General features: G+C 42.9%; 1 protein-coding gene across 3 annotated transcripts; it reads left to right on the top strand.

Annotated features, from left to right (window-relative positions):
- The first annotated feature begins 14,937 nt into the window (after positions 1-14,937).
- Positions 14,938-44,369, top strand: LEO1 (LEO1 homolog, Paf1/RNA polymerase II complex component). 3 transcript variants are annotated; one of them, XR_010561722.1, is made up of 13 exons: positions 14,938-15,026; positions 17,964-18,755; positions 19,237-19,341; positions 20,102-20,196; positions 20,924-21,069; positions 23,897-23,981; positions 24,376-24,470; positions 24,749-24,883; positions 26,045-26,180; positions 28,785-28,971; positions 29,304-29,401; positions 36,634-36,795; positions 44,327-44,369. XR_010561722.1 is itself a non-coding variant. In XM_065412440.1 (12 exons), exons 1-12 carry the CDS (start codon positions 14,969-14,971, stop codon positions 36,704-36,706), a joined length of 2,001 nt encoding a protein of 666 aa, XP_065268512.1. In that variant the 5' UTR covers positions 14,938-14,968; the 3' UTR covers positions 36,707-36,882. The 3 variants fall into 3 exon arrangements, 2 of the variants coding, with proteins under 2 accessions (XP_065268512.1, XP_065268511.1); XM_065412440.1 differs by lacking the exon at positions 44,327-44,369 and having other exon boundaries at positions 36,638-36,882; XM_065412439.1 differs by lacking the exon at positions 44,327-44,369 and having other exon boundaries at positions 36,634-36,882.
- The last annotated feature ends 27,720 nt before the right edge of the window (positions 44,370-72,089 follow it).

Here is a 72,089-nt window from a genome sequence, read left to right as displayed (position 1 = left end):
TACTTCAGTTACGTGAATATGCTCTCCCGCTGACTTCCCTTACTTTTCTCGGAGAGGTGGAGTACAGAAATCAATGGAAGAGCACTCTTCCATCGATTTAGCACGTCTTCACCACACATCAGAAGCACTGATTTAGCTCCGTAGTGAAGACATGGCCTGAATCTCATCAATTTCACTCTTATGCTTGGGGGAAACTATGAGCTTCTAGAGAGGCACTGGGCTGTCTGCAGGCTTGGGGCAGGCAGCACTATTTTCCATTTGGAAAATTGTCTTCATTACAGTGAGAGTTAGAAATTTAACTTTTTTTTTAATGAAAGCTCAAATTCTGCAACAAGGTACTTAGTTTCCCCTCCTTGCCCCTCACCCCATTTGCCAAGGAAAATGTGTGGCGTGAATGAACTGTTTCCAAGTTTTTACCATACAATATTAAAAAGGCAATGCTGTGCATTACAACTGAGAGATTTCTTTTTAAAAAGCAAAGTCAGTGAAATAGGGAAGACTGCATGAGTGGATAATACCTAATTTTAAAAAGTTAAATTTCTAATAGCTCTTACAGCACTTTTTATCAGGAGATCTCAAAGCACTTTGCAAAGAAGGTATAGATCAGCATTGGCCTGCTAAACAGAGGGTTGTGAGTTCAATCCTTGAGAGGGCCATTTAGGGATCTGGGACAAAAATCTGTCTGGGAATTGGTCCTGCTTAGAGCAGGGGGTTCGACTAGATGACCTTCTGAGGTCCCTTCCAACCCTGATATTCTTTGAATAGTGTCTAGATCATTATCCCCATTTTACAGATGTGTAGATCATTTAAATGCCTGTGTGAACTTGAAGCCACATCTCCCCTGGCCTCTGATTTTTTCCTTGTACAAATATGATTGTACAGAGGCAGTTGTAAAACAGGCTGAAAACTTAATCCCATATGAATTATCCATTCCTGTTCTTCTTTTCCACCATCATTTTTTAATTTCCTGAAGAGTTTATTATTAGCAGTGTGGGGGGAGGAGAGGGTAAGAGAAAAATTGGACACAAAATGGTTACTTGGTGTTTTCTGTTTGTAAACTGAATCTAAAGCAGAGCTTTAGCTAACAAGGAGTTTCGCAAGGGAGTTCTCCAGGTGAAGGAGGAGCAAATACAACACCCTTGGGGTAAGTGACTGTCTGTAGTGTGTGTTTGTTTGTGTTTGGGGGTTACTCGCTGTGTGCTGAGCTTGTGTTTGTCCGTCTGTTTGTTTGTTTGTTTGAAGGACCGTGTGCTGTGGCTGGCAGTTGGAAGCTGTGAGCTTCAAAGGAAGGTTTGAAAGCTAGAAGCCTCTGTTAATTGGCTGAGCCTTAGTCAGTGGGCGGGGCTATCAAGCAGGCCAGGGCTTTATAAAGCAGTGCGCAAGCGACCAGGGGCTGTTAACAGGGAGTTTCGCAAGGGAGTTTGGAAGGGGAGCAGGAAGGGGGCAAGGGCCCCTTGCTGTTGTTTTTGTTTTAAAACCTGTAAACTAAACTACAGTCAAAACTTCTTGCTTTAAACAACCCCTTCATTAACTAGGAGACAATGCAGGCAGAAGCCCAGCAGCAGAGTGGAGGCTATCCAGTGCATTGCGCTGAGTGCGGCATGTATGATAACCTGCCCTGTGGGCGGGTGGTGTATGTGTGCAAGCGGTGCAAGGAGCTCCTGGCCCTCAGAGACAGCGTACGGGCTTTGGAGGCCAGGGTGGTGGAACTGGAGGAGCTAAGGGAGGCAGAGAGAGGTATGTTGATGAGGCTTTCCAGGACACTGTAGAATTGTCCCACCTCCGGTCAGACAGCCCCTGCGCTGTTGAGGAGGATGGAAGGCCCAGGGAAGCAGAGCAGTCTACGGGAGCAGAGGGAAACCTTCCCATAGTTGGGACCTTCCTTCCAGCTGGTGTTGGGGTATCCTCTCGCACTGAGGTTACCTCTCCGGGGGAGGGAACTCCAGTTACTAGGAAAAGGCAGGTGTTAGTAATGGGAGATTCGATCATTAGAAACATAGATAGCTGGATTTGTGATGACCGAGAGAACCGTATGGTGACTTGCCTGCCTGGTGTGAAGGTTGCGGATCTCTCGAGGCGTCTAGACAGACTTATGTGTAGTGCTGGGGAGGAGCCGGTGGTCGTGGTACATGTAAGTACCAATGACATAGGGAAGAGTAGGAGAGACGTCCTGGAGGCCAAATTTAGGCTGCTAGGGAAGAAACTGAAATCCAGGACCTCTATGGTGGCATTCTCAGAAATGCTCCCAGTTCAACCCGCAGGGCCAGGTAGGCAGGCAGAGCTTCAGAATCTCAATGCGTGGATGAGACGATGGTGTAGAGAGGAGGGGTTTAGATTCATTAGGAACTTGGGAAACTTTTGGGATGGGGGGAGCCTATACAGGAGAGATGGGCTCCACCTAAACCAAAGTGGAACCAGACTGCTGGCACTAAACATTAAAAAGGTTGTAGAGCAGTTTTTAAACTAGGAGATGGGGGAAAGCCGACTGCTGCAGAGGAGCATGTGGATCGGACAGAGACTTCTCTTAGGGGAGAGTCTAATGATAGAGATTCTCCAGGTTCTAGTCAGGAGCAGAGGATGGACGAGGATAACGTAAGGGCCAGATCAGACGAGAAACATTCACATAAAAAAGAATCTGACACATCAGAAAAGGGCAGACAAATAAACAGTGACAAGTTTTTAAAGTGCTTGTACACAAATGCTAGAAGTCTAAATAATAAGATGGGTGAACTAGAGTGCCTCGTGATAAAGGAGGATATTGATATAATAGGCATCACAGAAACCTGGTGGACTGAGGACAATCAATGGGACACAATCATTCCAGGGTACAAAATATATCTAGGGTGACCAGACAGCAAGTGTGAAAAATCAGGACAGGGGGTGGGGGGTAATAGGAGCCTATATAAGAAAAAGCCCCAAAAATCGGGACTGTGCCTATAAAATCGGGACATCTGGTCACCCTAAATATGTCGGAAGGACAGAACAGGTCATGCGGGGGGGGGGAGGAGGGGGGAGTGGCACTATATGTGAAAGAGAATGTAGAATCAAATGAAGTAAAAATCTTAAGTAAATCCACATGTTCCATAGAATCTCTATGGATAGTAATTTCATGCTCTAATAAGAATATAACATTAGGGATCTATTATCGACCACCTGACCAGGACAGTGATAGTGATGATGAAATGCTAAGGGAAATTAGAGGGGCTATCAAAATTAAGAACTCAATAATAGCGGGGGATTTCAATTATCCCCATATTGACTGGGAACATGTCACCTCAGGACAAAATGCAGACACACAATTTCTCGATACTTTAAATGACTGCTTCTTGGAGCAGCTGGTACGGGAACCTACAAGGGGAGAGGCAACTCTAGATTTAGTCCTGAGTGGAGCACAGGAGCTGGTCCAAGAGGTAATAATAACAGGACCACTTGGAAATAGTGACCATAATATAATAACATTTAACATCCCTGTGGTGGGAAGAACATCTCAACAGCCCAACACTGTGGCATTTAATTTCAAAAAGGGGAACTATGCAAAAATGAGGGGGTTAGTTAAATAGAAATTAAAAGGTACAGTGACTAAATTGAAATCCCTGCAAGCTGCATGGGCGCTTTTTAAAGACACCATAATAGAGGCCCAACTTAAATGTATACCCCAAATTAAGAAACACAGTAAAAGAACTAAAAAAGAGCCACCGTGGCTTAACAACCATGTAAAAGAAGCAGTGAGAGATAAAGACTTCCTTTAAAAAGTGGAAGTCAAATCCTAGCAAGGTAAATAGAAAGGAGCATAAACACTGCCAAATTAAGTGTAAAAATGTAATAAGAAAAGCCAAAGAGGAGTTTGAAGAACGGCTAGCCAAAAACTCAAAAGGTAATAACAAAATGTTTTTTAAGTACATCAGAAGCAGGAAGCCTGCTAAACAACCAGTGGGGCCCCTCGATGATAGAGATAGAAAAGGAGCGCTTAAAGACGATAAAGTCATTGCGGAGAAACTAAACAAATTCTTTGCTTCAGTCTTCACGGCTGAGGATGTTAGGGAGATTCCCAAACCTAAGCCGGTTTTTGTAGGTGACAAATCTGAGGAACTGTCTCAGATTGAAGTGTCACTAGAGGAGGTTTTGGAATTAATTGATAAACTTAACATTAACAAGTCACCGGGACCAGATGGCATTCACCCAACAGCTCTGAAAGAACTCAAATGTGAAATTGCGGAACTATTAACTAGGGTTTGTAACCTGTCCTTTAAATCGGCTTCTGTACCCAACGACTGGAAGATAGCTAATGTAACGCCAATATTTAAAAAGGGCTCTAGAGGTGATCCCGGCAATTACAGACCGGTAAGTCTAACGTCGGTACCGGGCAAATTAGTTGAAACAATAGTAAAGAATAAAATTGTCAGACACATAGAAGAACATAAATTGTTGGGCAAAAGTCAACATGGTTTCTCTAAAGGGAAATCGTGTCTTACTAATCTATTAGAGTTCTTTGAAGGGGTCAACAAACATGTGGACAAGGGGGATCCAGTGGACATAGTGTACTTAGATTTCCAGAAAGCCTTTGACAAGTTCCCTCACCAAAGGCTCTTACGTAAATTAAGTTGTCATGGGATAAAAGGGAAGGTCCTTTCATGGACTGAGAACTGGTTAAAAGACAGGGAACAAAGGGTAGGAATTAATGGTAAATTCTCAGAATGGAGAGGGGTAACTAGTGGTGTTCCCCAAGGGTCAGTCCTAGGACCAAACCTATTCAACTTATTCATAAATGATCTGGAGAAAGGGGTAAAAAGTGAGGTGGCAAAGTTTGCAGATGATACTAAACTGCTCAAGATAGTTAAGACCAAAGCAGACTGTGAAGAACTTCAAAAAGATCTCACAAAACGAAGTGATTGGGCAACAAAATGGCAAATGAAATTTAATATGGATAAATGTAAAGTAATGCACATTGGAAAAAATAACCCCAGCTATACATACAATATGATGGGGGCTAATTTAGCTACAACGAATCAGGAAAAAGATCTTAGAGTCATTGTGGATAGTTCTCTGAAGATGTCCACGCAGTGTGCAGAGGCGGTCAAAAAAGCAAACAGGATGTTGGGAATCATTAAAAAGGGGATAGAGAATAAGACAGAGAATATATTATTGCCCTTATATAAATCGATGGTATGCCCACATCTCGAATACTGCGTACAGATGTGGTCTCCTCATCTCAAAAAAGATATACTGGCACTAGAAAAGGTTCAGAGAAGGGCAACTAAAATGATTAGGGGTTTGGAGAGGGTCCCATATGAGGAGAGATTAAAGAGGCTAGGACTTTTCAGCTTGGAAAAGAGGAGACTAAGGGGGGATATGATAGAGGTATATAAAATTATGAGTATTGTGGAGAAAGTAGATAAGGAAAAGTTACTTACTTATTCCCATAATACAAGAACTAGGGGTCACCAAATGAAATTAATAGGCAGCAGGTTTAAAACAAATAAAAGGAAGTTCTTCTTCACACAGCGCACAGTCAACTTGTGGAACTCCTTACCTGAGGAGGTTGTGAAGGCGAGGACTATAACAGCGTTTAAAAGAGAACTGGTTAAATTCATGGAGGTTAAGTCCGTTAATGGCTATTAGCCACAATGGGTAAGGAATGGTGTCCCTAGACTGTCTGTCAGAGGGTGGAGATGGATGACAGGAGAGAGATCACTTGATCATTACCTGTTAGGTTCACTCCCTCTGGGGCACCTGGCATTGGTCACTGTCAGTAGACAGGATACTGGGCTAGATGGACCTTTGGTCTGACCCAGTACGGCCGTCCTTATGTTTCTCAATAAATTTTTTGGTGGCCTCAAAGTGCAGCCACCAACTCTTGCTGGTGGCTGTTCAGTTAGTTTTTCCTAAAATACTTAACTTTATGGAAAAACAATTCAATACAGACATATACATGTCCAAATCATTGTAATTTATTTATGTAGTAGGAAGACAGTAAGAAGTAATGCTCCCCATTCAGCGCACATGGACTTTGCTCCTATTCTTGTGCTCAGTGTGTGTTATGGTGCGGTAGCTACATCATCTGTAAACAGCAAGTGTGGCCCCAGGTGGGGAAAGCGCTGACCCATCTCTCTGTCCCTGCCACTTGTGGACCTTCAGCGAGAGCCCGCCCTGGGGAAGGTGGGTTGGGGACTCACCAGCCGCCTGCGGAGTCCCTGGCTCCCTGTGCCCCGGCTAGGCAGGAGCCGGGGGAGCTTCCACAGGGAGCGTCCTGACGACCAAACACTGCACCTGCTTCCACTGACAAGAGCCGCCTCCGGCCCCACCCGTCTCCAGAGGCGCTGCCTAGTACCCCCTAAGGAGGCTGCGTGGTGCAGGGCACCAATCCTTGCTGGCAGCACCAGCACAAACACCAAGGCAGCGCATCTCACTGCCCTTGGTAACAGTTATTCAGGAGCAACAGCTGGGCACTGCAGGGAGGGACTCACCACCCCATCTCTGCCCATGCTTTGGAGACTGTCATGGACGCAAAAAAATCCACTGGTGGCCACGTGTGAGAAATGCTGATTTAAAGTGTTGTAAAATGTAGCTAGAGGCTTCTTTCACTATTGATTCACTGTGGTGTAAATGAGAGCAAAACTTCCCCCATTGACACCTAGCAAAGTTTATACATTGTGAAGCAAAATTTGTATTTTATTTAATATTTGAGCATTTTAAACTGCCCATTTACCTAGAGACAAAGGGAAAAACAAGTGAAGGGCTGTAACTGGTTCTCCCCAAACCCAGCATCTGAGCTTGCCTCTGCCCTGGTTTCTCTTGGTTAAGCTGGTATGTCCGCTCACAGGCCAGTGTGTCAAAGCAGCTCCCACACGTATCAGTATTTCAATCCCTTTTCTCAGGGCTGCATTTATTGTTCAAACACACACACAGTTCAGCATCCATCGAAATAGGAGAAACCAGGCAGCAGGACCTGGTTTTTCCTAAGACCGCTACCTCAGAGGGCTTCTGCTGCTGCCTGTTCCCAGCCAGCTCTTTCACCTAGCTGCTGTGGCAAGCCCTAGCTCCTTTTTCCTAACCCAGAAACTCCTGCAGAAGCCTCTTTGCAGCTCTTATCCGTAAGTGAGCTGCTTGTTGGCCTTTTATTGCAGTAATCTGGGAGGCAGCTGATCAGTTACAGTTAAAGCCCAGTCTGTAAGTACTACATGAGGAACAAATATTTAATAATGGCTCTTCAATCTAGCAGAGAATGGTCCTGCAAGATCCAAGTGCTCGAAGTTGAAACTAGACAAATTCAGAGTGGAAATAAGGCACACATTTTTAAAGGGAGGAGGGGAAAGAGCAATTAACCCCTAAAACAATTTACCAGTGTGTCTGACAATTTAAAATCAAGATTGGATGTTTTTCTAAAAGATCTGATCTAGAGATTATTGTGGGGAAGTTCTGTGGCCTGTGTTATACAGGAGGTCAGACTAGATCATCACAGTAATTCCTTCTGGGGTTGGAATGTTTGAATGTATGGGTACGTCTACACTTACCGGAGGGTCCGGCGGCAGGCAATCGATGTTCTGGGATCGATTTATTGCGTCTGGTTTAGACGCGATAAATCGATCCCGGATCGATCCCGGAAGTGCTCGCCGTCGACGCCGGTACTCCAGCTCGGCGACAGGAGTACGCGGCATCGACGGGGGAGCCTGCCTGCCGCGTCTGGACCCGCGGTAAGTTCGGACTAAGGTACTTCGAATTCAGCTACGTTATTAACATAGCTGAATTTGCGTACCTTAGTCCGAAGTGGGGGCTTAGTGGGGACCAGGCCTATGAAAAGGCCATCCCACCCTGTGACAAGGGCTCATTGAAAATGTTCTGTTTCAGCTTCCATTTTTCCCAGGTCCAAAGCGTAACATACAAAAGCTCAATGCTCTGCCATTGATTTTATGCTAATATTTTTTTGAAAGTTATTGGAAATACCAAAAAGCAATGACTAACAGCAAGTGTAAGAGCATGAATTGTTAAGGTGGATTGGTTAGGGTGGATAGCAGGAAAAAAATAATTCTTCAGTACATCTCTTTTCTGTCCCTTCCATTAATGCACATTTTGGGTGTGTCTCCAATAATAGGTTTTCAAATAGTGCCTAAACTCATAACCTTGCTTGTGCTGTGATGCCAGAGAAGTTTTCTTACCCCAGAGGACTATGGGAGAAACTTGCAGCATAGTTGTTTGCAGTTACTATTGCTCCTGATTTGCCTTGGTCAAGATTTGAAAATCATTTTAGCAGGGGATTAAAAAGCTGTTTAGTATTCTGACCTGCTATGATGAACTAGGTAATACTGATATTATTTGTATGAAGATGGTACATGCCTCTCCGTGTTTATAGTGGGTTACTTGCTATGAAGTTAGATCAAAAGGGATTGTTAAAGAAACCAAACAGGAAAAGTAAAACAATGTCATGGTGAGGAGCATCCCCTCAAACGCTAGTCATTTATACAGCTGTGATGGTAAGAAAGAGATCAAAGGCAGCAATAAACTATTGTGGGTCTGAAGGCCTAGAAAAAAAGGGTTGAGAGGGGCTGCCTAGTACTAATTGAGAAGCACAGAGCTAGGCTTGCTGTAAGCATGCCAGCTGCCTTCCAGGCCAGGGCAGAGATCTGATGAGCTAAGCAACGACAAGCTGACAAGTTAGAGCTGTGTTTAGGCTTTACTTCACCTTTTTAACCCAATGTACCTAAAGATGGTGGTATTCCTGTCAGGGCCGGCTCCAGGGTTTTTGCCGCCCCAAGCGGCGCAAAAAAACAAAACAAAAACAAAGCCGCGATCGCGATCTGCGGCGGCAACTCGGCGGGAGTTCCTTCGCTCCGAGCGGGAGTGAGGGACCGTCCGCCGAATTGCCGCTGAATAGCTGGACGTGCCGCCCCTCTCCAGAGTGGCCGCCCCAAGCACCTGTTTGGCAAGCTGATGCCTGGAGCTGGCCCTGATTCCTGTTGTCTAATAAATAGCCTGTTTTGAAGAGGCTGTCTAGTGTCACTGCAAACATCTGCTGGTTGCAGACCTCCCAAGATGGTATGTTTCCAACAGGTGCACAAGCTCATTTGGACTTGCGGAAGGAGTCACAATGAGAAACAGAAGTGCTGAAACCAGGGCCTTAGTTACAGACTTCCTCTTGAGCAGAATGGAGGCCCAAGGCCTACCACAAAGAAGAAGGGGGCACTTGTAGGAAAAGATTGTATACAGGTCAGAGGCAGAGCACGCCCTGCAGATCTGTCATCTGCCAAAAGCTATTCAGAGTTAACATTCTGCTTTATCCTTAACTCACCCAACAGTTCAATCACAAATATGTTATTGCTGCTGTAAATAACAGGCACTGCTTTATTCTGAAGTGGTAGAACAGGTTTTTCATGTTTGCATGATAGAATTATAAGGCTGTCCTATCAGTGTTGAACAACAGGTAGGTAATTCTAAAATAGAAATGTTAGACATCTTAACATTACCAAGGGCGTTCCCCTTTAGGTTCAGAAGCGCATATTTGATTCTAAGCATTTTTCAAACCCAATTATTTAACTCTTCAAGTGGTCCTTGTATTGAAAATAATTATTGCAGGGAGTTTTCTTATTTTGGAGTCCACAGTACTTTCCCTCTCTGATGGTAGCATAGTGCTGCAGGCTCCGGCCATATAGCGCAACCTGGCTGACCAGTATATATTTTAATACCAGCAGTGTTTTATGTCAAGTGTTTGCTTTCAGTTAGAGCACTTTTACCTCTGACACAAAAGTTTGTGTTTAATTCTTATGCCAGAACCATGGCTTAACAAAATGCTGATACAGCATTGTCCTTTGGGAAAGGGGTGTTATGATGTTTCCTTTGCCTATTAAAACACAACTTAGCTCAATGAGACAAGTCCTCCCAGGGGTCCAATCCTATGCACACTTACTACAGTGGACAGTTCTTACGAATGTTTTTGTTGACATTATTTGAGCTATCTTATTGCTAAGCACAAAAGGATGGCCATATTTGCCTAATTACTCACTGCTCTAAGGGCTTAAAGAAAGACACTATTGTAAATTGCTTTGTTATGTATTACTTCTAACAGAAGATATTCAAAACCAAATTTGACTTTTAAATTAATGAAAATGTGGCAGAGAAGAGAATGAGCCCATAAATATTCACTCCAAAAATTGAAGTTGCTATGTAATTTTAGTATAGGCCAGGCAACATTACGGAATGATTTTATAATCTTCACAAGTGGTAGATGTGCTCACCAATCTACCTGGACAGATTGGCTAATAAAAATTAGAGAGAGAAGAGACCTATTCTGTCATCTAACTTATCCTGCTGTTGATGCAAAATTGTTCCTTGTATGTGAAGTTCTGTGTGTTCCATGATTCAGCGGCTTTAGAATTTAACCCAGCAGACTTAGAATTTGATCCCTTACCACACCTATGATTGAGAATCTCCACTTTCATTATAAAAAATAAATTTGTTTCCAGCCCTCACGTTGTGAAGAAAAGCTGAAAAACATGCATGGAATGTGAACTGATGCTGGACTATCTGCCTGAGCTTGCAGACTGCCTGAACCAGTTCTGAGTGGTCAACCAACCCCACTCATCTTAATGGATTGTTGGCTCTGAAACTGAAAGCATCTGCAGTATATTGTACAATGAAAATGTGGGGTACAATGCAAAATTTAAGGAATTTAATACCAAAGTAAAAAACATCTGGATGACTGCTGTTCCCTGTATTCAATATAATTATTTTATTTACAATTAAAAAAGGTAAATGGAGTAAAATATATGAAAAGCAGAATTTGTTTATACCTTTTCAAAAGGTTGAATGTTTCTGAGAAAAGCATACTAAGCTTCCAGAACAAAAAGTATCTCGGCAGCTTTGTTCCAAGCGATTTATAAAAGGATTAGTAAGTGTCATGGGGGAATTTCAGCAGAAAATTACATAAATGTTAAATGTCTTAGTAACAAAGCAAAAGAAGAAAATGGACAGAAAATCAGGGTAAATCTGAAAAGAGCAACCAGCCCATTCTCTGCTGTCTGTTCAAATGTATCTAGTAGACTGGAAAATCCCAGCTTTTTGGCTGTTATAGTTCATAACTACAACTGGAGCCAAGTAGACCATTTGCAGCAGCACCTGGCCAATTTAACTCTAAATTTACACACTCTTCCTCTCCCCCAGACTTCTTCATTTTGGTGTCATTTATCCTCTTTCCAACAGACAATGTGTCCCTTTTCCCTATTTGGCTTATCATGGCAGGAATCTTCAGGGACTTCATTGCTCTTAGGAATCCTTGACCCAAATGATCTCACTAAGTCAGTTGGGTCAAGATACAGGATTCTCCCCTGTTTGGCCCCTGGAGGTGAAGCATTTGATTCTGTCCCATTTCAGTTTGGGTTTGCAGGACAAGGAATGCTCTATCATGTGGTTTGCTTGAGCTAGGATGCTCCATCCCACCCTCTATCAGTTTAGTCACTGGTAGGGTAAGTTAAGGACAGTTATGAAAAATGTGGGACAGAGTTTATTGTAGGACTGTGGGGTGGTAACTGCCTGAAAATAAACTTTTATCTGATCCACTTTTACTTAGTAACTCCTTAGTGGGGATGGATTGTAGAACATGAGATATGAAGAAAGCACAAAACCTTACTGCGTAGGACCAAGACACCTGCTGTCATAGTGTGGATCCCCTGCCGCAAAACACTACACCTTCGGGAATTCCAGAGTATTGTGGAAAATGAACATCTTTCCATCCACCATGACCTTAACAACATTCCTCACCACTACTTAGTCACATACACCCTTTTGAATTCAGGCATTTAACCTACAACAATGCAACTTCAACCCTGATGAAGCTTGGAAAGCCAAATGGAGTTCACAAGAAGTCACAAATAAATACCCTGGGAAAGACCCAATGTAGAAGATCCTTGGCTTCAATCTCCCATGGAGCTCATGGGCAACCCTAAACTGCATGTGCACAAACACGAGAGGATGGATAGCTCAGTGGTTTGAGCATTGGCCTGCTAAACCCAGGGTTATGAGTTCAATCCTTGAGGGGGCCACTTAGGGATCTGGGGCAAAATCAGTACTTGGTCCTGCTAGTGCAGGCAGGGCGCTGGACTCGATGACCTTTCAGGGTCCCTTCCAGTTCTATGAGATAGGTATATCTCCATATATTTATAAACCATGGCAGAACAGAACATGGATGGGTTCGGTCACAGAGACCCCGTTGGGACTGTCACCTGATGTTCTGAACCTACTTCTGAGTCCGTTTTCCCTGTCAGCTTGGGCCTCCAGAACCCTGTCTTGTTGAGCCAGACACGCAAGCCTGCTGCAACACAGACCCATGTCCCAAAAGTTGCAGGCTTTAACTTAAAACCACTCAGCAGGTACTCCTGTCTCCAGCACTTAGCTCCCAATGGGATCCAAACCCCAAATAAATCCATTTTACTCTGTATAAAGCTTAGACAGGGTAAACTCATAAATTGACCACCCTCTATAACACTGATAGAGAGATATGCACAGCTGTTTGCTCCCCTAGGTATTAATCACTTACTCTAGGGTCAATAATAAACAAAAGTGATTTTATTAAGAATAAAAAGTAGGATTTAAGTGGTTCCAAATAATAACAGACAGAACAAAGTAAGTCACCAAGTAAAATAAAGCAAAAACATACAAGTCTAAGCCTAATTAAGAAACTGAATACAGGTAAATCTCACCCTCAGAGATGTTCCAATAAGTTTCTTTCACAGACTAGACTCCTTCCTAGTCTGGGCCCAATCCTTTCCCCTGGTACAGACCTTGTTGGTTCCAGCAGGCATCTTAGGTGAAAAGCAGGGGATTCAACATGACTGGGACCCCCTTTGTTCTGTTCCACCCCTTTAATAGCTTTGGCACAAGGTGGGAATCCTTTGTCTCTCTCTGGGTTCCCATCCCTCCTTCTAAATGGAAAAGCACCAGGTTAAAGATGGATTCCAGTTCCAGTGACATGATCACGTGTCCTGTGAGACTTCATTACCCACTCGCTGGCACACATGTATACAGGAAGTCTTACAAGTAAACAGAACCATCTACAATCAATTGTCCTGGTTAATGGTAGCCATCAAGATTCCAAACCACCATTAATGGCCCACACTTTGCATAATTATAATAGGACCTCAGACTTATATTTCATATTCCTAATTTCAGATACAAGAATGATACATTCATACAAATAGGATGAACACACTCAGTAGATTTACTCTGAAACCTGACACTTTGTAATGATACCTTACAAGCGACCTTTTGCATAAAGCATATTCCAGCTACATCCTATTTACACTTATAAACATATTTCCATAAACATATGGAGTGCATCACACATATAACAACTCAATGCCCTATTCACAAATACGAAGGAGGCATCACAGCAATACTCCAGACACAATTATCTGGCTTAACCATCTAAATGTTAAATTATAGTTGTTCTACATTTACATCAGCCATACAAAGAAGAGAAAAAAAGTGGATGCCTGAGTTCTGGGATGGGAGGTCACTGGGGTGGATGCCCTGACCCCCATATTGCAAGTGAGGCCAAGCTTGTAGACTGGCAAACCTGAGTCAGTGGTCCCCATGCTGGGTAAATGCCAGATCCTGTCAATGTGAAGCAACTAGGGACCCATGGGGGATGTGATGATAGTCCTGGGAAGAGTTGCCCTGTGTGGTAGGTAGACTGGGTCGGCAGGAGGGGTCACTGGACCCTGTGTCATGGGGTTTCTATGGTGGGACGGATCACTGGCTCTTTTCTCTGGGGCTGGGTCCAGTGGGGAGGGGTGGTATTGGGGATTATTAGCTCATCAGTCATAGATTCCAAGGCTAGAAGGGACCATTGTGCTCATCTAGTTTGACCTCCTGTAGGAGGCCATAGAACTTCCCCCAAATAATTCCTAGAGCATCGATTTTAGAAAAACAGCCGGTCAATTTAAAAATTGACAGTGATGGAGACTCCACCTTGACCCTTCATAAATTGTTCCAATGATTTATGACTCTCCCCCTAAAAATGTATGCCTTAGTTCCAGTCAGGCTTTGTCTAGCTTCACCTTCCAACCAGGGGTTCGTGTTATACCTTTCTCTGCTAGACTGAAGTGCCCGTTATTAAATATTTGTTCCCCCTATAGATACTTACAGACTGTACTCAAGTCACCCCTTGCTCCTCTCTCTGTTAGACTCAAGCTATATAGTTTAGCATGCTAAGGCATGTTTTCAAACCCTTTAATCATTCTCGGGTTTGCCTCACCTCCCTCGCCAACGTATCAGCATCCTGCTTGCCCTGTGGATACCAGACCTGGCCCCAGTATCCCAGCAGCCATCGCACCTGGCCCAACTCAAATACTCCAGTTTCCAGAGCTAGGGGGTGTTTGTGAAATCACTGTCCCCCGTCCCGGGTGCGTCCTGGTGTTGGGGATCGTGGCTGTTTGTGCTCCAAGGTGCGTGGCCAGGCCCTGTGCAGGCTGAAAGGGCTAAGTCAGTAGTTCTCAAACTTCTGTACTGGTGACCCCTTTCACATAGCAAGCCTCTGAGTGCGACCCCCTTATCCATTAACAACACTTTTTTATATATTTCACCCCATTATAAATGCTGGATGCAAAGTGGGGTTTGGGGTGGAGGCTGACAGCTCACCACCCCCCATGTAATAACCTCGTGACCCCCTAAGGGGTCCCGACCCCCAGTTTGAGAAACCCTGGGCAAGAGGGACTTGTGGGCCCCTTCCATGGGGGAGCTCCGTTAATGGGACGCTGCCCCTTTAAGGCTTCTCCCCTCCCTCACCCCCACCATGCCTGGGTCGGGTCAGCACAGGCGGCCCCACCCCCCTGACCCCGTACGGAACCAGTCGCTCCGCAGCGCGTCACTGGCTGGCGCCGCGGCCCTTCCGACTTCCCTGTGGTGCGGGAGCGCCGGAAAGGAGGCGAGCGAGGCCTGCGCTTTGCGGCAGCGTCGTGCGCGTGCCCGGTGAGCCCGCGCCATGGCGGACATGGAGGACCTGTTCGGGAGCGATGTCGATTCCGAGCCCGAGCAGAAAGGTACCGGCGGGGGGGTCCGCAGAGGGGAGAGAGGCCGGGCCGCCCCCCCCCCGCGCTTCCCGTATTTAATCTCGGTCCCTCCGCTCCCCCGAACGGTTGGCCCGTCCTCCTGCCCCTCCCCGCCCAGAGCTGGGAGCTTCCCCTCCCTTTATCCTTCCCGGCGGCTGGTTCCCTTCAGTCCCCCCAGCTCCTTTCCCGGGGCGGGGGGCTCCATCAAGGCCGTGCCCCTTTTAGTAGCAAGAGCGGGTGGCGGGTGGGGTTTGCCCTGCGGGTTTGTAGCCTGGCCCATCGGGGCCGGCTTTCTGCCTTCCGCGGTGATTGCACCTGGGATGCCCGACAAGTGCTGCAGCCGGGGGGGGGGGTGTCCCTGGCCCCGGCCCCGGCTCTGGAGCCGAGGGGTTTCATTACTAGCAATCATTAGCAATACCCCAGGATCTTAGCATGTTTTATTACAGCTGCAGTTAAAGGTGGCCAAGTTCTCCAGCCCCAGGATTCGATTAAGGAGCTGACAGGGAAATTGCTTAACCCGGGGGGGTTCTACTGATTCTCTCTGTTGATAGTAACCCCCCTACGTCCGCTTTCTTTCTGCTTAATAAGTACTGTATTGTAAAGGACTCCAGCTCTGTAGTGAAACAGATGATCACAGCTTGGGCACACATGATACGAATTTAACACAACTAGATTGGGGTGGGCAAACTTTTTGGCCCGAGGGCCACATTGGGGTTGCAAAACCGGATGGAGGGCCGGGTAGGGAACGCTGTGCCTCCCTAAACAGCCTGGCACCCGTCCCCTATCTGACCCCTCCCACTGCTCCCCCTCAGAACCTCCGACCTATCCACTCCTTGTCCCCTGACCACCCCACGCCCCTAACCTGCCCCCCAGGGACCACGCCCCCTAGTCAATCCCCCTGCTCCCAGTCTCCTGACTGCCCGACCTCTATCCACACCCCCGCCACCTGACAGGCCCCCTGGGACTCCACGCCTATCCAACCCATTCTGTTCCCCGTCCCCTGACCGCCTCCCCCCGGAACCTCTGCCTTATTCAACCGCTCCCTGTCCCCTGACTGCTCCCCGGGCCCCCGCCCCTTATACAACCCCACGGCTCGGCCCACTTACCGTGCTGAGCAGAGCATGCAGAGCAGCATGTCTGGCTGCCGCGCCGGCTGGAGCGAAACACGCTGCCGCTCTGCTCGGCAGGAGCGCGCAGCTCCGCTGCCCAGAGTGCTGCCTGCGCGGTGGCGTGACTCTGCGGGGGAGGGGCTGGGGGCTAGCCTCCCCGGCCGGGAGCTCAGGGGCCGGGCAGGATGGTCCGGGCCGTAGATTGCCCACCTCTGAACTAGATTCTGTTGTTCTGTTTTTAATTTTATGAACAGAATAAATAGGGCCAACATTTGCTACATATAAACTATTATTTATGAATTTCTGAGGGCTGAGATATTCTTATTCTGGATTGTTTTGGCAAAGCATTTTTTTCCCCCTGGGTGCAGAGCAAAATTAATATTTAATAAAGGAAAGGAGAGAGAACACACTTTTTATCACCTGTCTTTTGGAAATCTGTCTTTTTTTTCTGGTTTAGTCTAGAACTTTTTGTCTTATTATCTTAGGCCTGGTCTACACTAACCCCCAACTTCGAACTAAGGTACGCAACTTCAGCTACGTGAATAACGTAGCTGAAGTCGACATACCTTAGTTCGAACTTACCGCGGTTCAGACGCGGTCCACACGCGGCAGGCAGGCTCCCCATCGACTCTGCGGTACTCCTCTCGCCGAGCTGGAGTACCGCAGTCGACGGCGAGCGCTTCCGGGATCGATATATCGCGTCCAGACCAGACGCGATAAATCGAACCCGGAACTTCGATTCCCAGCCGCCGAACTAGCGGCTGGGTGTAGACAAGGCCTTAGTTAAACAAGTTTTCAATTTCATTTCCTTTTCAATACATCAGTTCCAGTTAAAATACATCTAAAATAGAAAGTATATGTTTCAGGACTGAGAGTTTAGTGAATGTGCATGTAATGGTGTATTCGTTTACCTGGGAAAACTGACTTTCATGAAATTGCTGCAAAATTGGTTTCTGATTATAAATTTGATAAATCAGCCTTTTACTCTTTGAATATTTTTATGTTTAGATATGTTTGTATTCCAGGGGTTTCCTGTTTGTTCCTTTTTATCTGGAAAAAAATCTGTTAATATAATTTCTATAACTTTCTCTTTTTACATACATTTGTGGTGATCACCGTTCCTTAACACAATTCATACATCACAGTTGTCATCAACAATTCAAAGAAAAATGTTGAAATAATTTCTGTATGGATATTGTCCAGATTAGCTTGTCCAAAATTTGAGCCTTTTTTATGTTTGCAAAGTCCCTGTCGTTTTATGTAATTTATTCTTCCAAACAAACACTATTTTTTTCCTGAATAAAAATTAGTGCCACAAACTCAGCACTCATGAGTAGTTCTACTGTAGCAAATTTGTCTATGGGCATGTGTTGGGGAAGGGCAAGCAAAGTGGATTTGAAAACAGTTTGTTTTGAACTCCCAAGATGTGTTAAACAGAATAAAATGTTAGAATAAAAAAGCTTTTTTAAACTATCAAATTTATCTTTGTCTCCTCATGACCCATATAAATGTATAATTTTTCTTTGACTGCTAGTAGACTTCTGGTTTCAATGATGCAGGATCACAGACTAGTTATCTGTCTTTTTTTTTTTTTTTTTTTTAAAGAGAGAAATTTCCTTTTAATGTCACAACTTCATTAGCTTCCTTTTATTCTTATAATTTAAATAAGAACATGCTATTTACTTTATTTAGGTGCGTCTCTTATGTCCCCTCTTAGTTTTTTCCACTCTGTCTTAAGAAGTGCTAATCTTTTTGTTATCTCTTCATCTGGCAATCTTTCCCCTTAATCACTTTTAAGTGGTTAATATTTATTTTGCAGATTCTGACTCTGGATCTGACTCTGACTCTGATCAGGAGAATGCTGGCTCTGGCAGTAATGTTTCTGGAAGTGAGAGTGACAGAGATGATGACAGAGAGGCAATAAAACCCAGTAACAAAGAGTTATTTGGAGATGATAGTGAGGATGAGGGAGCATCCCACCATACTGGGAGTGACATCCGATCTGAAAGATCATACAATCACTCTGAAGCTTCGGGACATTCTGAACATGAAGATAATGACCAGTCAGATATAGATCAGCATAGTGGTTCAGAAGCTGCTGATGACGATGATGACAGAGGACATGGATCAGACGAAGGTAGCCATCACTCAGATGCAGATGGATCTGAAAAAGCACATTCGGAGGATGAAAAATGGGGCAAAGAGGACAAAAGTGATCAGTCAGATGATGATGAGAAGCTGCAGAATTCTGATGATGAGGAAAGGCTGCAAAACTCTGATGATGAAGAGAAGGTTCAGAACTCTGATGATGATGAAAGGCCTCCGATTTCTGATGATGAGGAAAGACTACAAAACTCCGATGAAGAGAAAATGCAGAACTCAGATGATGAAGAGAGGCCTCAGATCTCTGATGAGGAGAAGATGCAGAACTCTGATGACGAAAGGGCCCAGCATTCTGATGAGGAGAAGATGCAGAATTCTGATGATGATGAAAGGGCCCAGCATTCTGATGAGGAGAAGATGCAGAATTCTGATGATGATGAAAGGGCCCAGCATTCTGATGAAGATCACAGGCGTTCAGATGATGAAGAGGAACAGGAGCATAAATCTGGTAGGATTGAATACAGTGTTGAAAATATCATCATCCTTGACCTTCATTGGGTTCTTGTAGTCCTCTCATAATTGAGATAATTAATCTTTGTGTGGGGTGACCTTTTCTCAAAGATTGATTGTAGTGTCTTTTCATAAACAAAACCAAATTAAATCTTAATGCTGAACAGACTGAACTGTCACCATTACAATGAGGACCCTAAGTCATGTGTTGTTGTTTTTGTTGACCTGTCCATAACAATATTATTTCTGTTGTCTTGGCTTGAAATGATTCAGATTTGGTTATAAAATTATTTATTAATTCCAGTTGAGTTTTAACAGTAATAGAGTATTTTTAATAACGCTTGATTCACCCAGTAAACTTTAATTATTTTTTCGTTGTTTGAATTAGTTTACTTATTAATACAAGCTATGGATAGTGTGAGATGTAAAAAGATGCAGCATGAAATTCTTAATTTGAGGATATATATTCTCTTTAATAGAGTCTGCAAGAGGCAGTGACAGTGAAGATGAAATTTTGCGAATGAAACGTAAAAAACCAATTGCATCAGATTCAGAAATGGACAGCGATGCAGAAGGACAAAAAGGTAACTAGCTGTTTTTTCAAATCCCTTCTACTTTATCTGACATTAAGCATGCATTCACTTTAAAACTCTGTCTGATTGGTAGTATTAACTGAGGAAAAAACTCGTGTTGGATTATCTGGTGAGTTGCAGAGCATAACAACTAAGGTGCAGCGATAGAGCTGCATGGGGAAGCTTGCCCAGTTTGAAGTAATCTCTATCCAGTGCTATCAGCCTTTCACTTTCCTTGGCAACAAATTGAACTATTTTTTTTTTTTTTTTTTAATGAAAAATCTGGTGACATCATTATATCCTAATTTCTTGCTGAAAGACCCTGGAAATTGAGTTTGTTATTTGATTATGGGAGACTCAGAGAATGTATATTATTACCTACCACACTTCACTGCCTTTGTCCAATATGTTGACACCAATTTAACTTCAATGATCATCTAATCCAAAATCTGTCTCTCTCAATTGCTCAGCTTTCACTGTTGGCCCTTATGATGTCATTGTTTCAGTAGTATTCCTGTCATCATAGAGTCCTTCCAAGGTAGATGTGACCTGCATTTTTAAATTTAAAACACTTTTTTTTTTGTTGTGAGCGAAGAGACAAATCACCTTTTCAAGTCCTCTTTGAACCTCCTAGAGAAATGCACAAAATAGGAAATAAATTTTTTCCCCTCCTTTGCAGGTCACTTTTAATGATCTTGTAGATGACTTCCAGTGGTAAATATAACAATTTCTCTTTTTCTCCATATATAAAATACATATTTTTCTATTCAAGATCACAGGGATGCAATAGATCTGTTTGGAGGTGCAGATGACATTTCTTCAGGGAGTGATGGGGAAGACAAGCCACCAACTCCAGGGCAACCTATTGTAAGTCCTTTGAAAGAAGTTGCCTGCTGTGCCTCTTACACTGCCCAAGCAGTCTAGTATAGAGTTTTAAATCCTAGAGGACTGAGTTTTAGCACACTTTAATGAAAGACTGACAATTTAATGAGAATTCATAAATGATATTGCCCAAGCAGAAAGAATCACTGTTAACAGTTTCACCTCTTATACATGGCAATGTAAGATAGGGTCACTTGTTTTTCTGCTCTTGTAACTGTGGTTATATATTTTGAGTATGTTCTGGTTATGTCAACAAGTAGAATATAGTACTATAACTGTTCTTGATACTTGTAGTAGGGCCTGTTGGAAAAGTATTTTTCTTTTGGGAATAGATGGCAATGGATTCAAAGCCCTTTACATCTAAAGGCCAATTTTAGTCTAGGCAAAGTTACCATCATTTCCTAGCTCCCTATAGGAGACCAGTTTATTTGGATCAGTCCCATGCTTTTTACTTTCATTCTCTCTTGGTATCTTGAGCTAACATTCATAACTGAAATCACATTAGATGGCAGGCTTGAGTACCGTGTTTGATAATTTTGTCTCAGTAGCGTGTACTTTGCACAATCCAATTACATGTGGGTGGTGGATGGACAGAGAGAGAGAGGTTTTCCATATGTTTCAGAGCAAAAATTAAGTGGTCAGTGGAACAACCTGAACAGTCTGGCTTTTTCACCTACATAATGTAATGTGGTTTTGCTACTCCGTCCATTAGGATGAGAATGGATTGAATCAGGAGCAGCAGGAAGAAGAACCTATTCCAGAAACGCGAATAGAAGTAGAGATACCAAAAGTAAACACTGACTTAGGAAATGACTTGTATTTTGTGAAGCTGCCCAACTTCCTCAGCGTGGAGCCCAGGTAATACTGCATTTGAGTCTATATTAAAGGTGTTAATTATTTAAACTCTCACTTAGTATTTCCCTTTTGTTCTAGTAGTCAAATGAAATTTCTGTTGACAACATTAAATATAATTAACACTGGGGTGCATACTTTGATATAGTCAATCAGATATTCAGATCACTTTTCATTTTACTGTCTTCTTGTAAACTAAATGTGTAGGTTCAACCTGTTAGATACATGTAATGCATTTCATAATTTTAAATAAATCCTTTTATTTGTACTAATTTGACCCTATGAAATTAGCCATTTTTAGCTGCTCTACCTGTAAAATTCATCATCTCACTCTTGTCTAAATCAATAGAAGAACTAGTGATTTTTTTTGTAAGCTTGGTGTGCAACTCAAATGAGTAAGTCTGTCCTTTTTAAATTTATTTTTTTAATTGTCTGTGGCTGCATTGCATCATTCTCCTGAATGTATAGCTGTCTTGCCATTCTTCAGCACTGCTTTAGTTTTTGGTGAACGTTGATAATTTCATCCTGAATAATGCACCATATGTTGTAAAACCAAATGATCTTTGAGATTTAATTCAGAGTAAACAGCCTATTCAGGGGACCTGAATATTTCCTAAATCCAGGAAATCTGTTTTGATGGCATTAATTTTATATGTATGACTTTTCTCAATAGGCAACCTTGTTTTGCAAATCTAAAAATGATGTACTGAACATAATATAAAAAGTAGCCTAGAGAGACTTTGTCCCACAGTTGTGATGTATTTACTCGAACTGTGCATGCTTTTCAGGTTTTTAGTTTAGTATGTATCTTCACAACACATCAGTTTTAAAAGTCCAGTGAATTGAAACAGTAGCATGTGCCTAATGAGTTCGTAGTATTATAAAGACTATCTTTTAAGATTATCCGTTGAGTTCTAAACATGTAGTTTTCATATTTATTCAGTTTGAGGCTTAATCTTCTAGTGTATTGTAAGCCATTTAGTTTACATTTTTATTTCTATTAAATTTGGCTACTTTTGAATAATAGAAGCACTACTTTGGATTATTCATTGAAGCCAGAAGAAACTATATTATGATAATTCAGACTGACCATCTGTATAACACAGATCATAGCATTTATCCAAAATTTCAAAGAAAATAAATTCATGTAGCTCCTTATAATACTACTCTGTGTGGCTCCAACTGCACATCAACAAGTTACAAAAAATGTGTTGAGTATTGCTTTTTCTAAACATACCACTGACTTGGGACTTACACTGTTGGACCTTGTAAAAGGTGTCCATCTCCCTGCAAATCTAGGCTTGTTCCTGACATACTCTAGTTTGGTGGTTCTCCCATTCTCCTGCTGCAGACCACTTTTAAAGAGAACTCTTCTTTTGACCACCTCTATCCCAATGCATCCATTGCTTGATTTTTAAAATGTTCTATTCTGTGGCCAGGAAGTATTTATGAGCCCATAGCCTTTATGATTGAAAAGATAATGTTCCAAATGTGAACCTTTGTGGGTCAGGATGTACAGACTTTGAGGGTCTGCAGACAGACTACTGCAATGCTTTGCAGCAATTTATAGCTTTCTCAAAAAGTAAAAAAATGCAGCCGACAACTCTGGCCGCTTTCGCGGCTTCGCCTCCCAACATTGTTTGCAGCTATAAACAACAGCAAGGGCAGATACTGGATATATTAATGGGTCAGTACCCAAAAATGGAGACTAAGGGCTTGTTGACACTTGAAACACTACAATGGCACATCTTATGCTGATGGGAGGGGTTCTTCCCATTGGCATACGTAATCCACCTCCCTGAGATGTAGTGGCTAGGCTGACAGAAGAACTCTTCTGTGGACCTAGCACTGTCTACACTGGGACTTAGGTGGGCTTAACAACACTGCTCGGTGATGAGGAGTTTTCATACTCCTGACCAATGTAGTTAAACCTAATTTTTTAGTGCAGACCAGGCCTAAAATAGCAGTAATTTAGCAGACTAACAGCTTCTCCCTCGCCACTTTCTTTTCCTTTACAGCATCTGGGTGAGGAAGTGAGACTTCTCCAGCTGTCAGACTTAGTGGAGGAAGAAAAATTGTTTTTCTGCCTCTCCCTTCTCTCAGATGGGTTAGGTGTGGGACTGTGTCAAATCTAACACCTATTAGGATAATGGCGGGTAACCTGCGGCCCATCTGGGTAATCTGATTGCGGGCTGCAAGACATTTTGGTGACGTTGACCATCAGCAGGCATGGCCATCTGCAGGCATGGCCCCCCGCAGCTCCCAGTGGCCACAGTTCGCGGTTCCTGGACAATGGGAGCTGCGGGAAGCGGCGGGCAGCAGGGACATGCTGCAGGTTGCCCACCACTGTATTAGGCTCATATGAAAGATGGTTCATCCAAACATTGTCCTGGCAGGAATTTCCACATCCTAACCATGATAATTCACAAAATCTTTATCATGCTTTAAAACTCACTGGACCAGGCTGAACATATCAAGTACTAGACTCAGGCCTAACCTCTTATTTGCCACAATGGGACATCAGGGGAGGATACCACATTTGAGGTAGACTTTTTCTTTACAAAAAGTTATTCAGAGATTTAAAATGTTAGAAGTGGTTGCAGCTGATATTATTGGGAGACTTTAGGGTAGGTCTTCTGTGGTTTAAAACCTCTCCAGTTTATTACATGGTTGCAGAAATAAATGTATGTATACCATGGCAGTAATGTCTACAGTTGTGTGTAATATATAATTTAACTGAATCACAAATTTATTTTTAGCAATCCTAGAATAACATGGGTTTGCTTTTTTAGAAGATGGGTGAATAAAGAATACATTATCTAATTTATTACAGACCTTTTGATCCTCAGTATTATGAGGATGAATTTGAAGATGAGGAGATGCTTGATGAAGAAGGTAGAACAAGGTTAAAACTAAAGGTATATCTGTAATTTTCTTTCTGCATCTCACCCCTTTCCTGTTAGGTTCTTTCAAACTACTATATAAAGCGAAAAGCCTGGGGAGTTGAGAGGTGATGGTTTGAGTCACCCTGTTAAAGGTATCTCCTGCTTCTTGTTCTACCAAGAAGTAAACAAGTTCAGCACTCATAGAAATTACTCAGCTGTTTTCTGTTGTATTTACTTTTTTCTTTAGATGCAGTGAAGATTTGTAACTGTTCTGCAAAAGCTTTTCTTTTACCCTGCACGCAGCAGATTTAGCTAACTACTGGCACTTGATTCTTGACCTCCCAGTAATATCTTTTTTTACAATATTCCTTTAAACTAGTTCACCTTTTACTTTATATACATGCTTACAGACTTTCTATTCCAACAGGTGGAAAACACCATACGTTGGCGAATGCGACGAGATGAAGAGGGAAATGAGATTCGAGAAAGCAATGCTCGGATAGTCAAGTGGTCAGATGGAAGGTTAGCTTAGGCTTTTCTGTATTATCTAGACTAGGAAAACATAGTTGTCAGACGTTCTTGCATATAAAAGTGAGGAGTGAGTGAAGTTTGAAGTTCTTGCAGAATTAATAACTATTGTTTTCTCAGCTCTTTGAGTGGTATACTATACTACTTAGCTAATAATATTTCAATTATGCATAAAAAAGAGGGAATGAGAAGGCTTCCTTCATTTATATATGGTGTAAAAGCAGAATGAGTCACAAATACAAAAATAACTAATGTATTAATCCTTTTTTAAGCATGTCGCTGCATTTGGGCAATGAAGTCTTTGATGTGTACAAGGCACCATTACAGGGAGATCACAACCATCTGTTTATCAGACAAGGAACTGGTCTACAGGGACAGGCTGTGTTCAAGACTAAATTAACCTTCAGGTAAACATACAGTTCATTAACAGAGCTTGAAGTCATTGTACAGCATTTTGGTATGAAATATTTGGGTGGAGATGAATTAGTAAAGTAATGGATCACTAGTTCTTCTTTTAGTACACCTTGTATGGAAGAGGTGTGGGGTTTTTTTTTTTTTTTTTTCTTGTTTTTAAACAACACTATTTTAAAAAGAATTTTCTGACTCTTGAAAAGTAAGGCTGATGTTGCTGTATACACCTAACTATGGCTCAGTCATGAGTTTTCTAGGCTTCCTTTTGACTTCAGTGCTGGCCGTATTGGGATCTGAATATCAATTGTATAGAGACTGCCAAATTGTTTGAGTTTATACTGTCGCTGAAGACCAAGACTAGCATGCTAGCTACACTTGAGACCTACACTTTTTCTCTAAAAAGCGACCTTAAAGTGGCATCTTGAGGCTGCCATGTTTGTCTCCCCTTTTTACAAGTATAAATGAGGTTAGAATTAGGTCCTGCAATTGGGATTCCATTGATATGTGAGCCAGAATAGAGGCCAGCATCCTCTTCTCTCCCATAGCATAATAGTAAATAAATAAATACAAATACTGTTTCACTTTGACTGAATACATAGGGAATGGAGCTGTTCAGTAAGAAGCTGCCATTTTTCAATAGTCACTTTTCAGAGTAGACCTGCACTTTAAGGTAGCTAGGTCTGAGACCAAATCTCCAGGCTTGAAAGGCCAGTGTGCTATTTATTGCACTATCTAGGCAACCTATATTTTTGTCTGTAATTTTAATATTTAATTTAAAATTTTAAAATGAGAAGTTTTGGTGTGAATCAGGAGGGGTATTGATGTTCTCTGGAAAAAAAAATCTCCATACGATACGTCACTGCTATGAAGATGGTGACTATGACCAGAAGCATAAATGTGAAGTGGAAGGAGGAATATTTAGGTGTGTAAGGGAATGTTGAGGACTTCTTAGGGGAAGGGTGATTTTGCTAAATCTATTTTAATCTATTGGATAATTCTTGTGTACTGTACACATTATCTATTCTGTTTAATTTTTTTGCTTTTGTATGGATGAGTCTTTGTTTTTCCTGATTGTATTTGTGGCATGTCGGTAATTGTTCTTGGAAAGCAGAGGTGTCCTTGTAAGAAGTGTTTAATCTATAACAATTTTCTAACAGGCCTCACTCTACGGACAGCGCCACCCACAGGAAGATGACTTTGTCTCTTGCAGATAGATGTTCAAAGACCCAAAAAATTCGTATCTTGCCCATGGCTGGTCGTGATCCAGAGTCTCAGCGCACAGAAATGATTAAGGTATTAATTGTGATAAGGAGTTTTATTACTCTTTTGACCTAAACTTAGAACTAATGTTGTTCATCTCAAATTGCAAATATCATGTCCTGCCATGCGGGCAGGGGACTGGACTCGATGACCTCTCGAGGTCCCTTCCAGTCCTAGAATCTATGAATCTATGTCTGAATATTCTTGGGTATTTGAGTTTTAGAAAAATAAATGAAGATGCAACCTCTGGTGCTGACATAGACTATATTGTTGTGATTTCTATCAGCATCCATTTTTATGCTCGGTGGATATGGCACCTGGTATAGTGATTGTTTGTAAGCTAAGAGGAGAAATTGTAAGAATGTAAAGTACCCAGTTAGCAAGAGAATTTCAGAAATAACAAAATTAAAAACAAATATTTATTGAGAATACAATAAATGAAGGCCTTGGAAGTAAAATTTTGAAAAGTCTTTATTTTTAAGATGAAATAAACATTCATTTTAAGGTGACGTGTGGTATTTTCCAGCAGTCGCTAAATGACTCAGACTTTCTAGTTCATATTTATCTGGCCTGTATACATTTAATTTGCATATTCAAAATTACATCCCAAATTCACCAATGGCATAGGGAGCTGCCACCCCATTGTTCTACAGGGCCTAGCACAATGGGGCCCCAATCCTGACTGAGGCGTCTAGTTGCTGCTGTACTCTAATATGGAAGTTATCGTGTATTTGTCAGTGGAAATTTTTATGTATTAACTTGTATTGGAACTTCCTATACGCATGCATATGAAGAATTTGTTCCTTTATCATTTTTTCCTGCTGCTTTCCCTTCTTGGTAATAGACTTCCATGGTTTGACCTTAATGTTTAGAAAGCAGAGGTGCCCTTATAAGAAGGGTGTTTAACCTATAACGATTTTCTAACAGGCTTCACTCTACAGACAGTGCCCTCCACAGGAAGATGACTTTGTCTCTTTCAGATAAATGTTCAAAGACCCAAATGCAGGCATTTCTTCATGTATATTCTGTCAAGTTGGTTGCCAAGTGTGTGAACATAGCAGCCAGTTGTATAATAATCACAGTAATATATGCCTCTGTTTTGTGGCAGAATTAATTCCTAAATCTGCTGTTCCTAGACTGGCCTGCTAAGGGGATTAATTCTTCTATTCAGAGATTATTTATGTCAGCCCTTTGCTGATTTGTTACCTTCCTCGTGAAATGCTGTGCCTCCTGTACAACATTCTAGAGCCTGTTGTAATTTCATAATTAAAGAAACTAGCCCTATTCTAGTCTAGCCCCTTTTATTTCCCTTCTAATCTCTCCCCTTCACCATTCCAAATAATCCTTTGGCCTGAAAATTCCCATGCTTAGCCTAAAGGCAGAGGGGCTAAGAGATGTTTGTGGAGTTTTTGGAAGCAAATCCGCCAAACTTCTTTATTTATAAGGCTCTGAAAAATTAATGTTTTTGACTTTTAACAAAAACAACTTTTTTGTGTGCGAGTCATCTGTTCTGCTACTAGACTTCTCATGTGTTTGAAGACCATTACACAGGCGACTGTGCAAAAGATTTCACATCAAAGTATACATTTATTAAAAGCATCATTGCATTCTGACTGTTTGTGTCACTAGTGCCAGCAAAGATTACAATTGCTATCGAGGTGTAGCTGTCCTAAATTAAGCCCGGTGAATGGAGTATTTGCTATTACCTACAGAAACAACCCTGCAGAGCTGTGGTTCTGAGGTGCTCTGCAGGCCACAAGGGAGTCCTGAAGAAGGTGCTGGCCCCTGCCCCCACAAGTTGGGGAGTTTTTCCAACCCTTCAGTAGTGGGGGCAGAAAATTGTAGTGTTTGCTTCAAAGCATGGTCCCCTTTCTGCTTCTGGGATTTGTAGTACTCCTTTGTTACAGTTGTAAATATGTTATAATTCTTAATTTTAATAAGAAAACAAATCTAGAGATTGGACAAACTTACTCAAACATTCATTTAAGTACGATGCTACAGATGTAAATATTAGTTTTTCAAAATATTGTATTCACTGAAAATAACAATGCAGTGCTACAGGAAAAGTTGTCCTAATTGAAAATGTCATTCTTGGCATAGTGGGGTGAACAAATCAGTGTTGATCACATTTGTTCTGTATAGGAAAGGTTAAATTTACACAGCAATCCAGAAATAAGAAGTAATGGTTAACTTTATTACATTTTCTCTTAGCATATTATATGATTGTACAGAATTTAAGTTTAATCATAAGTACACATTGTTGCCTCTATTTTTAAAGTGTTTAAATTCTTATAACATTCACAAACTTGATTTTGTAATCTTGGAAATTAAGCCTTTGACTCTGATGTGCATTAAATAAAAAAATAAATAAGGAAACTTAAAGCTATAAATGTTTCAACCAAGAGAAATGTCAATTATAAAATATACTTTGCCTGATTCTCCATAGTCCTGCATTGTGTGTAATCATTTACATCAGTGCAAAGTGAGCATCAATCTGTACCATTCTGATTTGGTCGCGTTTGACATTTTCTTTGCACTGATGTAAAATGACTACACAAGGTGCAAAGCATTGGAGAAAGATGCCCTCTGGGTATAATTCCTCATAGTTCCTTACATGCTACTGCTTTTCCTGGACAGAAAGAAGAGGAGAGGTTAAGAGCGTCTATTCGCAGAGAATCCCAGCAGCGGAGAATGCGGGAGAAGCAGCACCAGCGTGGTCTGAGTGCAAATTATTTAGAACCTGATCGTTATGATGAGGAGGATGAAGGAGAAGAGGCAATCAGTCTGGCAGCTATTAAAAACCGCTATAAAGGTGGTATAAGAGGTACAAATAAAATCTGAATGTAACTTTTTTTATTGTTAGGCTGCACTCATCAGATACTGTCTAATTCGAATTGACTGATTTCACGGGATAGTCCTGGTGAAATAAGATTTCTCAGAATAGTGCATAATGAACAAGGAAACTACAAAGAAGGCTCAATCTGTTTAATTATATTTTGTATATTTATTTATAGTTTGTCACTAAGATGGTGAGATCTTGGCACATTATTGAGAGAAATATCAGGGAACAGTATATCTGATGGTATAGTTCAAGGGGCTTTGGCAGGGATTGGCATTTGCAGACCAGTCTTTACCTGGGTTAATTTCTTTTTCTAGAGGAACGTGCTAGAATCTATTCTTCAGACAGTGATGAGGGATCAGATGAAGACAGAACGCAGAGACTACTCAAGGCAAAGAAACTAACCAGTGATGAGGTGAGAGAAGCATTTTATTTTATGGTGAAAGTTGGTTGACTGAAAATGAACAAAAAGAACGAGGAGTACTTGTGGCACCTGAGAGACTAATGTTAATTTAAGCATTAGCTTTCGTGGGCTAACCCCACTTCATCGGATGCATGCAGTGGAAAATACATTAGGATGCATGCATCCGATGAAGTGGGTTTTAGCCCACCAAAGCTTATGCTTAAATAAATGTGTTAGTCTCTAAGGTGCCACAAGTACTCCTCGTTCTTTTTGCTGATACAGACTAACACGGCTACCACTCTGAAACCTGAAAATGAACAATTTGTTTTATCATTTTGAGTATTATTGTGAAAAATGATTACTACTCTCTGCTTTAATGACTGGATACATCATATTTATCCAGCTAAGTAGTTGTAAGTTGCGATTTTTTCAAGGTTTTATGGACCCATGGATTGCAGTACAGTTAAATTTGATATGCTTACCATAATAATAAAGCCTAGGTATTTCACTGAGTTCTCAAATTCTTTTGGAAAGGAGGTAAGCATCATTCCCATTTTACAGATGGGGAAACTGAGGCACAGAGCAGTTGACATTATTTGCCCTTGGTTACATAGTGAGCCAGGAATAGAACCCAGGGCTCCTGAGTCTGTCCAGTGCTCTATCCACCAGGCCTTACTGTCTGCCTCCCCCCGATAAATATATGACAGTTCTGTTGGGGGGGAGGGGAAACCTGTTTCACACAGCACTATTAATAGACCATTGCTTTTTAAGGGGAAGAGTTAAATGCTGGTATGCTATTAAAAGGAGAAAAGATGATTTTTGCACTTGAATGACATCTTGCTTAACCTTACCTTCCTAATTTCCTGTTAATTAGTAGTAGTTTTTTGGTATATATTGATTTTATGTTCATTAAAGTTAGACAAATGTTATAATTCCATAATCTCACTTACTGAAATGTCAAAATTATATCTCAAAATGAATCTTGATTTCTATACAGTATAGCTTGCAGTGTGAAGTACGTGACCTTAGAACAGGGGTCGGCAACGTTCGGCACGCGGCTCGCCAGGGTAAGCACCCTGGCGGGCCGGGCCAGTTTTATTTACCTGCTGAGGCGGCAGGTTCAGCCGATCGCGGCCCCCACTGGCCGCGGTTCGCTGTCCCGGGCCAATGGGGGCGGCGAGAAGCAGCGCAGGCGAGCGATGTGCTGGCCGCGGCTTCTCGCCGCCCCCATTGGCCCGGGACGGCGAACCGCGGCCAGTGGGGGCCGCGATCGGCCGAACCTGCCGCGTCAGCAGGTAAATAAAACTGGCCCGGCCCGCCAGGGTGCTTACCCTGGCGAGCCGCGTGCCGAACGTTGCCGACCCCTGGCTTAGAATATGGAAAATCTTTAATACATTGAAAGATTAAACTTTTATTCCTCCAAAAGTTATTTGAATGTGTATACTGCACATGTATATGATGTATACCCCTGATCTGTAAAACCCTCATCAGGTGTATTTGTTTCCTAATCTTGTCCAGACCCAGTGGCTAAAACTGGGATGTTGGTTAGGATTCCATTCTGTGTTGCTGTGTCTGAGATAATTCCAATTACAGTGTTAGCAGAGTGGCATTTGTATTAAATAACCAAAAGGAACTGGAGTGTGGTAAAATAACTGAAAGCAAATCATTGAAAGCTTTGTCGTGTTAAAAGTATTCCAATAGTGTTTATTTTTTAATTTGTTGAGTGAATTTAGTGTTCTGGAAAGTGAGGCAGTGTAGAAGCGTTGTCCTATAGTCTGGGTATGTCCATATGTGCAAGTAACCCCATTTAATTATGCTAATGCCCTTACACCTGAACTGGAATTCCAGTCGTTTTTCTCCCTTGAGCAGATGTTAACAATTGTTTCTTTTGTGATAGGTGAAGACGAAACTCATTTTTGTTTGTGATCTCAATTAGGCTTTGATTCTGGTTCCTCAGAGGTGAAAGAGTAGTGAGCTAATCCGCTGTGAGCTACATCACCTTCCATTTTAAAACAATTTGATTTTAAGGCTGAAGTTCATAACATTGCCACATAGGGGTGCTCAAGCTTAAAAAAAAAATGTAATGTGGCAGTGGTGGATTATAGCAACGCACAACTCTGAATGTTTATAAATAGAGACTTGGAGGCATTTACCAATATATATCTTCATATACAAAGCACGGCACTCATCTGTCAAATACAGTGATACCTTACTAATCTGCACAGTGATGTTGGCTATCTAGTCAAACACAGAAACAAAAAGGTTGTTGAGAGCTGGTCCTCAATACTAAAGTGCTTTGTCCAACAACAAATTATCAAGTGATGCAGCATATTGATAAAAGGCAAGTAGAATTCCCATTGATGTAACTTTGGGAAATTCTGTTGTACAGTAAAGTGAGCAGTTTCGAAATACCTGTACTAGATAGATGTCTTTTCGGATGCCTAGGTCAGATAGGGGTTGCCATTGAGATTCTAGGTTATAAATATGTCAATTTGTCATGTTGGATAAAGTTGAGCAGAAATGAGTCTTAATAGAATTCTTAAATCCCATGTTAGCTTTCACTACTTTTTAAACAATTTTAAAATAGCAATGGTCCTTAAATATAGTGGAAGAGAGGGGTAATATTACTGCCTAGACCTGGTGATATATATATTCAAGTGAGAATCTTTCTCTTCTAAACAAATTAAATTATTACCTCAACAACATTTGACATGAAAAAAGGTATTTTTTACGACAGCCTATGGGATAAACTAGGAAACAGTTGGGAAAAATACTGGGGGTTGCTTGACCAATCAAAATTCATGCTTCTTCCCCCCCCCCCCCCCCATTCTGAGATTAAAGAATACTTTTAATTTTGCATGCATAAATTCAGTTTTTGACCTAAGAATCCCACACTGTAGGTCATTGTCCACATTTGATAGTATATAATGTGCTTCAGAGGCTGGCACAATCCAGCTTGATGGTGCTTTACTATATTTCAGACGCAGAAATTTTAGTGATTTATTCTTTGTAATTCTACCTGATGGTTTAGAACATCCTGTTGCATAGTAGTTTCTTATTTGTAAAGGTGTTTCCCTTTTTCCTACTGTATCTAATATTGTACTGATTAAAGTTTAAAAATTCTGTTTTTATTTGTTCTGAAATAAATTATTTTGAAGCGTATATTTGACCAAAATGGTACTTGTGTTCAGTCTACACTGTAAAATCAGCCATGTTTGCAGACTTGGTTAAAATTGTTGTCCAACAATGTTGTTAATGCATATTTCTGTATTGCTGTGTAGATTGGATGGGACCTAACCATGTTCTAGAGCAGGGGTCGGCAACCTTTGGCACGCGGCTCGCCAGGGTAAGCACCCTGGCGGGCCGGGCCAGTTTGTTTACCTGCCGCGTCCGCAAGTTGGGCCAATCACAGCTCACACTGGCCGTGGTTCGCCGCTCCAGGCCAATGGGGGCGGCGGGAAGCTGCGGCCAGCACATCCCGCGGCCCCCCCATTGGCCTGGGACGGCGAACAGCGGCCAGTGGGAGCCGCGATCTGCCGAACCTGCAGACGCGGCAGGTAAACAAACCGGCCCGGCCTGCCAGGATGCTTACCCTGGTGAGCCACGTGCCAAAGGTTGCCAACACCAGTTCTAGAGTGTCTCTGAATTGGGGGATTTAGCAAAATTCATGGATGTAGTTAGAGCTTATTCACACTGCAAGATGCCATGTCAGGGAAGAAGTGGAAACAGTGGTGTTTGATATGGTTGACTTTACAATGTGGATGAGACTTTTATCATATGGTAATATACTTTCCTCCAACATCCTTCAATCTATAGATTTAGAATAAAGGAATATATTCTATCATTTAATTTTTTATTTTGTCCTTTTAACCTGTAAGCTTACAGAAAATCTTAGATGACTGCTTGATAGAATTTCTGGAAGTGTTGTGTTTTAGTGTTTGAACCCAAAGACTTGATAGATTGAAAATTAACATGTTTATAAAGTTAGATTTTTATTTGTATTGGTTTACCCTTGTGCCAAAGGAATGAGCATTTAAATCTCCAGTACAAATACATAAAGTGGGATATATATAAAATATAACTTAATATGGACATCATAAAATCAATAAACACAGTAAGAAAATACTAAAAGCAATCCCATAAATCACAATCACTTTAGCGATTAAATCCAAAGCTAGTTATTTCATGACTATCCTATCCTAAATTTATAAAATAAATACCCACATAGAATCTACGTTTCATGTAAATTTAAATAGGAATTAGTACACAGTAGACCTCATTTTGGTGTGCTATGACTGCACTCCACTAAAAATTATTTTAAAAAACTTTATGCTTAGCATGTTAACTATTTTAGCCTGATAGTGAAAAGCAAAGTAGACAAATAATGCATCATCAGATTGCATAACAATACAATCAACGGTCAGGATAGTGAAGCTTTGTATTATTTTGATTAGCTACTACTCCTTATTTCACTTTATACTGATCAAGGTCTTTTCATTGGGGAGCATGGTTTTTTTACTTGACCAAAGCTTGAAAAACTCACTTGCCATTGATGAAAGTGGTAACTCTGGCCAGTGAAATAATGCAGCAGGAAGATTAGTTAGTTTCACTGCTCCTGGCTAGTGCCGCCTTAGCACTAACTGAGGGCTGGTCTACACTGCGGGGGGTTCGATGTAAGATACGCAACTTCAGCTACCGGAATAACGTAGCTGAAGTCGACGTATCTTATTTCGACTTATCTCGGGTCCTCACGGCACGGGATCGACAGCCGCGGCTCCCCCGTCGACTCCGCTACCGCCACTCGCCCTGGTGGAGTTCCAGAGTCAACGGGAGCACGTTCGGGGATCGATATATCGCATCTAGACGATATATCGATCCCTGATAGATCAATTACTACCCGCCGATTCCGCAGGTAGTCTGGATGTACCCAAAGAAGCTGACCAAATTCTTGTCAGTTTTACTGAACAGAGGCAAGGACTTGAACCTTTTTTAAACACAGGTTGTACTGATTTCACTTGTATGGACAATCTTTAATCAGTTTGAGGGCTTTGTATCAATTTTGCTTAACTCGATTCCTTACTCACTTAAGCTTAAAAATTGATTATATAAGGTACTCTTAAACTGATTAAAGATTGTCCCCACAAGGAGGTTGTGTTGATTAACTGCATCTGTTTCTAAACTGATTTAGTTAAATTGGTACAACTTCTTTGTGTTGGGAACAGGATCACTTCCTGTACTTTCCCCCCTCCTATGCCCAACCCAACATTTTCCAGTGCTTCATGGATCAAATCAGATCACCTTAATTCAAATGATTTGAGCCTTTTTGTAAAGAGCTGTACTGAAGTTTTCCAGAATTTACTGTAGCTCCATGATTTTAAGCAGGTATTTAAATACTGATTTTTGGCCATCAATATTAGTGGCATCTCAGCAAAACAGGAAGAGACTTGTTTTACTGTCAGATAAAATTCATTTAAGTTGCCTGCATCCTCCAGCAACTTTTGGTTCATCATCCAAACTAGTTAATTTAAAGGTGGACCTTCCTGTTGGTCATTTTACAGATTTGCAAGAGATGGCCGTATCGCTCTCATAGGGGAGTTGTTTGATTTCAGTTCCTTATACTTTCTCGTGTGCCTTTTAATATGGACCTTTATTAAAGGATTTCTCAGTTTTATAATCACAATAGATAATCATATACTGAATCTATCATTAAAATAAGAAAGACAGGGTTATCCCTTTATAATTCCTAATGCTTATGCAGTCTCATTAATTGTGATTATAATTTCTGATTCTCTGATTTGCTAAAAATACTTTGCATTTACGAAATTAGCACACTATTTTGCATGTATTTTGAGGAGATTTTCACAATACCTCTCTGAGGTAAGTAACAACAGTATTATTCCCGTTTTATGGCTGGATAAACAGTCTGAGAATTGTAATAACTTGCTCAAAGTCAGAGTCAAGATCTGAGATGAGATTAGAAGTCATTGGTGTTTTGGTCCCAGCCTGTGGTCAGGCCACATTTTTGGGAAAGCACTAAATGGAGTAGTCATCTTGCCATTTGCCATAAATGTATATCCTCTAGACCCAATGTTCAGCATTCTGTGTTTCCCTTTTATTTTATTTCTTGATTTTTGTAGGACTTTACATCTCTTCTGAGACTTCAAGCTCTATTTCAGAGTTTGTTTTCTCAAAATATTAGTTCTAGCTTTAGTATTACTGAAGAACTTTAAAAAAACAAACCATTTTTATACAGTTATTTAAAAGTGCCTTTCTTCTTTTGCTCATTGGACATGTGTTAAGTCAGAACAGAAACTAGTTTAAAATCCCATATGCTGAAAACACTAATGTCTTTTCCTTTTGTGGTCATCTGCAAAATTAAATGTGTTGTATTTGATAAGACATAATTTCAAACATGATGGTTGTTGCTGTTCTCTGGCAGACTTATTGGCTGTTGAAAGATAGAACAGTTTGTCAGCTATTAGTCTATATTTCCCCATCAATATTAAATCTGGTAGTTACAAATACCTAGCAGAAATTGCTCTCCCTGTCTAATTGAAAGACTAGAACTTTCACCTAGAGAAGAGCATACTCTCCAGTATTCCCCCAGGAGTGGGGCCGGAGAGACAGGCAACACACCTTTCTTACATCAGGATGTTTGTGGGACTCACCGGCCATGCTCAGATTTTTTTGATGGTGTTTTCTGCTGCTCTCTATGGCATTCTGGTCTGTTAATGGCGGACTCGGCTAATGAGCAACAGTTTATTCTACAGACACTGAAGAGGACTTCCCCACGAAGAATTATCCTTAGCTTTTGTAGTAATGTAACACAGGGTTCTGTGTTCTGTCTGTGGGACAGGAGCCATAGGGTAGGTTTATTTATTTTTATTTTTATTTATTTTTTGGTGTGCATCTAAAAACACCCAAGTGTTATAACTCTAGATGCTGCTTTGGAGTCCATGTTATGCGTGACTGCTTTCACACGAGGGTCGAATTTGGCCCAGGAAGCAGTGTAATTGCACAATTGCAAGGCAATTGAATCTTTGATATGATTCTGTACGATTGGAGAGTGTGTGGTGGAGGTTGGGAGTAATGTCAGGATGATGCTACTGATCATATAAAAATAAATCTTAAGTCTGAGTATTATAAAAGGGGACTGAAACTGGAAGCAGTTTCGTTTTTCTTCACAGAAATAAACTCGGCGAATTTTTCATTTTAACTTGAAATATATTATGTTATGCCCTCAGGAAGGTGAACCTTCTGGAAAGAGGAAAGCAGAGGATGATGACAAAGCAAGTAAAAAGCACAAGAAATATGTGATCAGCGATGAAGAGGAAGATGATGATTAAAATTGGGGAAAGCCGATGACTTTTTATATATATATTGTACAGTTCTTTTACAGCAAAGATGTAAGTAAACGTAATGTGGTTATTTTGATAAAGGAAACTTACACTGAGATCTGTAAGTCAGGTGTGAATAAATTTTTCTGAATGACATTTTAAAGATATTTCAATTTTATGGGTATGTTTATGTGCCCCGAAACTCACTACTGTTTTTGTTTGTTTGTTTGTTTTTAAACCTGGTATAGTACATTTCACTTTTTAGAGTATTCTGGTAACCAACTCCTCTGTCAGTTACATTGTTGATGTTAGCGCTGTGGGGTCCAGGTCCATGACTTGAGCTTCTAGGGAGGCACTATGGTAATACAAATAATAAATAAAAATTGATTTATCCGGAGGAGATTACTGGGTTCAGCCTTCAAGATGCTTAAATGTTGCTAACAGTTTGCTTGGTAAGTTTCTGATTCTGGTATTTTAACTCTTCAAGCTGTTATTTTGTAATTAAAAATTGGCAGAATCTGCGAGTGTTACAGTTGAAATCTGGCTTTTCTAAATAGTCTTTGTTTACAGGACTATGGACAGTAAATAAGTATGCTGGTATATTTTGATGAATTAAATTATTTTTAACTAATTCTAGTAACCTGTTAAAATACTATAATTATAAACAGGATTTATCCCTGAATTTAGGTCTGTAAATTGAAACATTGAGGTTTCATGGATTAATGGCTATAGCAAAAATCTCTGGCTGGAGAGCAAAAAGTCTGTTCGTTTGGTATGTTGGAGGAGAGATGTCAGAGGAGCAGTGTCATTTTTAAAGAATTCTTACGTGTTTATATGTAGATAGTGAGAGGTTAATGTTTTCCACACTTTATGTAACTAAAAATTAGAAGATACAAGAGAGAAAATATAAGAATTTATATAGAACAAAATAGTTGTTTTGTTCTGTAAGCTCTCATAGTTTTTGGGGAAACTAGTGATTATTGCTCAGGCCTATTTTTTAGAGAGAACGCTACATCTAGCTAGGAAACAAAGGAGAGAATGAGTGCCTTCGCTAGAGTAATTAAAGACTTCAGGTATTAATCAGGACCTATAAATACCTTATCCTTTCTCTTTGACTACACAATACCAATTGTGGAGCCATGAAAGAATACAAACATAAAGACCATCTAGAACTCTTCTCGCTTCAGTTTTATAATTGGGTACTTCAGAGCAGCTGTCTGATATTCTGTATAGCTGTTTGATGTACAGTATGTGATTTTCCTACTGTATGAAATGGTGGTAGATGTTATTTATGTGTGTTGCTCTTTCTTAACTGACTTTTCACGGAATCTGGTAAAGGTTGAATGTGATTGGAAGAGAAAACAGAGTGGGGAAAAGGACTTGCTTAAAACCTTTCTTAACCAAAATCTATTAAATAATAAACCTTTCGTAGCAGCAGGAAATCTTTTTGTAACATAAATCCACCTAGTAAAGCAGGCACAGGTTTATAAGAGATTATCAGTGATCTATTTCTTATTTAGTGAGATCCTGACTTGGTATTAAGTAATAGAAGGAAGAGGGTACGGTCTAAAGAACATTGTGCTTCCTAAAATTGTCCAGTGTCTTCTAGATACAAACTTTTAAATATATCTTGTTTGTCTCATCTTAACCCTTAACCAGTCTAGCACTCTGAAAGTCTTCCCCCACTTTGAGTGTTCTGTGCTTTTGCTTTCTAAGTTTAAAAAAAAAAAACCCACACACCAGAATTGCTACTTTACACACAAACTTTTGAGCACTTAACATACAGAGAAACTGTTCTAATGACTTTTCCATTTGTAATTGTAATGCTACCTAAGAGTTCATTTGTTCCCTTAGGATTTTTCAAAATAACACCTCTTTAAATCTGCTAGAATTTTGACCTGGTAATCCTTTTAGCTGTGTGACCTCAGCAGAGAGATTGAGTCTCTCCATGGGGTTACCTAGCTTTCACTTGTTCCTTTCTCAGAATAGAAGCCATCTGTAAAGGAGCAGTGGCTTAATTACATAATATAGATGTAACATATGGTACTCCTGCTCTGTCATAAAAACTTCCCAATATACTTTCTCAACAGAGTGCCATTTCACTGATGTAGTTTTGCCTTAATACCAATTTAATGTAAAAGTGTGATGGATATTTTTATCTTTACTCCTAGAGTGTACACTTTTTAATTTAATCACAGTCTTAGACTAAATGCTGATGAGGCTTTTAGTTGCAATATGGTCCACTTCAGTTTCCAAAAGTGCTCTCCTTATGGTTTATTGTAATTTTAAATATAGGGATTTTTAAAAAATAAATCTCATAACCCTATTTTCTATTGCTTTTTCATAAATGTCTCCTTTATACACTTATTAAAGCTTCATTGTCTCTGTTCTGCTTAGATTTTGTTTTATTAACCATACGTAATTAAGGTACTTTAGTGATGTTAGTCTTGTCCACAACGTCCATTAGTTGTAAGTCTTTCTTTAGCTTACATGGAGACAATCTTTTCCCATTCCTACCCTCTACTTCCATGTATGTGAGTATGCTACTTCTCTCTGACTTTGAGATGTTCAAGGAGAGTGAACAAGGGTTGAACTATGTTGCGTCTGTGCTACCTGGTCAGTATGCTTAGTACAGATCGGGTATTCAAACTAAGACTTGAGCCACATTAAGATCAGTTCTTGAAACCGATTTTTTTAAGCGGTTCAGGGTACTAGGCTTTTCTAGTGAGTGTCAGGCAGTGGGATGGGGCATAACATTTCAAAGGATGATTGAAAACTTCTCGCAGCTGTTTGGTGTTGTAAAAGTTATTCTGCATCCATTCATTCTGGACAGCAAAACCTTGTTACCTACATCATTTTTCAAGCCTGTTTCCTTTGTTGTAACCATTCTACTTAGGGGTATGCTGAGTCACGAAGTGGTGACTTTCCTAAGGTGTCACGGTGACTTAATGCAGAGCAGCAAACAGGATACAGGAGTCCTGTCTTAGGGTATGTCTATACTACGGGATTACTCCGATTTTACAGAATTCGATTTTTGGCAACAGATTGTATAAAGTCGAGTGCATGCGGCCACGGTAAGCACATTAATTCGGCGGTGCGCCTCCATGTACCGAGGCTAGCGTCGACTTCCGGAGTGTTGCACTGTGGGTAGCTATCCCATAGCTATCCCATAGTTCCCGCAGTCTCCCCCGCCCAGTGGAATTCTGGGTTGAGATCCCAATGCCTGATGGGGCAAAAAACATTGTCGCGGGTGGTTCTGGGTACATCCTCCCCCTCCCTCCGTGAAAGCAACGGCAGACAACCGTTTCGCACCTTTTTTCCTGGGTGAACTGTGCAGACGCCATACCACGGCAAGCATGGAGCCCGCTCAGCTCAAGACAGCAGTCATGAACATTGTAAACACCTCACGCATTATCGTGCAGTCTATGCTGAACCAGAACCTGAAAAACCAGGCGAGGAGGAGGCGGCGGCGACGGCAGCATGGCGACGAGAGTGATAAGGACATGGACACAGAATTCTCTCAAACTGCGGGCCCCGGCGCTTTGGAGATCATGCTGTTAATAGGGCAGGTTATAGCCGTGGAATGCCGATTCTGGGCCCAGGAAACAAGCACATACTGGTGGGGCCACATAGTGTTGCAGGTCTGGGACGATTCCCAGTGGCTGCGTAACTTTCGCATGTGTAAGGGCACTTTCATGGAACTTTGTGACTTGCTTTCCCCTGCCCTGAAGCGCCAGAATACCAAGATGAGAGCAGCCCTCTCAGTTGAGAAGCGAGTGGCGATAGCCCTGTGGAAGCTTGCAACGCCAGACAGCTACCGGTCAGTTGGGAATCAATTTGGAGTGGGCAAATCTACTGTGGGGGCTGCTGTGATGCAAGTAGCCAAAGCAATCACTGAGCTGCTGCTACCAAAGGTAGTGACTCTGGGAAATGTGCAGGTCATAGTAGATGGCTTTGCTGCAATGGGATTCCCTAACTGTGGTGGGGCGATAAATGGAACCCATATCCCTACCTTGGCACCGGAGCACCAGGGCAGCCAGTACATAAACCGCAAGGGGTACTTTTCAGTGGTGCGGCAAGCACTGGTGGATCACAAGGGACGTTTTACCAACATCAACGTGGGATGGCCGGGAAGGGTTCATGACGCTCACGTCTTCAGGAACACTAATTTGTTTAAACGGCTGCAGCAAGGGATTTACTTCCCAGACCAGAAAATAACCGTTGGGGATGTTGAAATGCCTATAGGTATCCTTGGGGACCCAGACTACCCCTTAATGCCATGGCTCATGAAGCCATACACAGGCAGCCTGGACAGGAGTCAGGAGCTGTTCAACGTTTAAAGGGTCGCTGGCGCACTTTACTGACTCGCTCAGACCTCAGCCAAACCAATATCCCCATTGTTATTGCTGTTTGCTGTGTGCTCCACAATCTCTGTGAGAGTAAGGGGGAGACCTTTATGGTAGGGTGGGAGGTTGAGGCAAATCGCCTGGCTGCTGATTACGTGCAGCCAGACACCAGGGCGATTAGAAGAGCACACCAGGAAGCGCTGTGCATCAGAGAAGCTTTGAAAGCCAGTTTCATGACTGGCCAGGCTACGGTGTGAAAGTTCTGTTTGTTTCTCCTTGATGAAAACCCACCCCCTTGATTGACTCATTCCCTGTAAGCAACCCACCCTCCCCCCTTCGATCACAGCTTGCTTTCAAAGGAAATAAAGTCACTATCGTTTAAAAATCATGTATTCTTTATTAATTGATTATAAACATAAGGCGAGAACTGACAAGGTAGCCCGGGTGGGGTTGGGGAGGAGGGAAGGAAAAGGCCACTTCAAAAGTTCAAAATAATGACAGCCTTTTGCTTGGGCTATCCACTGGGGTGGAGTTGCAGGGTGCACGGCGCTTCCCCCTTCCCCCCCCCCCCCCCCCCCCCCGCGTTCTTGGGCATCTGGGTGAGGAGGTTATGGAACTTGGGGAGGGGGGGAGGGCGGTTATACAGGGGCTGCAGCGGGACTCTGTGACCCTGCTGCAGTTCCTGAAGCTCCACCAGACGCCAGAGCATGTCCGTTTGATCACGCAGCAGCCCCAGCGTTGCATCCTGCCTCCTCTGATCCTCCTGCCGCCACCTCTCATCTCGAGCATCCCTCCTGTCCTCACGTTCATTGGCAGCTTTCTTGTACTTTGATACCGTGTCCTTCCACTCATTCAGATGAGCTCTTTCAGCACGGGTCGACTGCATGATCTCTGAGAACATGTCGTCTCGCGTGCGTTTTTTTTCGCCGCCTTATCTGAGATGGCTTTCGGGACGGAGGAGGGAGGCTTGAAAAATTTGCAGCTGCGGGAGGGGAAAAAAGGGAGAGAAGTATTTTAAAAGATACATTTTACAGAACAATGCTTATACTCTTTCACGGTGAACAACACTATTCACATTACATAGCACATGTGATTTCGGTACAAGGTCGCATTTTGCATCTTAATATTGAGTGCCTGCGGCTTTGGTGTTAGAGATCACAGACGCAGGGCCGGGCAACAGAATTCGGCTTGCATGCGGCCGTGGTAAGCCATTGTCTTTTGGCTTCTGCAACCTGCATCCCAAGTCCTCAGGGCAAATTAATCATTAAAAAACGCTTGCTTTTAAACCATGTTTTATATTTACAAAGGTACACTCACCAGGGGTCCCGTCTATGGCTTCATTGTCTGGGATACCACCTTGGGAGGGTTGGGAGGGTACTTCAGTCAGGCTGAGAAAAAGATCCTGGCTGTTGGGGAGAACGGAGTGCCGTGTGCTCTGCGCAAGCTCGTCATCCTCCTCCTCCTCATCTTCCCCGTCCGCAGAATCCTCAGGCATGGCTGAGATTACCCCCTCCTCGGAATCCACGGTCGGGGGTGGGGTAGTGGTGGCGGCCCCCCCTAGAATTGCATGCAGCTCAGCGTAGAAGCGGCATGTCTGCGGCTGTGCCCCAGACCTTCCGTTTGCTTCTTTGGTTTTCTGGTATGCTTGTCTGAGCTCCTTAACTTTCACGTGGCACTGATACGAGTCCCTACTGTGGCCTCTCTCCATCATGTCCTTGGAGATCTTTTCAAATGTTTTGGCATTTCGTCTTTTGGAACGTAGTTCTGCTAGCACGGAATCCTCTCCCCATATAGCGATCAGATCCAGTACCTCCCGTATGGTCCATGCTGGTGCTCTTTTTCGATTCTCAGACTGCGTGGTTACCTGTGCTGATGAGCTCTGCGTGGTCACCTTTGCTCTCCATGCTGGGCAAACAGGAAATGAAATTCAAAAGTTCGCGGGGCTTTTCCTGTCTACCTGGCCAGGGCATCTGAGTTCAGATTGCTGTCCAGAGCGGTCCCAATGGTGCACTGTGGGATAGCTCCCGGAGGCCAATACCGTCGAATTGCGCCCGCACTAACCCTAATTTGAACCGGCAATGTCGATTTTGGTGCTACTCCCCTCGTCGGGGAGGAGTACAGAAATCTATTTTAAGAGCCCCTTATGTCGAAGTAAATGGCTTCGTTGTGTGGACGGGTGCAGGGTTAATTTGATTTAACGCTGCTAAATTCGACCTAAACTCGTAGTGTAGACTAGGCCTTAGTCCCAGACCTTGCTTTCTCCCAATATCTTCATACCATGACGCAGCCTAAAATCAAGTCTGTAGGCTCTGACTATTGCTGAATTGCTAGAATTCTACATGGGAATAATCGGGAGGGAAAACTCTTCTCGTTTTCAGAAAGGAAATGTTCTTATATTTGCTAGGCAGAGAGTGCTAGGACCATGTGACTTTATGCATGTAGGACTATGTGACTTTAATACTTAATGTTGCCTAGTGATGCCCTTTGACTTAAGCCATTTTTTTTATACGTGTTCAGACTTGAAAGGCTTACAGAAAAGCTGCAGACCAGTACCGGTCACTAGCCTAAGTCTTAATTGCTTTAAAATTCTTGGGCATTCTGGACAATTATATAAGCCAAGTAGATAAGAAAACAACATAAAATCAGTTCATTACTGAAATGGTTCTCTACTAGAAAGTTACAGGTTTTAACTTGCCTTTTTAAAAAAAAACACCAAAAAACGGATGGATCTGATATTTTGCAGCAAGCCTGTCTCTCAATCTAATAGGCCCACATGGGGAGAAAGTCATCAAAAGCAGATACTTATGTTTTTCTTGCATTATAATTTAATGTTTAAATGTAGAGATGGAAACTTAGAGGCAATTTACCACTAAAGGTAACTTCCTTCCTTGTCTCTTAGATATGGGTCAAAATTCCATGGATGAGATAGCATTAATGTTGCCATTAGGGCTATCAGATTACCTGACTACTTCATTTTATATGTACTGTAAATTGGCAAGGTAAATATAAAGTATCTTGTTATTTAAGGCTATGGGAGTATTGTTAGCTAGCAAAATTCTCTGTGTCCAATGTTGACTGAATCAGATTAAATATAATTTATATTTTATTGCACACTTTCCTGTTCCTCTGTGAATATTTCATTTCAGAATTTTATTCTATTGTGTTTGGAAAAAGCCACTAACATAATCCTGGCAAAGTGTGTATGGGTTTATATTTATTTTTTGTGTTTTGTTTTTGTCTGCTACTATGTAAAGAGACAAGGAAAACACTGTCCCACCAAAGGAACACTTCTGTAATGGAAACACTTACTAATCTGCAGATTCAAGCCATTTGGAGATTGAGAAGATTGCTGATGGATGAAGAAGGCATGCCTTTATTTTCAATAAGTTTATAAGAATTTAGTGTTAAAGCTTTTGGGACCCGAAAGCTAAAGCGTGGACATTTAAGTGTTTAATACATTTATATTCGTGCATGGAAATCCCAGTTGTTGGCCCCAAAGGAGTTACATGTCTGAGATAGAGAATTCTTCTGTAGCTACTAGTCCACTCTAGACGCAAGTCCCTGGCTTTTTTCCCATCACTTATGCAGCCAACAGCTTGGATTTTTGTTTAAACAAAAGGCGTATGATGTGATCTCATTAAATTTTGTGAACTTGCTATCTCCCTTTCCTATTTTTTTAGATTATAGCAACGTGCTATTTGGGTCACGTTACACTTTGTGAAGGAAGGTGTGCCTTCCAGAGACGGGAATGAGGGCCCAAGCCAAAAGGGCAGGGCTCCAGCGTGCATTTTTTCACAAGATTGCCTGGGAAAAAAAAAAAACAAATGCCAAAAATGAAGTTGTGTAACTTAAAACTAACCCTGGGCAGTTCTAGCTTGTACGCTCCACTATTCGTATCTGATAATGCTAGAGAAATTCTTTGCCTTCTCACAAATAAGCCAATCCTTATTAGCTTAAGGGACATGGCTAACCTGTTTAGGGCCCCCACATTTGCCTTTCTTTAAAGGAAGATAAATCCCATGCAGTTTTCTTGGAGAAGGCCTTATTTTTTTAGATTATATATTGTTAGCATAGGGCCAAATAAACCTTCCATTATACTCCATTTTCACATGCTTATAAATTTATGAAATTTACATCTTGGACTGATATTTTCCATGCTTGTGTGTCTGCTGATAATGACTCTTTTGGATGGGGGAGGGAAACGGGCAGGATTTTTTTTTCTGTAGGACGGAAGGAGGAATTTGTACAGAATGCTGTCAGCCTTTGTTTTGGGTGTTGTGGATGATATTAAAATGCTGCTTCTGTACATGTCCTGTAGTCTGGAAGGTGAAATTAGATTTTGAATGAGCAATGGTAAAAATAGTTGAGTAGTTTCAGTCAGTATGCCAATTTCCATCTGTAATTCTTCCCAGGGATTCTGTGAACAGTTTTTGGCTACAGTTGGTATTGGTTCTCTCTTCTTGGAAATTAAACCAGTCATTTCTTTGAATAGGCAGTGAAATTTTAGTATAGTGTTATAAACACATGATTTTATAGGACTGTGTGGAACTAGAAATCTTGGCCTAAATGTTTGACTGATTTCTGTAATTCAAAAGGTACCAGAGGATGTAAGACTTCTGAAAACAGCTCAGTCCATTTCCAGCACAAACACAGACAAAACCTTTTTCTTATACGTGGACCTTAACAAGTGAACATTACTGGGGAAATGTCAGTATTTTTTTTAATAACATAGATCAAATTTGGTCATGCAACTCATAGGGTAAAGGGGCTTAATCCAGTTTCAGCAAACTATATTTAAAGCTGTATTGGACATAAGAAAATCTAGACTTTGAGATTATAGTTTTAAGAAAATATCATTAGCCTTTCCAGTCAAGTCATGTATAAATCTTGTATGAAAATCTTATAGTGGGACTCATTTTAGTGGTTTAGGGTTGAGTGGATAGCAACCTCAACTGACAGTGCCCCAACTTCGAAGTCAGTCTTGGAAGATAGGAGCTGAGGAAGCAACTTTCTGTTGTTGCTAATGGACTCGGTGATGGACACATTGAGGTGTCTAGTACTTTTGGCTGAGGACGTGTGCCAACCCAAGATATAATAACAGGAGTACTTGTGGCACCTTAGAGACTAACCCAAGATATAGTTTGCTGAGATAAAGCAGTGAGCTACCAAAATAAATATGTGAGATTCCTAACTCGTTGAACTTTTGGCATTCAGTTTAGTACGTAGGTTACATCCTGGAACAAAATCTGGGTACAGCTTATAAGGCATATTACAACTTCTAGTGAAATTTTATGGCAGAGTTGTAAAAGGCTGAAAAATGTGATTTATGATGGAAACACCAACTTAGCCTTGACTTATTACTGTGTGCCTAGGCAAAGCTATAAAAATGAAAGGTTTGTTTTAGATATCAGGAGATATAAGTCCTTTTAAAACACGGAAAAATAAGATTTTATCCTCTTAAATCTGATCTAAGGATAGAACATTCTGTTGATGGGGAGGACAGAAAAGCCAAGTAGTCCTTTCAGTGGAAAATATGAAAATGCTAATCTTTGTGAGGTAAAGTGTGTTGGTATAAATCAATGCCAGCTTTCCATTTGACTTTTCTCTAAATCTGTGAAAGCAAATGCGTCTTCATTTCAGCTTCAGTTCTCAAAACTGGACATCTGAGTGTGTGTTACGACAGACGCTGGTCATTATAATTGTTTCATTAATAAGCAGCAGGTTTAAAACGAACAAAAGGAAATATTTCTTTATACAACACACAGTCAACCTGTGGAACTCTTTGCCAGAGGATGTTGTGGAGGCCAAGACTATAACAAAGTTCAAAAAAGAACCAGATAAATTCATGAAGGATAGGTCCATCAGTGGCTATTAGCCAGGATGGGCAGGGATGGTGTTTTTAGCCTCGGACCAAGGATGGATCATTTGATGATTACCTGTTCTATTCATTCCCTCTGAAGCACCTGGCATTGGCTGCTGTCGGAAGACAGGATACTGGGCTAGATGGACCATTGGGGTCTGACCCAGTATGGCCATTCTTATGTTCTTATCTGAAGGCAACCCCACCAAAATTCCTGACCAGCCATAGAAACTAGAATTTCAGATCCATGTCTACATTCCCAGCAAGTTATGGTATTCAGATCTGGGCTTTTGGTTTGGGTCCATGTCTAATGCAAATTTAAGTTAAACACTTAAAGTTAAATTAAGCATTTGTATGATGTTATGATCCACCATGGAAAACAGATAAGCTACACCACACACACAGTTCTGGGTACTATTACAGCCCATCACGTAGTCCTGATTGTTCTATAGGATAGTAACTAGCTTTAAGTAGAGAAGTGTATTTTGGCAGCTATTGAAATCTACAGAGCTAAAATGTTTAGTTGTAACCCACATGGGAGCAATGAGACACATTCCCCTTATACTATTTACTTATAGTTACTATTTTAATGGCATAGTTCATTTAAATATAGAAAAATAGCAAAGTATTGAAAGTTGAGGCAGAAGTTAAGGAATAAAAATATCAAATATCCTTTGCAGGCCAGTAAAGGATTTTCTCCCATTACTGGGCAGGACTTGCCTTGTGGTGGTGGTATGTGATCCAGCACATTTCATATATCTAATTGCCCTGGCTTCAATAACAGAAATAACTTTCCATCTAACTATGTTAGTGGTGCTGCTGCGGCTGGTTGTCAGGTATGCGTGTGCAGGGCCATATACATAGGTAGCATAGGTGCAAGACCCACATTGGCAGTGGGTTTCTGCTCTTGGAGTGGAATAGGGATGAGAGTGTAGCAGGTGATGCTGTCAGTACCTAAGATGATGTTTTCAAAGGTTAATGGCTACTTGCACATCATCTGTCCGATCCACAGGCTAGTGTTTACTAGTAGATCTAGTGGATTGTTTTTGCTCTCCAAGCAGAATGGGCTTAGCTTGGAGCCCTTGCACTCACAAGTCAGATAGGTAGAGGTTATTCTTCTTGTGAAACAAATTATACAAGTATTCCCATGGGGCAGATTAACAACTGCAAGACTCCCTTGAAGTTTAATACCTAAGAGTAAAGCTCTGGAACTCCATGTAAGCCATGCTTTCATAAGGAATTCTTATGAATGTAGAGTTAATTACGTGCACGCGTTAGGTATGCAACTTCATGCCCATTTTCCAGAATCTCATGCCATTGTATTTCAAATAATAAAAATTGGCCAGTTGCATGGTTTTAGATTCAATACATACTCATTATAGATAATACAAGTGTGAACTTTGGCTGCTGAATAATCAACCCAGTGACCAATATCTTTAAGTGTTTTGTTTCTCCTGTGTATGTCCAGCAACCTCAAGTTCTAGAGAACAGTTATGAGAAATCTCCCTTGCTGAGTGATCCATCCCTACTAATCTTTTGGGCTAATACATTTCTTTTCTGGCAGTGGCTTTTGTTATGGGGAACTTGGCCTTCCAGCTTCAATGAGCTAATTAAAATGGTGAGGAGAGGAGCAGGCAGAAGTGGGAATGGCGTTTTGTGCATATTTCCAATCCCACCCCACATGTTCCAGGTAAACCTTAAGCTCTGTAGAACATCAAATAGGTACTAATCGCGCTTGACACAGAGGAAAAAATTTCCCAGTGTCTCATGATAAAAATGTTTTGTGACCTGTGATCCCCAATTGACTGGGCTGGAGTTGAGAACATCTCACTACTCTGTCCTGTTTGATCTCTCAGAATGAAAGAGGATTATACTGGCTCCAGCCTCTGCATTGTAATATCTGCATTCAAACAGTCAGTAGTATATAACCAGTGGTGGTCTGCTTATGCGAAGGCACGTATAAAATGTTAGCCACCTATACGGTGTGAGGCAAGCCCCCTTCATTGTATGCGGAAATACCTGATGTGAGACTGAGCTATTTGGTAATTAAGCACTTTGTAAAGCATGTGGAGCTAGCCATTTGTCATAGAGGCCTTTTGTTCCCTTGGCTCCTCTATAGTACATCTTACTTTAATTCTAGTTCACTATTCTCCATGACGTCAGCTGTAGTGGTGTTCAGATAGGTAGGACAATATGAGCTGCTTTATAATCTGAGAACAAATGTCTATTTATCAAGTTTGCTTAACGTATTTCTGGATTCGCTCCAGGCTGACTATGTAAGTGAATAATATGCCCCTTGATACTACAGCAGTACATGCATTAGAAATGCTTACTGTTGTACATAGCAGGGACTTCATAACAACCTAGATGTTCAGCTCAGACAACTAATATTTTCCACATGATACCATATTATACAAGGGTGTAACATATATATACACACTACATTTAGATATAGTTAATAGAACATGAAAGTGCCCATTTTTGCAACTTGTTTATACAGTAGATGTAAAATCAAATCTCTGTAATGGGGGTGTAAAGGCCTTTCAGAGTGAAAAGGAAAAATCCATCTGGGTTGTAAACACCCCTTTTTCCATACCTCCCATACTTTGTGGCAGTAAACTCCACTACCTGTGTATCTATTGTAGGGACATCCTCACCGGCCCATCTGGATAAAGGAGTAGGGCGGGTGGGGGGAGAGTTCACAGAGCCAAGCCAAAAGCCTGCACAAAATACTCTTGCTAAAAACTCAGGGATAGCTGGGACTTGCTTTTGACTATGTTCTTGATTTCTACAGTTGGTGCATGATGGAAGGAGCATCTGGCCTGTGACCCTGCTAATGGAGGGCTTGGTTGATTGTCCTGGTTCTGTTGAACACCAAAAAACATAATCCCCCAATAGGGTGGGAGGGAACATGTATTTAGTGAACAAGTTATTTTGATGCTTGCTTGGTAAGCCCTCTTTGAGCCAGCCTTTATCCATTTTTTGCCTTGCTTTCCCAAAATATCTTACTCAACTTCATCAGATTTTCTAAGGCTGCATTTGTTTTCAATGAAACTTTTTGTTCATGTACATAACTGTAATTAATACAAAATTAAATTGCTGCAGGGTAAGCAACAAATTGTTTTTAATTTGGTTAATGTTGAATCTACTTATTTCCTTTCTTCTGAATTAATTTTAAGGTGGAAAATCAAGTAGGACAGTCCCCTTATCTCCTGCTCTTAATGTTGATTTAACAATCAGAAGAAAAACGTAATATCCATTATAAGGCAGTGTTAAGCATTCAGTCAGGTCACTCTACACGCTAGACTGATCATAGACTCTTCATGTTCATGCACTAGGTTCTCTAACAGTGCTTTTTTGGAGGGGAAATCTTAATTTTATATAGAGATTTTAAGAAAATACTGCACCCACCTTTCTATACAGACAATTTTTAAATACATGATTGTGTAGCACCAATGTCCAGGAAATAAATTCTCACAGTACATCAAAGCTAAAATGTCTGTTGGAAGAGAGCAACTTCCAGAGGTCAAGTCCTTGTCTGTATTAGGGAAATTGATCTCACTTGTTCAGTTTTTATGATTTAACATTTATATTGCAATACTGCCTGCACGCCAAAGGTCATCACCCTACTGCGCTAGGTGCTGTACAGATATTTTCAGCATTTTTCACTAAAACTCTGATTAAAAACTGGTTCTGGTACTCTGCACTACGGCTCATTCCTTTCAACAATAGCGAAACTGAAACTGTAGAGGCTTTTTTGTAAACTTTCCCAGCATGGAGATGGCCCAAGGATCTTTCATTAAAGGAGCTCTGCTTCCAGCTTTCTCCTGTCTTTAAATGTGGTAGCTGTTGACTCAAGATTTTTGACTGATTTTTTTTTTTCAGTGAGAGAAGACCCAAACTGCAAGATCATAGATCAAACCAGCACATTGAATTGCACCTGGAAACTACTACAGACTATGAAGCACAGGTGTAGCATATCCCCTGCAGTAACTAAGTAAGCAAGTTGCCTCATTCTGCATAGTGGTTTTCAGTGGTAGCCCTCCGTCAGGCATGTTGCTGCAATCCAGTCTTGAGGCATGAATTAACTATGGGAAAGTAAAAAATATGAAATAAACTATTCCATCCAAATTCAGATGGAGAAAAGAACTTGACCAGTACTGGTATCTGGGCTTCCAAAAGTGCCTGAGGAACCAACACCTCCTCCTTGTTTTTAAACTTGGATTTAAAAATGGAGGAAAAGATTTTCATACATGATTAGAGATTTGAAGTGTTTTCTGCTTTTGGGTGCCCAACTTGAAACATCTTTAAAGGACCCTAATTTTCAGATGGTGTGACATGTCCCCAGGGTACACTCTGGAACTGCTGTGCCCCCTTAACTGTCCAGCCTGGACTGTCCCTAACAATGCTGTGCTAGTGACAAGCAGCAAAACTCCTCCAGGTGCTGTGATTACTCAGTCAACAACATACGGAGACATACCCAGCTAAAATTGCATGAATGCTCTATCAGCCACTCATGAATTATACAGAGAGAGACACCAGCAAATCTCCCCAGTCTTGCACTCCATCTTGTACTGTTTCAAGATCTTTCCTTGAACAGTGCAAACTCATTAATTAGTTCGTCACTTCGTCAAAGGAAAGTGGACATGCACCAGTCTTTGTAATCTGAGCAGATTCCTCAAGCACTTCAACCAAAACCACACTGTTTTAGATAAAATATAAAAATAAGTTTATTAACCACAGAAAGATAGATGTTAAGTGATTATAAGTGTTCGGCACAGAGGTCAAAGTTGGTTACATCAGAAATAAAAATAGAATCACAGTCTAAAGTCTAACAGGCTAAGCAAGATTTGAATCAAGCAGTTTTTCTCACCCTAATAGATTTACAGGCAGCTCACAGTTCTGAATACACAGACTGAATTTTCTTCTGAGCCTGGGACCAATCTCTCCAGTTCAAAGTCTTTGTCTTCCAAATGATTTTGAGATGGGGGAGGAGAGAGGCCAAGTGGTGATGTTATTGACCCTCATTTATACTTTCTCTCCAGGTACTAGAAAGATCCTAGCTGGGACATGGGGGTTAGGTAGCCCTCATTGTGTACATGCCCTCTCTGAGGAATCTCTGGGAGAGTCAATTTCTTCTTGATGGTCCTCAACACCTATCTGGCTAATCCAGATATAAATCTGTCATGTCAGTGTGTTGTTCCTTTGTTGCCACTGAAAGGCTAGCTGTGGGCATTTCCCACTTACCACACACATTTCTGAAACAAACGTATCGCAATACTTCATAACTTTACTACCCTGTTGAATGGTCTATACTGTCATTGTATGTGATGTTCAACAGATCAAGGCTTTTTAAATGATGCTTCACAAGGCATACTTTGTACAAAACATCTCCTAATCCTATCATAGTGGTGAATATGGGGGCTCCAGGTTGCTATTTTGGGATACAGACTGTCACAGTGGGTGCTCAGCGCTTTCTGAAATTGCATCTGTTTGAGGTATGGCAATTTGGGCATTCAACAGCTAAAGCACCCAAAGTCACTAGACATGGAAAAATCTCGATCTACATCTTAGTGTGTGCGTGCACACCAAACCCAACTAACTCCTGACAATTTCTTCTCCATATACCTTCTAGTTATGGAATTCCTTTTACTATATCCGGTCTCACCAGCAGATGGATCCACTAAGTTCCTGTTGAAGAGCCACAGGCCCCTTGTTTGGAGGCATGCTCGTGGCTGTACAGTACTACATAGTGTTAACTTCTTTGCTACTCTGTTATTGGCTCAGCACCTGAGAACTGGTGGAGCTCTGTGCAGCGGTTTTGCTGGGTGATTTATTACTTTCTTGACATGCACAATCTCGTGGTTTAATTACAATATACTAAGAGTATTATGGCTGCTAGGGTAGTAAAACTGTATTTTCTTTTAGATTTTCTTGCCAATACTTCTCAAAGGGGCTTTCTGTTCCTACTCTCTGCCTATAATTGTGCCATCTTTCAGTGTAGCCAGCTTTTACCCTCACGACAAAAATGGATCTCTCTCCCCTGGCATTTAGTTCTGGCTACAGCAGTCTATAAATCCTTTCCAAATCCTGCAAAGCATTTGAAATCACTAAATTTTGCTTAAGGTTAATAGACCTCCAGTCTCCATCTGGCTAAAGCTAAACAGTAAATATCTTATCTTAGGGGAGTGGCTGGGTGAGGTGATGGTGTTGGGAATCTCTGGCCCCCTTGTGCTGGGGACTGGCTGGGTGAGGGGTGTCTCCATTAGGTAGTGTGGTGGTGAAGCCCAATTGTTAGAGCATATATTCTACCTTGACTACAGGACTCATACAAGGGCATATAGAAAGGGGTCTTGTACTACCCAAGGTTGAGAGACATTGACCATTACTTTTCACTGCTGAAAAAATGTTACTCTTGGTGCAAAGGGAATTAACTGAGTGAGGTGGGATAGGGAATCACAAATAAGTATCCAGGCCCTACCCATCTAACTAGATTATAGTGTGATTTCAGATATTCCAAAATATACCGTATATACTCGATCATAAGCCAGTTCATTTATAAGCCGAACCCCCCAAGATGGGTAAGTAACGGGAAAATTTTTATAACCCGTTCATAAGTCGACCCTATAATTCAGGGGTCAGCAAACTTTGGCTCCCGGGCCATCAGAAGAAGCCGCTGGCGGGCCGAGATGGTTTGTTTACCTCTAGCGTCCGCAGGCACGGAGGTAAACCTAAGTAAACAAAGTGTCCCAGCGCGCCAGCTGCTTACGCTGGCGGGCCGGGACAGCAACTGATGGGGACATTTTTTGGGAGGGAGAAGCTGGGAGTCAGGGGAGTAACCCCTGTGACCACCCCCCATATGACCTCACCCCTAGCCTGGGACCCCCACACTCTCCCCATCCCATCCCTTCCCACCTTATCTGGGGAGGGCCAGGGGAGGATGTCTCTGGCCTGGCTGGAGCTGCTCTGGCAGGCTGGGAAGCGCGGCCGCAGCCTGCTCCAGCGGGCCAGACCGGGCAGTGCAGCCGAAGCATGTTCCAGTGGGCTGGGCCGGGTGGCACGGCCGCAGCATGCTCCGGCGGCGCGGCCGCAGCCTGCTCTGGGGGGCGTGGCCGAGCGGCACGGCTGCAGTCTGCCTTCCCCGGAGCTGCAGCTGCTTCGGAGGCTGGGGGGAGAGCAGCGTGGCCAGAAGCGGAGAGACTCTGGCCCCACCTCTTCCCTTCTGGCTTTGCTGGCTGTGCTGCCTCTCCTTGCTCCCTCTGCTGGGGGGAGGGGCTGTGTCCCACCTCTCCCTCTCTATACCCGTTCATAAGCTGACCCCCTTCTCTGGTGCTTCCCTTTTTTACTAAAAAAAATTCGGCTTATGAACGAGTATATACGGTAGCTGTCAAACAAAAGGATTCTTTTTGGTGATATTTCAGGAGCTGATCCCAAATAGTGGTTTTATTAAAATTAGACTTTTTCCATCATTTGTTAACAAAAAAAAGTTGCAGAAAACAAACTGAAAAACCTGAACTCTCAACAGAAGATATTAGCACATTTAGCAATGCTATTTTAAGGTGGAAATGAGAGGGAAGATGAAATAAACCAACAACCTAAGCATGTTTTTTTGAAAAATGAAATGAGTGCATACAATGATCTGTGCCCATGCGTGTAAGTGCACACATGATCTGTGCACTTTCACCCTACTGAAATTATTAAGCTGTGTGCATTACCTACCTAAATAGCCTCATAACCTTACTTTTGTTTTTTTGTCCTCTTCTCCCACCCCCTCCCAGTTCTGTTTCCTTCCCAGAGTCTTTTTCTGTCAGTGCATTTTGTCTAAAAGCTAGATTGTAATCTCTTTACTGACCAAAACTTGTGATTTGCTGGCCTATTTGAAATGAGTTACAAGGTCTGACTCAAATCCATAATGGACAAGTGTCCATCTCACAAAACCACTCACCACAATTGACATTTACTAGCAGCACTGTTGGTGTGACAAAAATTGAGTGGGCGTACAGGCAGCTCTGACTCCTCCCCCCCCATTGAGATTATATCTCCAGAGCAAAGTGGAGGCACATGACTGGGATAGTAGAGAAAGCTGCATTGCAACTGTCTGTACTGAACCTGTTTTTGTGATTAAATACAGGCCAGCACTCTCCAAGACTGTTATGGGTACTAGATACCTCATTTCACATAACGATAAAAGTTAAGCTCTGTCAAGAACAGTTTGGCTGTATAAAGGCATGAGATCTAGAAGATAATCATGCTGGAGAAGGGTAAGCTATGTGAACACTCAGGGTAACTGAGGGTGAACATGGTGGAAGGCCTCCTATAATTCATAAACCTACACATGGATAATCTGGTGTGGGAAGGTGGCAAGCTGGCCTTAGTTGTTAGTCTTGGTTTGCTTGACCATTTAAATAGCTAACCTTTTTTGTAATAACGGATCTCTTTTTGCAGATTCCAAAGCCAGAAGAGACCATTGTGATCAGCTAGTCTGACATCCTGTGTATAACACAGGTCACAAAACTTCCCCAAAATAATTCCTAGAGTAGATCTTTTGGAAGAACATCAATCTTATTTTTAAAATGGCCAGTGGGAATCCTGAGTAGGAGAATCGACTATGACCCTTAGTAAATTGTTCCAGTGGCTAATTACCCACATTGTCAAAAATGTATGCCTTATTTCTGATCTGAATTTGTCTGGCTTCAACTTCCAACCATTGGATTGTTTTATACCTTTCTCTGCTAGATTGAAGAGCCCATTATGAAATATTTGTTCCCCATGTAGACACTTATAAATTGCTATCACATCACCCCTTAATCTTCTCTTTGGTAAACGAAGTAGATGGAGCTCATAAGGCAGGTTTTTTTAATCTTTTAATCATTCTCGTGGCTCTTCTTGGAACCTTCTCCAATTTATCACCATCCTTCTTGACTTGTGGGCTCCTACTCAGGATTCCCCTGTTTATGCATCCCAGGATCACATTAGCTCTTTTGGTCACAGTGGGAACTCACGGTCAGCTGATTATCCACCATGACCACCAACTTTTTTAGAGTCACTGCTTCCCAGATAAAGTCCCCCTTCTGTAAGTATGGCCTACCGTTCTTTGTCCCTAGATGTATACGTTTATATTTAGCTGTTTTAAAATGCATATTGTTTGCTTGCGCCAAGTATACCAAGCAATCCGGATTGCTCTGAATCAGCGACCTGTTCTTTTCATTATTTACCATTCCCCCCCACCCCAGATTTTGGGTCATCTGGAAACTTTATCAGTGATGGTTTTATGTTTTCTTCCAGGTCATTGGAAAAAATGTTAAATAGCATATGGCCAAGAACCAATCCCTGTGGCATCCCACTTGAAACGCATCCACTTTATGACGATTCCCTGTTTGCAATTATATTTTGAGGGCTATCCGTTTTAATCCATTTAATGCACCATGTTAATTTTATATCATTCTAGTTTTTTAATCAAAATGTCATATGGCACCAAGTCAAATGCCTTATAGTTGTCTAAGTATATTCCATAATTATATTCCATATTATCTTTGTCAACCAATCTTGTAATCTCATCAAAAAAGGTATCAAGTTAGTTTGACGTGATCTATCAACAAAACCATGTTGATTTATGTTAATTACATTACCCTCCTTTAATTCTTTATTAATTGAGTCCCATATTAGCGGCTCCATTATTTTACCCAGGGTTGATGTCAGGTTGTCAAGCCTATAATTAACTGAGTTATTCTGTTCACCTTTTTAAAAAAGTGGCACAACATTAGCTTTCTTCCAGTCATCTGGAACTTCCCCAGTGCTCCAAGGCTTATTAAAAATCAACGTTAATCAAATCAGTAAACTCCTCCGCCAGCTTTTTTTCGGATCTCACATTTCCATATTGCTGAACTGTACTTTTTCTGCATATGAAGTGCTGGAGATTATTAATATTTATATAATGCCCAAAGTCTGGAAGGTGCCGTACAGACAAAAGACAAAACTCCTGCCCCAAATAAGTTAGTCAAGCCTGCAATTGGATCCAGGCACGAAGACCCCTGTGATTGCACAGAGCCCATTGACTTCATTGGGTTCCAGAGTCCCATAGGGTCCACCTATGTGGATCAGATCACAAGATGAAGACATGACTTAACAAATGAAGACCAGGTAATGGGATTGGGTGCTACAGTTTTTGGGTGCCCAACTTTGAGACACCAAAGGTCTGAATTTCAGAAGTGCTAAGCTCTTTTGGGTCCCATTGACCTCACCTGCAGTTGTGAATTGTCAACACTTCTGAAATATCATACCTTGAGGCTTACTTGGGACTTAATGATGCAAAGGTCTTATGCCCTCGGCCCAAGGGTGAATTTCATAATCCATGTTTATAAGTATTAGGGTGGGTAGCGGGGGGAGGGGTGGATTGGTCGCAGCACAGAAAAATGAGGTCATTTGGAGGTCAGTTGGACACGTGAAATATCTTTTCAGTGGTGTTGACCTGACCCAGGTTAATGGTGTTGGCAGGGTTTTGATGTTAAAAAGCTTAGATCACTGCCTTGGGCCGGTTGCAACTAGTCCGTGTCATTGTTCATCAGTTTTTAGGGCTTGAGAAGGGAACAGGGCAGATTAGGAGAAGCTTTTAACACAGAAACTTCTTGTCTTTGTGCAGCTTTTTGGTTCTCGTGACCAGTCTCCATAGCAGGAAGCTATGCAGCTTTGGTTAAACCTGTTACATGTGACTTGATTCTTGTATGTTAAATAGTTTCTGCAATAGTCACAGCACTAAGCAGGTGTGAAATCTGCCATTGTCAGATACCAAGCTGGGACGGTGCCAGTTTCTTCATGGATATGAGAGCTGCTCCTGCAGCTGGCAGCTTTCCTGCCTTGTCATGTGTGCTACAGCATTCTCGGAGTGCCCCAGGAACTGATTCATAAGACCAAAATAATACACAGGGTTTATTAAGGACACTGCTGAAACATTGATATGATCATGGGGCACAGAGAAATCATATTCTACATGCAGCTCTGAGTTGGGAGTCAAGTGTTGTTCATGCTACATGTGAAGGAAATTCATATTGTGATCTAAGGGCCCTGGAAACAATGTATTAGAGACTGTACTGAAACAATGATTGTCCAAAGCCATCCTGGGACAAGCTGAACAGACAGTGGGTTTCAGCCAACATTTTAACAAGGGGATCTCACAAGATGTATTCCTTGTAACCAATGTCAAAGGGCAGGAGTGCCTGTACTGCGGCGTGGGGAGGTGAAGAAGTGGGGAATCTATCCATTCGTTTTTCCTGTTCAGTACAAACCACAGGTGGCCCCATCACTGAGCAAACAAGCTTCTGTTCTGCTGCACTTTTGCTAGAACTATTTACACTTTGCTCCACCAACATACCTTGAGTATGTGCAGGGTTGGGAATGACCCACTGTTTATCATTTGAAGATGGCCAGTGGGGTGAGGGGAGAAGAGATTTAAGATTTTTGAGCACTCCGGGGCTATTCTCTCCTGGGAATATGTGGTGGTTTGTTTTTTGTGAGGTATTGGGGTGAGGGAGGTTTCCTATTTATCTATGGCGAACTACTTTCCATAGCAGGATATGTCACGTAAATCCTCCTTCCATGCTAGACCTGTCAAACTATTTGTTTATGAATGTTTGTTACTTACAAATTTAGCTCCTTTTTTAGTTATCCAGTCATTGCTGAATCAATCTTGACTTTCCCAAAATATATTTATTCATAGGTGTTTGTTGAAGAGTTTGGATGAATAACTTCCAGCCTGTAGCTTTACAAGTTCTTCCTTTGACCGTTCGATGTTCAGGATGTGTGGTTAGTTGCTTAAGTCACAGGGCATTATTTCCGCTTCCTGATTAGGTGACTGAAACATTTTTAAGCAGGAGACTAATGATTAGGGAATAACACTCATCCTGTGTGTATTTGTGGATGAATTAATCATTTGTATTACAATTCATGAAACTCCTGGGGTTCAGAGACACTTTCACAAACACCAGGCAGTTGTCCGGATACTTATGAATAATGAATTGTATCATGAATCATAGTGGAAAATAAATGCTGACGTGGGAATATTTTTGTGAACAAAATTGCTATTGCCCAAATTTTTCTCCTCGACCCCCCAACACTCATGCATGCCTTTTTTTTTTTTTAACAATGAAATTTCAAACGCAGGAGCCATGCTCCAGTAGCAATAAGCTGTGGCACATTGTGCATGAAAGGGGTTTTGCTGCACTCTGCCTTCAGCATTGTGTGTCTCAACACCACGTAAGTGTGCATTGCCAGCTGGCTAACGTATACCCTGTTAATGGCTACAGGAAGTCACATACAGATCTGTTCCGCTTTAGAACTCCTCACATTATCCAGTGCAATTTCTTCCTTTCCTGTTTTCTTTTATGTAGTCCCATTTCTTTGCCATTTGATTCCCCAAAACTTATAGTGGGATCAAAGCTATTGCCTGCTTTTTCACACTAGGTATCAGCTTTTGGTCTAAGTGTGTACTCACCAAAGGGTTTAATCACATCAGTTCATTCCTGAATCATAAAATCAGAAATGTAGGGCTGGATGGGACTTCAGGAGTTCATCTAGTCCATCCTCCTGCACTGCGGTAGGACTAAGTAAACCTAGACCATCCCTGACAGGTGTTTGTCCAACCTGTTCTTAAAAACCTCCAGTGATGGGGCTTCCACAACCTCCCTTGGAAGCTTATTCCAGAGCTTAACTATCCGTATAGTTCAAAAGTTTTTCCTAATATCTAATCTGAATCTCCCTTGGTGCACACTAAACCGATTGCTTCCTGTGCTACCCCTACTCTGCTTTCCCCTATTTCCATTAGTAACCAAAAACCTTGTTTTTTTCCCCTAACCTTTCTTCCTTCCACCATGCCCCACCTGTCCTGGCCTCAGTGGGTCAAGGGTTAACGTGATCCCGAGTCTCACTAATCGTGACTGCCATTAACTGCTGGTATTTAGAGCAGCAGCCTTTTGCGACATGGACTTTGATCTATTTTCTTTCCTTGCTCTTCTGCTGGTCTGGCCTGTTCTCTTTCATTTTGATTTATAACAATACATGAGGGTGCGTTAATGGAAAAAACCTGGAAGGGACAGATTGTGTATGCACAGACAACTGCGCTCAGGAGGAGTATGCATCTAGCTGCTTAGATTTCCATGTACGTACTGCATAAGGGCTTAGAGGAGCAAGTGGAGCATGCATTTAATTTATGAATGTCCTTTCTAACCCATCACAATGTTGCTTGCTCTCTCTAGAGAATATGCCCTCAAGGGGCCCGTTGACTCAACAAAAATAATGGTGGTCATCAGAGCTGATCTCATACTCCAAAAATAATCCGTCAAATAAATTATTCAGTGAACGTTGCTGTTGCTCATCACATAACATACTAGACCAGCTTTGCTAGCTGGTGCCCTGTTATTTAGAAGCTTGCTAAAGAGGCGACTTTGAGATTTGCTTCTCCTAACTAACAGCTGTGGCAGAGTGCAGAGGCCTTGCCTGAACACCAGCCAGCAGAGCTAAATCTCCAGGTACATCTCTCTCAGGTGTACAGGGTGGAGCAGTGAAGTGGGGCTGGGGCTGGAGGTTGGTCAGGTGTTCAGAGCACTAACAGCATCCATCTGGCTGTCACAATAGGGAGGAGCTGGTAAAGAGGCAGAGCTTCCCAACCAGTAGCTTAACGATAAGGTTGTGGCCAAAGGCAGGGAGGGTTGGGTGCACCTCTGTCTCTTATTCCATTTGTGTTATAAATGGCTCACCCTCGCTTCAAAGTTGTGGGGAGGAAAGCCTCTGTGATGAAATAGTGTTTTGTTGTTGCTGGTCAAGCAGGCCCACAGAAGAACCATGTGTTTGCCTATCAAAGTGAAGCAATTGTATCAAAGGACTCACTGTAGCAATAAACTTAACTGAGAGTCAAGCAGCTGTGTTCTCTTTCCCTATGCAAAGACTCTAACTGACTTCATAGGGAGCAGGGCTAGGCGCATAGAAATGCAGACCTGAATTCTCCCCTGCCTTGCCCTTGTATAGTCATTTATATCTGTGCAAAGTGGATACAGAATGCTACCATTCTGAGCTAACTGCAATATACACTCGTCGTCATACAGAGGTAAATGTCAATAGAAGGTGTGAGCAGTGTTGTTGCCATGTCCCAGGATATTAGATAATATATTACCTCACCCACCTTGTCTCTCAAGGTGTGAGGTAGTGAAGAATCAGGACCCTAGCATCTGTGACCATTCTCGGTACCTAACGTGGGCAAAGGGAATCTACACAAACAATTTCTCCTGCCTTTTATGTTCTCCATTTGCCTGCTTGCAGTATGTGACCAAATATTCAATGATTACTTTTGGCAAAACAGTTGATTTTATATGAAAGAGCCACAGAGTTACGTCATGCCACCAAAACATCATTCATAAATATGTTTTAACCCAGATAGTTGGCATATTACCTCCACCTGAAAGTACCATGTCACCATGGAGGCAATATTGGAGCTGCTCTGTAGTCCTAACATAACTATGGTAAGATCTGTGTTCATTATATGCTGCATAAATGCTGGCTGGCTAAGTTAAAGCAGCCCTGAGTCAGATCCAGCCTACCTGATTTATGCAGCTTTCAGGGTATCTGCAGGTTGGGTGTGGGGCCTGAACCCCCAGTTAATTCCAAAGACCCAAAGGAAATTTTGCAAGGAGAACCTATGAAATTTCCTGTATCGCTGTTAGTCTTTCCTGTGTAGGAGACCATCTGATTGTGTGTTGCTGGCTCAGGTGAGTTTTGTCACTGAATTCTTAGCCTTAATCAAAGCATATTGAATTGTAGGGACCCTGTGTGAAATCCTGTGCACTTGAAAATCCCTTATCTGCCATTCACCCTGAATCCACTATCACCCACGTGATTTTGAATGGGTTTCCATAGCAGTGGCACCTGGCCTTCCATGGTGCTGAAGTCACAGATTGCTCACAGATATGTAATATCCTAACCTGGATTCTTTTTAGTGCCCCTGGGTGTTTACCTAAGGGGCACTTAGACAAGGGTGTGGACACATCCTCATGTTTAAAAAAAAAAAAAAATCTCTAAAGTAGAACTGTTTGTCTCAGACACGATTTCTGCTGAATGGACTCTAAAAGTATTAGGCATGGCCCATCATCTCGGTAGTGTATTGGGACTATGTCTTACAATTAACTTCTAAGATCGGACCCTGGCAGAGGCTTCAGGATAGTTTTCCCCCTCCTTTTTAGCAGCTGAGTAATTTATTCTCTGTGAGTAAAATGACCCAGCTGTGGCTTTGCTAGTCTGGAGAGGCAGCGTCAAAAGCAAAGCCAGGCATTTCACTGCCTTTCTCTATAGGTCAAGCATTTTTATGACATGAAAATAGGATGAAACCTGCTGCATTTCCACCCTGATCTTTAAACAGTACTGACAGCCTGATATTGAGATGCCATACCAAATAGGTTAGTCACAGGTAACCTAATCCAGCAATAGTGAAGGGGAACTGACTTGAAAATGAGAAGGTCAGGCTGAATTGCTTCTCTGGTTTCCCAGCCTGAAATGGGGTTCTCACCTCAGGCTCTGAGTCCCAATGTGCACCCCTTCAAGACCCAACTAAAGCTAAAATTAAGCCACTCTGGTAAATATTTATAGTAGACAGTGTCAGATTCTAATCCTCAGCAGGTCCTATTGCTCACACCTCTCTCATTGCTCTACCCGGGCTCTGAAATGGTTAGGTGTTTTACTTTCACAGAAGGGGGAAAGAATAATAGCACTATAAATGAGATCAGCTGTAGTTAAGTCACTGCTTTGGAGAGTGTTTGAAGTTTCTCGAATGACTAAAGTTGCATCAGCAAAAAGCTAACAGGGAAATGGAAAACTAGTAGAAGGTAATCCCTGTGGAAAGGATACTTGAATTGTGCAGTGATTCATCATTATAGCAACAATCAGGTGTAAATTCTTGTGCATGCCGTTCATTTGGGTAACTGATGCAGGATTTGTACAGGCTAATTATGCAGTTGTGCCAGAGCTTTTGTCAGAGGTGTCTAGGTCATGGGCTCTTAGTTAGCAATGCTTCCTTTTCCCCGCATGAAAAAACAAAGCTGCCACAAGATGTAAAAATTCAAAACTAATTATTAGTTTATTTGCATGTTGTTGGCCACAACATCACTGAACAAACATCCTCCTAACCTTTCATTTGTGTCAGATTCTTCTATATATACAGAGAGAAACAGGGCTTTCTCATTGCTCGCTTTTTGGGGTGTTTTGCTTTCGTGGCGGTAAGGAAAACTGCAAGAACAAAAGTCCTCCGGTGAGAGTACAGTGTGTGTGCTTCCTCTGTAACAGGCAGCAGCAATTCTGAACCGAAGGGCTGCACAGGGGAGAGTGCATAGAAAACCAAGGGGTCACAGTTTCATAGCTGCACTCTCCACACACTTCTCTTAGGGTATGTCTACACTACGAAATTAGGTCGAATTTATAGAAGCCGGTTTTATAGAAATCGTTTTTATACAGTCGATTGTGTGTCCCCCCACATAAAATGCTCTAAGTGCATTAAGTCTGCGGACCGCGTCCACAGTACCGAGGCTAGTGTCGACTTCCGGAGCGTTGCACTGTGGGTAGCTATCCCACAGTTCCCGCAGTCTCCGCCGCCCATTGGAATTCTGGGTTGAGATCCCAATGCCTGATGATGCAAAAACAGTGTTGCGGGGGGTTCTGGGTACATGTCATCAGGCCCCTCCCCCTCCGTCAGAGCAACGGCAGACAATTGATTCGCGCCTTTTTACCTGGGTTACTTGTGCAGACGACATACCACGGCAAGCATGGAGCCCGCTCAGCTCATCGTCACCATATGTCATCTGGGTGCCGGCAGACGTGGTACTGCATTGCTACACAGCAGCAGCTAATTGCCTTTTGGCAGTAGATGGTGCAGTATGGCTGGTAGCCGTCATCGGCTATCTGGGTGCTGGCTAGGGTGGCCAGACAGCAAGTGTGAAAAATCGGGACAGGGGGTGGGGGGTAACAGGAGTCTATATAAGAAAAAGACCCAAAAATCAGGACTGTCCCTATAAAATCGGGACATCTGGTCACCCTAGTGCTGGCAGACGTGGGTCTGCATTGCTATACAGCAGCAGCTCCTTGCCTTTTGGCAGTAGATGGTGTATTATGATTGGTATCCATCATCGTCGTATTCCTCAGTGAGTTCGGTCAGAGGCACCTGGGCAGACATGTTTTGTCTCCTGGATACGCAGTCCTGCCGGCAGTCCTATTGAACCGTCTTGACGATGATGGCTAGCAGTCGTAATGCAGCATTTTCTGCCAAGCACCCAGAAGATGCCGATGGTTATCAGTCATGCTGCACCGTCTGCTGCCAGCCTAAGATGTAAAAGATAGATAGACCAGATTTGTTCTGTATTCATTTGCTTCCCCCTCCCTCCGTGAAATCAACGGCCTACTAAACCCAGGGTTTTGAGTTCAATCTTTGGGGGGGGGGGGCATTCTGTGTGACAGTTGTTTGTGTTTCGCCCTGATGCACAGCCACCTTTGTTGATTTTAATTCCCTGTAAGCCATGTCGTCACTCGCCCCTCCCTCCCTCCGTCAGACAATAGTTTCACGCCTTTTTTCAGCCCAGACGCCATAGCACTGGGATCATGGACCCCGCTCAGATCACCGCAGCAATTATGAGCACTATGAATACCACGCGCATTGTCCTGGAGTATATGCAGAGCCAGAACATGCCAAAGCAAAATCAGGCGAGGAGGCGATTGCAGCGCGGCGACAAGAGTGATGAAGAAATTCACATGGACATAGACCTCTCACTAAGTACGGGCCCCAGCAATGTGCAAATCATGGTGTTAGTGGGGCAGGTTCATGCCGTGGAACGCCGATTCTGGGCCCGGGAAACAAGCACAGACTGATGGGACCGTATCGTGTTGCAGGTGTGGGACAATTCCCAGTGGCTGCAAAACTTTTGCATGCGTAAGGGCACTTTCATGGAACTTTGTGACTTGCTTTCCCCTGCCCTGAAGCGCCAGAATACCAGGATGAGAACAGCCCTCACAGTTGAGAAGCGAGTGGCGATAGCCCTGTGGGAGCTTGCAATGCCAGACAGCTACCGGTCAGTTGGGAATCAATTTGGAGTGGGCAAATCTACTGTGGGGGCTGCTGTGATCCAAGTAGCCAATGCAATCAAAGACCTGCTGATATCAAGGGTAGTGACTCTGGGAAACGTGCAGGTCATCGTGGATGGCTTTGCTGCAATGGGATTCCCAAACTGTGGTGGGGCGATAGACGGAACCCAAATCCCTATCTTGTCACCGGAGCACCAAGCCACCGAGTACATAAACCGCAAGGGGTACTTTTCAATGCTGCTGCAAGCCCTAGTGGATCACAAGGGACGTTTCACTAACATCAACGTGGGATGGCCGGGAAAGGTACATGATGCTCGCGTCTTCAGGAACTCTGGTCTATTTCAAAAGCTGGAGGAAGGGACTTTCTTCCCGGACCAGAAAATAACTGTTGGGGATGTTGAAATGCCTATAGTTATCCTTGGGGACCCAGTCTACCCCTTAATGCCATGGCTCATGAAGCCGTACACAGGCAGCCTGGACAGGAGTCAGGACCTGTTCAACTATAGGCTGAGCAAGTGCAAAATGGTGGTAGAATGTGCATTTGGACGTTTAAAAGCGCGCTGGCGCAGTTTACTGACTCGGATAGACCTCAGTGAAATCAATATTCCAATTGTTATTGCTGCTTGCTGTGCACTCCACAATATCTGTGAGAGTACTTATGGTGGGGTGGGAGGTTGAGGCAAATCGCCTGACCGCTGATTACGTGCAGCCAGACACCAGGGTGGTTAGAAGAGTACAGCAGGGTGCAGTGCGCATCAGAGAAGCTTTGAAAACCAGTTTTGTGACTGGCCAGGCTATGGTGTGAAACTTCTGTTTGTTTCTCCTTGATGAACCCTCCCCCCCCCCCCCCCCGGTTCACTCTACTTCCCTGTAAGCTAACCACCCTCCCCTCCCCCCCTTCAAGCACCGCTTGCAGAGGCAATAAAGTCATTGTTACTTCACATTCATGCATTCTTTATTAATTCATCACACAACTAGGGGGATAACTGCCAAGGTAGCCCTGGAGGGGTGGGGGAGGAGGGAAGGACAAGGACACACTGCAGTTTAAAACTTTAAAACTTTAACTCTTATTCAAGGTCAGCCTTCTGATGCTTGGGCAATCATCTGGGGTGGAGTGGCTGGGTGGCCAGAGGCCCCCCCCACTGCGTTCTTGGGCGTCTGGGTGAGGAGGCTATGGAACTTGGGGAGGAGGGCTGTTGGTTACACAGGGGCTGTAGCGGCGGTCTCTGCTCCTGCTGCCTTTCCTGCAGCTCAACCATACGCTGGATCATATGAGTTTAATGCTCCAGCAGCTGGAGCATCGACTCTTGCCTTCTGTCAGCAAGCTGACACCACTTATCCTCTTCAGCCCGCCACTTGCTCTCTTCAGCCCGCGATTCAGCCCGCCACCTCTCCTCTCGTTCATATTGTGCTTTTTTGCACTCTGACATTGACTGCCTCCACGCATTCCGCTGTGCTCTGTCAGCGTGGGAGGACATCTGGAGCTCCGAGAACATATCATCCCGAGTCCGCCGTTTTCTCCTCCTAATCTTCACTAGCCTCTGTGAAGAAGAAACATTTGCAGCTGGTGGAGGAGAAGGGAGAGGTGGTTAAAAAAAGACACATTTTAGAGAACAATGGGTACACTCTTTCACGTTAAATTTTGCTGTTCACATTACACAGCACATGTGCTTTCGTTACAAGGTCGCATTTTTCCTCATATATTGAGGGCCTGCCGGTTTGGTGTGAGAGATCACTCACGCAGTGCCAGGCAACAGAATTCGGCTTGCAGGCAGCCATGGTAAGCCAGTCTTTTGGCTTTTTTAACCTTCATAACATGTGGGAATGGTTTCAAACAGCAGCGCCCTCATTTCCCATACCAAGCACCCATTGGGTTGGCCATTTAAAATGGGTTTGCTATGTAAAAGGAGGTTCTGCGGTTTCCGGGTTAACATGCAGCACAAACCCAACTACCCCCCCCCCCCCACACACACACCCAATTGTCTGGGACGATCACTTCACCCCTCCCCCCCACCGCATGGCTAACAGCGGGGAACATTTCTATTCAGCCGAGCAGGAACGGGCACCTCTGAATGTCCCCTTAATAAAATCACCCCATTTCAACCAGGTGACCGTGAATATCATCACTCTCCTGAGGATAACAAAGAGAGATAAGGAATGGATGTTGTCTGCATGCCAGCAAACACCGGGACCATACGCTGCCATGCTTTGTTATGCAATGATTCCAGACTACGTGCTACTTGCCTGGCGTGGTAAAGTGTCCTACCATGGCGGACGGGATAAGGCAGCCGTCCCCAGAAACCTTGTGCAAAGGCTTTGGGAGTACATGAAGGAGAGCTTTCTGGAGATGTCCCTGGAGGATTTCCGCTCCATCCCCAAACACGTTAACAGACTTTTCCAGTAGCTGTACTGGCCACGATTGCCAGGGCTAATTAATCATTAATCATTAAACACGCTTGCTTTTAAACCATGTGTAATATTTACAAAGGTACACTCACCAGAGGTCCCTTGTGCGCCCTCAGGGTCTGGGAGCACGCCTTGGGTGAGTTCGGGGGTTACTGGTTCCAGGTCCAGGGTGATAAACATATCCTGGCTGTTGGGGAAACCGGTTTCTCCGCTTCCTTGCTGTGAGCTATCTTCATTGTCTTCATCATCATCTTCCTCGTACCCCGAACCCGCTTCCCTGTTGCGTGATTCTCCATTTATAGAGTCAAAGCACAGGGTTGGGGTAGTGGTGGCTGCACCCCCTAGCATGGCATGCAGCTCCGCATAGAAGCGGCATGTCTGCGGCTCTGCCCCGGACCTTCCGTTTGCCTCTCTGGCTTTGTGGTAGGCTTGCCTTAGTTCCTTAATTTTCACGCGGCACTGCTGTGCGTCCCTGTTATGGCCTCTGTCCTTCATGGCCTTTGAGACTTTTTCTAATATTTTGCCATTTCGTTTACTGCTACGGAGTTCAGCTAGCACTGATTCGTCTCCCCATATGGCGAGCAGATCCCGTACCTCCCGTTCGGTCCATGCTGGAGCTCTTTTGCGATCCTGGGACTCCATCATGGTTACCTGTGCTGATGAGTTCTGCGTGGTCACCTGTGCTCTCCACGCTGGACAAACGGGAAATGAAATTCAAAAGTTCGCGGGGCTTTTCCTGTCTACCTGGTCAGTGCATCTGAGTTGAGAGTGCTGTCCAGAGTGGTCACAATGAAGCACTGTGGGATAGCTCCCGGAGGCCAATAACGTCGAATTCCGTCCACACTACCCCAAATCCGACCCAGAAAGGCCGATTTCAGCACTAATCCCCTCGTCGGAGGTGGAGTAAAGAAACCGGTTTAAAGGGCCCTTTAAGTCGAAAAAAAGGGCTTCGTCGTGTGGACGTGTCCAGGCTTAATTCGATTTAACGCTGCTAAATTCGACCTAAACTCGTAGTGGAGACCAGGCTTTAGAAAAGCAGCAGGGATAAATTGCCACCTCTTAGGCCAGGGGGATGGTTCCAGCCAGGGCCGGCTCTAAGTTTTTTGCCGCCCCAAGCAAAAAGAGTGCCGCCCTCCATAGCGCTGCCATAACACACACCCTCAGCACCGCGACCCCCCCCCCCGTGGAGCGCTGCGCCGCCGAACCCCCCCGCCGAACCCCCCCAGCCCCCCGCAGAGCGCTGCGCCGCCGAACCCCCCCAACCCCCGCGGAGCGCCGCCGAACACCCCCCCCGCGGAGCGCCGCGCCGCCGAACCCCCCCAGCCCCCTGCGGAGCACTGCCAAACGCCGTGCCGCCGAACCCCTCCGCCGAGCGCTGCCGAACCCCCCAGCCCCCCGCAGAGCGCCGCGCCGCCAAACCCCCCCAGCCCCCCGCGGAGCGCCGCCGAACACCCCCCCCCCCCGCGGAGCGCCATGCCACCGAACCCCCCAGCCCCCCGCGGAGCGCTGCCAAACGCCGTGCCACCGAACCCCCCCGCCGAGCGCTGCCGAACCCCCCAGCCCCCCGTGAAGCACCACTGAACCTCCCCAGCCCCCCGCAGAGCGCCGCGCCACCAAACACCCCCCCCCCCCGCCGAGCGCCGCCGAACACCCCCCCCCCCCCCCGCGGAGCGCCGCGCTGCTGAACCCCCCCGCCGCCACACACACCTCCCTTTACCCCATTAGAGATCCTGCAGCAGCCCTGTGCTTCTGTGAATTGAGGGTCAGGGTAGATGGAACTGTTCTCCAAGCAGAATGGGGAGGAGGAAACTGCCAGTTAAGCTCCTTTTATTTTTCTCTATGGGGTTTTATACACAAAGGGATGCAACTTTCATACAGATGACTCGTGTCTGGGGAAAACTGACTCACTTCCAATTGTATAAACTAAACGAATTAACAGAAGATGATTTGGGGCATCTCATCCTGGTATAAATCAGAAGCAACTCCACTCAAATCAATGGCATTACACTAGTGTGAGACTGGAGCAAGGGGAGTATCAGGCCTGTCATCTGTTCTGTTTGTCCTGTGCTACTCTAGCTGGGGTTCTGTACTCTTGCTCCTCAGTTTCAATATACAGCTAACCTCCGGGTTTCACAAGCCCAAGGAACATTCCAACATCCCAAGCTGCTTAACACCCAGCTGCTAGAAATGCTCCTTAGCCAGCATTTAACAATAAAGTAACAAAAATGCCTTGGTGTAAAAGCAAAATAAAAACCACAGCACGCTGGGTTAATCCTGAAGCCCTTCCTCAGACAAACTCCCCTTGACTTCCCTGGGAGTGGTATTAGGGAATTAGCCTGAAACTGTGTTCTGCCGATGACAACCCTGTGCATAATTCTTGATCTTCAAGAAATGTATTTAGCAAGGAACGTGCCCCTTAAATATCAAACAGCTGAAAGGTTTGCTGTGTCAGAGCTGATGTTCCTCTGACATTAAGGATGCATAATTTGCTGACATACTGTAGCAGAAAAAAAATAATCTAGCAGTAAGAGAGAGCGCATCACAGGTGAACCACAGCAAAAGCTTCCTTTCCTCGTTTATAAACAAATCCTATCTCTTTACTAATTGGTCTTAAGAGGGGACAGCAAGATGAGCAAACTTTGTTATAAGGGCTCAACATTTCATTTGTTGTAACTGAAAATAGCCAAGGCTCTTCCTTTCTTTCTTCATGTTTTTAGGTGCTCATGTTTTCTGCAGGCTTATGTCCCTCATCTGAAGTTGTAGGGTTGTTGTGTTTTACTTTTCATGGGAGTCCTGAATTGATTTTTATTTTTAAAAATAAACCCATCTCTTAGTGTTTGGCAGACCAAATGTCATTACAAACAGCAGTTATGCTGCAGGCTTTGGTAGGGGCAGCCAGTGGATTATTGCATTAATCATAGCAAGGGTCAAGAAAATGGAATTTCTCAGATTAGTCAGCAAAAGAGAATTTGCTGAGAGTTCGGTAAAATCTTGAGGGGCTCTTTTTCTGTCTCCCTTCCCATCTCTGCTGGCCTTCCTTATGGCTCCTTTCTCAGCCTGATCCTGTTTTCACTTTACATGTTACTCCTAGGCAACCTCATTTCCTCACCTCCCATTTCTAGGCAGCCAGATCTGACATCTACCTTTTCTGTTCCTGATTTCTCCATTTCTTCACAATTTAACTCCTCTAACTGCTTTTCCAACATATCAGACTGGATGTCCCATAGGCTGACCAGATAGCAAGTGTGAAAAATCAGGACAGGGGTGGGGGGTAATAGGCACCTATATAAGCAAAAGCCCCAAATATCGGGACTGTCCCTATAAAATCGGGACATCTGGTCACCCTAATGTCCCACCACCAGCCCAATACCTAAGTCCCACTGACTTGCAGTAGAACTTAGGTGCTTTTGAAAATTATCCCCTTGATCACATTACCTGCTAAGTACATATGCAGTCTCATCAGTCATGTAGAAAAAGATCACTTCCTTTCTGCTCTGTGATATCTCTGTTCAAAATTACATTGGCTGTTTTTTTGTTTTGTTTTGTTTTTTGCTGCTGTTATTGAAAATTCATCTCATTTGCTGCCCATTAACATTCTTAGGTCTCCTTCAGCATTACTTCTTTCCCGGTTTTCTCCTTCTAATGAATAACTGTTTTTCAGTTATTTTTCCAAGGTATATTGTATTAGTTTTTTTTTTTGCCTTAGATGACTCTCATTTAATTTCCTGCTTCTATGTCTAACCACAGTCCCCAATTTATTATCCTTGTTCTTCATGTTATCTTCTGTTTTAGTATCATCTGAGGATCTTTTTAACACACTGGTGAGGGCTCATTAACTTGCAACATCAGTGGGAAAGTGAAACTCTTCCAACATCTCTCCAATGCAATGGAAAGATTTTTGTGGAGTGCTGTTGGACTAGTAAATAGGGAAGCAATTTCCAGAGTTAGAGCACCCTTGCCTTCCCCCTGCCAGATTTTCAAACCTAAGGTCTGTTAAGAAGAGTGCCCCTGACTATTCTCAACTGTCACAACGAGAGAGAGGGAGAACTGATCTTTCAGGTAGCCAGCACCCAAACCTCCAGGGGGCTCAATAGATTAATGGCAACATATTCAATTGCTCCTAGAAGAAGATGGGAAGGGAATGTAGTCTTTGGAAAATTAGGCTGATGTGTTCCTTGTGGCTAGCCCCTTCAAGCAGTTGGGTAGCTGGGTTCTACACCCAAGGCAGGAACGTTAACCAAGCTTTTGGCAATAGTTTTATTAGACTGATTCTAAGGGTATGTCTACACAGCAAACACTGTGCATAGGCTACTCTACCTGGTCTAGCTTGAATCCAGCTACCAGCAGTGAAGATTGCAGAGTGGGTTTCAGAGCAGGCTAGCGTGCTGAACACGTATCCAGGGTCCATGCCAGATGCACACTGCCTGTGCTGCTCTGGCATCACTCTTGTTACCTGTGCTAGCTGGATTCAGGCTAGCTCAGGTAGGCAAGCTTGTGTGCAGCATCTGCTGTGTGGACCTACCCTAAGAAGTATGCACAGCTACCATTTAAGGCCTCAGAGAGACCTGCATAGTTTGATCCAAAGGAAACCTAAACATTTCCCTGGCAAAAAGAATCCAATGCTGAAATAAACCCATCTAGCAGTT

Source organism: Emys orbicularis, chromosome 10 (genome assembly GCF_028017835.1).
Source record: "Emys orbicularis isolate rEmyOrb1 chromosome 10, rEmyOrb1.hap1, whole genome shotgun sequence".
NCBI classification, from domain to species: Eukaryota; Metazoa; Chordata; order Testudines; family Emydidae; genus Emys; species Emys orbicularis.
The sequence above is the reverse complement of the archived record's forward strand: the minus strand, read 5'-3'. Positions and strand labels throughout refer to the sequence as shown.

What these genes read in the sequence shown, in the direction of transcription:
- LEO1 (XM_065412439.1), top strand. Translation starts at nt 14,969, where the DNA reads ATGGCGGACATGGAGGACCTGTTCGGGAGCGATGTCGATTCCGAGCCC. An exon ending in TTCCGAGCCCGAGCAGAAAG is followed by an intron (nt 15,027 to 17,963) that starts GTACCGGCGGGG and finishes TTTATTTTGCAG; the next exon opens with ATTCTGACTCTGGATCTGAC. An exon ending in GTCAAGTGGTCAGATGGAAG is followed by an intron (nt 24,471 to 24,748) that starts GTTAGCTTAGGC and finishes TCCTTTTTTAAG; the next exon opens with CATGTCGCTGCATTTGGGCA.